At 39.1% G+C, this 69,918-nt stretch overlaps 4 protein-coding genes across 6 annotated transcripts in view; 1 reads left to right on the top strand and 3 right to left on the bottom strand.

Annotated features, from left to right (window-relative positions):
• Nucleotides 1-38,305: 38,305 nt before the first annotated feature.
• On the bottom strand, nucleotides 38,306-44,605 carry LOC132641523 (single-stranded DNA-binding protein WHY1, chloroplastic). Its single transcript, XM_060358553.1, has 7 exons — nucleotides 44,210-44,605; nucleotides 41,680-41,777; nucleotides 41,479-41,571; nucleotides 40,520-40,614; nucleotides 40,122-40,195; nucleotides 39,936-40,024; nucleotides 38,306-38,727 (listed from the first exon to the last, which is right to left on the bottom strand). Exons 1-7 carry the CDS (start codon nucleotides 44,457-44,459, stop codon nucleotides 38,608-38,610), a joined length of 819 nt encoding a protein of 272 aa, XP_060214536.1. The 5' UTR covers nucleotides 44,460-44,605; the 3' UTR covers nucleotides 38,306-38,607.
• A 15,349-nt stretch (nucleotides 44,606-59,954) lies between these two features.
• LOC132641522 (uncharacterized) lies at nucleotides 59,955-63,205 on the top strand. The gene is made up of 8 exons (XM_060358552.1): nucleotides 59,955-60,295; nucleotides 60,739-60,794; nucleotides 61,169-61,331; nucleotides 61,493-61,581; nucleotides 61,913-62,045; nucleotides 62,222-62,314; nucleotides 62,541-62,643; nucleotides 62,767-63,205. Exons 1-8 carry the CDS (start codon nucleotides 60,125-60,127, stop codon nucleotides 63,141-63,143), a joined length of 1,185 nt encoding a protein of 394 aa, XP_060214535.1. The 5' UTR covers nucleotides 59,955-60,124; the 3' UTR covers nucleotides 63,144-63,205.
• A 304-nt stretch (nucleotides 63,206-63,509) lies between these two features.
• LOC132641521 (pectate lyase-like) lies at nucleotides 63,510-66,252 on the bottom strand. Its single transcript, XM_060358551.1, has 4 exons — nucleotides 65,903-66,252; nucleotides 64,696-65,398; nucleotides 64,295-64,537; nucleotides 63,510-64,040 (listed from the first exon to the last, which is right to left on the bottom strand). The coding sequence occupies exons 1-4, from the start codon at nucleotides 66,109-66,111 to the stop codon at nucleotides 63,816-63,818; spliced, it is 1,380 nt and encodes a 459-aa protein (XP_060214534.1). The 5' UTR covers nucleotides 66,112-66,252; the 3' UTR covers nucleotides 63,510-63,815.
• A 3,070-nt stretch (nucleotides 66,253-69,322) lies between these two features.
• Nucleotides 69,323-69,918, bottom strand: part of LOC132641520 (alpha-amylase 3, chloroplastic) — a 15,732-nt gene continuing 15,136 nt past the window's right edge. For all 3 annotated transcript variants that reach the window (XM_060358549.1, XM_060358547.1, XM_060358548.1), the window contains one exon: nucleotides 69,323-69,918. This exon is cut by the window's right edge and continues 24 nt beyond it. In XM_060358549.1, the coding sequence (XP_060214532.1) occupies nucleotides 69,784-69,918 (135 nt within the window). In that variant the 3' untranslated portion in view covers nucleotides 69,323-69,783.

The raw sequence follows: 69,918 nt of genomic DNA, 5'->3' as shown, positions 1-69,918 counted from the left end.
CTGATGAGGAAGTCGAATTATGGACGACCATTGACGCCACCGTGCTTCAATGGATTTGTTCGACAATTTCGAATGATCTGTTAAACACCATCATTGAACCAGACGCTACTGCCATGGATGCTTGGGTTCGCTTGCGTGATATATTCCAAGATCATTAAAACTCTCGTGCGGTGACTCTCGAACAAGAATTCACAACAACTCGTATGGAGGATTTTCCCAATGCCTCCGCCTATTGTCAACGTCTAAAGAGCCTTGCGGACTAACTGACAAACGTCGGGGCTCCCGTGACGAATAGCCGCCTTGTCCTTCAACTGGTTTCGGGTCTCACTGAAGCGTACAAAAGGGTTGGGACACAAATTCGCCATGCAAAGCCTCTCCCCCCATTCACAGAGGCTCGGTCTTCCCTTGTTTTGGAAGAACGTGAACTTGCGGCAATGGTGTCTCACGGGTCTGGTTCGGCTATGGTAGTCGCGGTCGACGAAGTGCCACTGCCCTCGGACAACAGAAGCTCACGTCGAGGGAAACCCAAAAATTCTCGCGGCCAAAATTCTGGGACTGGCCGTAAAGGTGGCTCTGGCGGCGAAAAATTCACCAGCGGACGCGGTGGTTCAGCCCGTAGCAGCGGCGGTCAGCAGCCAGCGGGCTCCCCTTCGCAGCAGTGGACTGCCGGCCAATTTGGTCACTGGCAGTGGGTTCCGCAGCCTCGCTGGGTGGCTGCCCCTCCCCCTGCCCGTACCCGACCACTTCTTGGGCTCGTCCCCCACCTGGCCCACCATGGCAGCAAGGTATATTGGGTCCTCCTCTAGCCCATCAGCTCTACACGGCAGCAGTGGCACCTCATGGGTCGTATGTTCCCACCGACATCGAGTCCGCAATGCGCACCATGACCTTGAACCCGCCCGATCAAAATTGGTAAATGGATACCAAGGCCACTTCTCATATGACATCCTCGGAAGGTAATCTCTCGTCTTATTTTAATTTGAGCAATCAAAATAATGGTATTGTTGTGCGAAATGGTCATTCGATTCCAATTCGTGGTTGTGGTCATACTAGTTTGCCTCCCCCGAACCCCCCTTTATGCTTACGGAATGTCTTACATGCTCCTAAACTCATTAAGAATTTAATTTCAGTAAGGAAGTTTACTACTGATAATTTTGTGACTGTTGAATTTGATCCATATGGGTTTTCTGTGAAGGATTTTCAGACGGGGATGGCACTAATGCGGTGTGATAGTCGGGGAGATCTTTATCCAATCACTACCATCAAATATCCAACCACCACTCCATCAACCTTTGCGGCGTTGTCCTCTCCTTTTTGGCATGCTCGTTTGGGTCATCCGGGAAATTCTATCTTAGATTGTCTTAGGCTTAATAGAAGCATTGAATGTAATAAATCTAGTCATTCTAGTATTTGTCGTTCTTGCGTTCTTGGTAAACACGTTAAGTTGCCGTTTGATTCTTCTATTTCTGAAACTTTGATGCCATTTGATATTATTCATAGTGATTTGTGGACCTCTCCCGTGTTAAGTTCATTGGGTCATCGATATTATGTTCTTTTTTTGGATGGTTTTTCAAAGTTTTTATGGACTTTTCCTTTAGCTAAGAACTCCGATGTTTATGCGAAATTCTTAGCTTTAAAAGCCCACATTCATACCCAATTTGAACGACATATTAAAAATGTCCATTGCGATAATGGGAGGGAATATGATAATGGTCAATTCGGGAAATTTTGTGAGTCTAATGGGATGTCATTTCGTCTTTCTTGTCCACATACGTCATCACAAAATGGGAAAGCCGAAAGAAAAATCCGATCTATCAATAATATCACTCGGACTCTCCTTGCTCATGCCTCTCTTCCCCCTTCGTTTTGGCATCACGCCTTACAAATGGCAACATATCTTCTAAATATTTTACCAAGCAAATTATTGGGTCATGTTTCTCCTCTTCAAGTGCTATACCAAAGAAAGCCATCTTACTCTCATCTTCGGGTTTTTGGGTGTTTATGCTATCCCCTCTATCCTTCTCCGACTATCCACAAATTGCAAGCCCGGTCTACACCGTGTGTATTTTTGGGGTATCCTACGAATCATAGGGGGTATAAGTGTTATGATTTATCGTCCAACAAAATCATTATTTCTCGTCACGTGATTTTTGATGAGAATGTTTTCCCATTTTCCAATTTACATTCTCCCACTTCAACTACTTATGATTTTTTAGATGATGGGATTTTGCCATTTTGGTTGCATCATATGGCTAATGATCTGGATAATGGGCCCAGCCCACCCCCCGCTGCACCCGTGACCCAGCCGACTGGCCCCCCCACCGTGGCACGTACTGCCACCTCCCCTCCGTTGGCAGCCGTCTCCCCTGCCGCACCTATCCCTCTCCCCTCTGCCTTGGGCCAACAGCCATCGGCTCCGTCTCTCACACCCATACAAACATCACCCCAGCCGCCCCAATCTACCAATCCGCCCCGAATGGTGACCCGGAGTCAAAATGGTATTTTTAAGCCAAAATGTACATTTAACTTGAATACCATGGTTACGAAATCCCCTCTCCCTCGTAACCCTGTGACCGCCTTTCGTGACCCGAATTGGAAAATGGCTATGGATGATGAATTTGATGCTCTTATTAAAAATAAGACGTGGGAGTTGGTGCCCCGTCCACCTAATGTGAATGTTATTCGTTCTATGTGGATTTTCACTCATAAAGAAAAGTCTAATGGTGATTTTGAGAGGCATAAAGCCCGTCTTGTAGGTGATGGAAAGACTCAACAGGTTGGCATTGATTGTGGTGAGACCTTCAGTCCGGTGGTCAAGCCGGCTGTTGACACCCAATTTTGTCCCTCCTTTATTCCAATTTATTTCCTTGGGCTGATAAATTTATTAACAATCTAAATACTTTATTTTCACAACTATTTTTTATTGCTACTACTATTAATATTGTTATCCTCTTATTACTTTCATCCTCACTATTTTACTATCAACATTACTAGCATTATTTTATCACAATTTTTTTATGGTTCGTCATCATTTCTTTTTCGGATTCGTACTCGTTAAATTAATTATAAGTCAATACTTTGGTAAGTCCTTTACTCTCTACATAGTAATTACTAATTGTCTTCACATAGTATATATTGTACTAGTTATTAAGTTAGAAGCCAAGAATAATTAAAATGAAGGAAGAAAGACCAATACTTCAGCCAAATTAGAGCCCCAAATCCGAGTCCATCAACAAAAAACATTTTTCTTTTCGGACCAGCCCAAGCGTCACCGGCCCAATACCCGTCTAAGACCTACCCGACCCGGCCCATGACTCTCTTCCTAAAACCTAAAGACCCATCACAGCTTCACACTGCGCCGCACAGCTCTTCACTCTCTCTCTCTCTCTCCATTTCCAGCAAAAACCTATTTCTTTTTAGCCATGAACAGGCTTGTCTACCCATTTTCATACACAAAAACCTCGTCCCTACGTCCTCTTACCTGTGCATTCTGTCGTTGACAAGGAAAATCTCCATTTCTCGTTTCAAGGTGCGGACTGATCTTCAAAGGCCAGGAGTGGTCGAACCATTTTCGGTAATACCCAAGCCAAATCACGTGAAGATCTGTTTGGATTTCAACGAATCCATTTTTGACTCGTTTTATAAAAATCCTAGTTCAACATCCCGCCCAAATCGAAACCCTAGGTTTTGATTTACACCTATAAATGCCACTCTAAGTCCAGTTAGAGGGGGACGAGAACGATATCTGCATATTGTTTTAGAACCCTTTTAGTTTCTAAAATTACCCTTTCAGTCTCGGTGCATACTTTAGTCGTGGTAGCGATTTAGAACTGATTTGGTTTCTAGGCTTGAATCTAATCATAGTAAGAGAGTAGATTCGACGTCGACGCCCCGTTCACTGCACCACCAACAGGTAAAATCTGATGCAATTTTGACTTATCGTTTTGTTAAAATTATGTTAGCATAGAAAAAAAATCATGTTTTAATGTCTTGCTGTTGCCGTTTGTGATTCGAAAATATGTTTGCATTTCTTATTTCTTGTAGTTGCTATAGCCGACGAATGGTAAATAGACATTAAGGTTCACGTCTTAGTTTTCACCATTTGTTGATATCTGAATATGTTTTATGAAGGTCCCATAAATTAAATCATGTTAATCTGTTTCTAGAGTTTCTGAATGTAAAGTTCTTCTCCCCTGTTTTTTAAGAAATCTAGTCCATCATGTTCCTTTTCTTCCCTTTTCCTCATAAATTAAACCATGTCCGCTCGTCCTTCTTCACTGGCTGTTAAACCCCTTTTGTCTCTCTTTTCTACATCCATATGTATGATATATATGTATATAGGTATTTGTACATGTATATGCTAAATATGTAGTGACAGGTTATGTAAATGAAAAGCTACTACTAGTCAAAACCCAACTTGAATACTATAAAACTTTGAGAGGATTATGCTTTTTAAGCCGGCTGTTTGTTGTTTTTTTTTTTTTTTGTGGGTTCACTTTATACATATGCCACAAATATATAAACAACATATACAGTGTATATAAAAGTAGTATACAATTGTATATTATGGACCTAAGGGCTAATCAGTTGCTTAAACTATGGTTTAGGATTTTCCTCTATTTCTCGAAGTCATATTTGCGGATTGTTACCGTTTCAGTCGTAATAGAAGTCGTCTAATATGTTTGAGCCTTATTCTGAATTTTCGTAAAAGAGGTACTAAATATTTGATTAGGAAGATTTCTATACCTGGGATTTGTGTTACTCTCAAGTAGTTAGCTGCCCATGTTCTTTTTTTTACTCTTAAGGTTGCTTTTTCTTTAAATTTCTATCAACTTGAATGTTAGTCTAGTTTAGTAATGTTTCGGGTTCAATTTCAACGTAGTGTTAGTGATAGTTTGCCTAATTTTTATACTACTTAGTCTAGATATTGGTTTGTTTGTCCAATGTTTTCTTTTTATTGAAGTTGTGTTAAGGATTTAGTAGCTTATAACAGATATGAAATGTAACAGTGCATATCTTTACCTTGTGTATTGTTTGCATACGTTTTTCTTTGTCTATCTTTACAGTTCAATTGTTTGCATACATTTTCCTTGTCTATTTTTACCTATTTCTCACTCGATCATATCCCATAAGTTTTACATTTTCATATCTGTTATAGTTGGTCGTATTTGGTATCGGAATCTGCTTGAGTATGTTGCTTAATCCTTACTTGTATGCTTTTGGAAACTTGAATCCCTTTGAAATCCCATAACTATTTTTCTCAACTTAGACTAAAACTTTGATAATTTGTCAAACAGGTCAACTATTTTATGTTCCACTTATTGTTAGTTTGGTTAAAAATATGCAATTCTTGATATCAACTCATCCTTCTTCATCCTCTTTCTTTGCATGAACTGGGAATTTCGAATCCCAAACATCCTCGAGTTGCTTCGACAACCTAGTTGCTACCTTCATGAGATAATGTTGCTTGTTGCTGCTGTTTCTCTGTGACGAACTGTCGTATCTCTTAGGCAAACAGTTGATGCGATTAAGGCTTAGGCCTATACAAAACATCGCAGCTCTACTCTGCCGAATGAACCGCTTGCCATAAGCTGTTGTAACGCCTCTGTTTTCCTTCACGTTCGAGCTGCACAAAAGGCATTGAAACTCGGCCAAATGTTCCATCAACTTGTTTCGTTGTGTTGGTTTATTTGCCTCTATTTGCTTGTGTGGTATTTGGTGAACAGTAAGACTAATAATCAGTTTTATTTAGTCGTGCTAAATTTCTCTACAACTAGTAATTAAGGAAGTAATTTTTTTTTATCACAGATAGTAGTATGCGTCCCCCGAGGGCAGTAGCTATAATATTTTTTCTTTATCACATAGAATATGACTTAAGTTTAAAGACTAAAATCAACAACCCAATATCTGTTTTCTCTTTTCAAGTTCAAATGGTCTTTCCTTTAAAAGAAGTCATTTTCAAAGGTACCAAAACTTGAAAATAATGCATAAGTCGATATTCGTTTGTCCTTACTAGATCTTTTCTTCTAACCTTGTCCAGATCGTGTTTTAAAACAATTTGTTTGTTAGGTCATTTTTCAGCATATTGTTTGTCGATGCTTTATAAACTCAAAATATCTAATTATGAGTTATTTTCAAAATACCATAAGATTTCATACTTATATCTACACTTGATACATAACCTTTTAATCAACTTCAAGTCCGGTCGGTTAACCATTGTTAATGGATTTTAAAGGATGCCTAATACCTTCCCTTTAGATTAGTTGAACCCTTACCTAGATCTTTTGGTTTCGTGGACATTAAAACGGAGTTAACTTTAGATAATTACTTTAATTAACCTTAGGTGCCCTAATTCACCATAAATAATTAGGTGGCGACTCCCTAACTTTAATTAACCCCGGGATTACTGGAATGTTGTAAACCATTTTGACTTCGGTTAAAATGGGGTATAACACCGGCTACGATCCGTACCGTTCTCAGCCTTTCCTTATCAAAGAAGTGGCCTATTCATCAGCTAGATGTCAAGAATGCTTTCTTACACGGTGAGCTCATGGAAACAGTGTATATGCATCAGCCTATGGGTTTCCGAGATCCCACTCATCCGGATTATGTGTGTTTACTCCGAAAGTCCTTATATGGACTTAAGCAGGCCCCGAGGGCATGGTACAAGCGGTTTGCAGATTATGTCTCTTCTCTGGGTTTTTCAAACAGCAGATCTGACAATTCTTTGTTCATCTACAAAAAAAAGGTCCGATATGGTATACATTTTACTTTATGTTGATGATATTATTCTTACTGCTTCCTCAGATTCTCTCTGATGCTCCATTATGGCTCTCGTTGCCTCGGAATTTGCTATGAAGGATCTGGGTCCTTTGAATTATTTCCTTGGCATTCATGTCACTCGCCATAAGGATGGCATGTTTCTTTCGCAACGTAAGTATGCCGAAGAAATCATTGATCGAGCTGGGATGTCTTCTTGTAAAGCTACTTCTACTCCGGCTGATACTAAACTGAAGCTGAGCAGCACATCGGGTGCTCCATATGATGACCCGACTCACTATCGCAGTCTCGCAGGTGCACTTCAGTATCTTACTTTCACGAGGCCGGATATTTCTTATGTTGTTCAACAGGTATGCTTACACATGCATGCTCCGCGCGAGGTTCATATGCATGCTCTTAAGCGCATCCTCCGTTACATTCAGGGTACACTTGATTACGGTTTACATCTTTATCCATCCTCAGTTACTGACCTCCTTTCCTACACTGATGCGGATTGAGGGGGCTGCCCTGACAGACGTCGGTCGATGTCTGGTTATTGTGTCTTCCTTGGAGATAACTTGATATCTTGGTCTTCGAAACGCCAACCTACTGTCTCTCGTTCGAGTTCTGAGGCGGAGTATAGGGGGGTTGCTAATGTTGTCTCCGAGTCATGCTGGATTCACAATCTTCTGTTGGAATTACATTGTCCTATTCATAAAGCTACTATGGTGTATTGTGACAATGTCAGTGCCATTTATCTTTCGGGAAATCCAGTTTAACATCAGCGCACCAAGCACATTGAAATGGACATCCACTTTGTTCGTGAGAAGGTTGCGCGAGGACAGGTTCGTGTCCTTCATGTTCCATCCCGTTATCAGATTGCCGATATTTTCACCAAGGGACTACCACAAGTCTTATTTGAAGATTTTCGGGACAGTCTCAGCGTTCGTAAACCTCCCGTTTCGACTGCGGGGATGTGATAGATTATGTAAATATTAGTTAGAATATTTTGTAATCTCCTATTTTAGGTTAGAATATTTTGTAATCTCCTATTTTAGGTTAGAATATTTTGTAATCTCCTATTTTAGGTTAGAATATTTTGTAATCTCCTATTTAGGTTAGTCCTTAATTCTAGGCTAACATTATGTATGTATAGTTTGTATATTAACCAAGTTAAGGAATGAAAGAGGATAGGAAAATATAAATATTTCCTACAGAAATAAATATTCGTACGCCAATTGGACGTCACTCCAACGACCTCTCATTTAATTTCCGTCAAAATAAATTAGCCCCTCTTCTTGACTACATGCAGGGCGTCTCTATACGACAATAGACATGCATTTGGTATTATAAATGTAATTTTTCATAAATAGTGCAGTAAATAATTTATGTTTTTTCGATGTTTGGTAAGCTAGCTTTGTAAGCTAACAAGCCAAATTTTCTTTGACTTCTGGAATGAGCATTTTGAAGACTCTAGACAATAATAGACAGACTAAAGATTTATATAGTCGTTGTGTGCTTGCTTTAGGCACCAACATAGCATGAATATTCAAATTTGTCGGCTCAAATGAGTGGCTCTTGACTAGTATATGATTAGTGAACATATTTTTCGGATGTATTAGCAAATCTGATAGTTTTTATGGAATTTTTGAGTATCAAATAAAGAAGAATAATAATAATATCTGAGTGCTACTTGGAAATGACAATATGGAATTAAAAGTTAGAATAGTCTTAAAGAAAATGATTCCGTGTAAGTCTCATCAAAAATATAAAACATTTAGTAAGTACTATTTTTATACCAAACACACCATCAATGATTTCAAAATGGTGTAATTTATTATATATAATTTAATTTAATTAATTTCCTCACACATGACATCCAGAAAGTACGACCGCATCCACTTCCACTACACATATATGGACTCGATCCTACACCCCCCTAACAACTAAAACAAATAGAACAAAATGAAATGAGAGTATAATTAATTATGTATTGAATTTGTTGAAATCCGAAATTAAACATTTTAGTGTGTAATCTTAGTGATGATGTCGGTGATCGTAGTTAAATAAAGTCAGTCCCAAGTCCCAGAGTTTACAATTAACTGTATATCTTAAAGAATTTTTGATAAAATACTATAGTCTATATATATGTTCTTGAAGTAATTAATTGAAATTTTCCTGTGATGTCGCTAAAACTAGCTGGCATATTGCGATATTCTTAAAGAATTCAAGAAATTAAATTCCAAATAGCATGGTTGGGGTCAATCAGTTCGGTTCAATGAATGATACATGGGACGTAAGACAATATTATGAAAGTCGAAGTCCTAAGATTATATTGTCGTTGAAAACTTCGTAAATAAATTTCTCCCTTTAGCTCTTTAATGAATTTCATCAAAGACTTTGTAATCTACATTCTTTTTCCACTCTCTGCTATACTAGTCGTCTAATACAATAACTTCGGCTACCCTCTTATGCCTTTCACATGACTAAAAATTAATATTGTTGATGTATTTGTTACAATTTCTAACCTAACCTAGTGCTTCAGATAATGGGAAGTTGATAAATTCGAGGTTTTGTCACCAAAAAAAAAAAAAAATCTCTAATACGTTGGAGATCATGGAAAGGGAAGGGTGATAGTGAAAAACGAATCCACAACTACTGTCTGAGAGATTTTCACCAGCATCTTTAGATGTTGTTTAGTGTCTTTAGAAGTCGTTTATGTTTATCCTTATTTATGTTTATCTCTTGTCTTTATCTTTTAGCTTACGTTATTATCTTGATATACTTTAAGAGTTCTCTTTCAGTTAAGATAGTCTACTAATAGTTTGATTTATACAAGTCTCCTAGTACAAGCAGTATGCTTAGGAATAACGTGTATCTAAATGCTCTGATGCTTTCAATAATAAACATAGTTTTTTCATCACTTCTACAAGTGTTTATAATCATTAAATTATAAGTCTTCAGGGTGATAAGCCCGAGATTGGAATAGCGATATCATCAATAGTAAGTCGAGATATAAATTGTAATTTTTCGGCGCAAAATGTTTAACTGACCAACATTTCTCGGATAGTTTTTCCCGTGGATAGCATGAATGTAAACGACCAAGTTTGGGTCCAAATATACACATTATACTATTGGTTCGAATATAGTCATCCGTTATACTATTGTGTCTTGCTCTGAAGTTGAGTTTTTAGTTAAAATTGATGAACTTCGTATTATGGTAGTATCTATCAAATTTTACATTTTCTTTGTGTGGTTATTGAAGTTGATGACTGTAATGATTGTTTTAAGCAGTTGGTATATACTGTAAATGTTTAACTCTTTCTACACAGTCAACGTTATTGCCCATCTGTCTTTCTCTGATTCTCTATGCTTTGCAGTTGTTTTAGCGTTTATTTACTAAAGTAAAACTGGAATCTCCACCAAGAGAATGAAAGGTGCAGAGTGATAATAGAAGTGATCTCATGGGTTACATGTAGTTCCTGCGATGATCGTCCTCAAACAAATGGACTCGGGAAAGAACTTCTTTTCCTTCATACTGTTGTTACTTCTTCAGTTTCTTTCAAACTTTCCTAACACTATTATGTTCTTGCATGTTAAGCTAAATTTCTATGACACAACCACCTCATCAACTACATCTCTCATCTCTTGTTCAGATCCAATGTGTTTTTCAGAGTGCTCTAGTGAGACAAATCAATGTGGTCACACCTTGAGTTATGAAGATGAGAGTCGCACAACCGGCTATTACGTGTCAGATTTATTATATTTTAACACAAGCCTAAGGACATCGTTGTTTGCCAACTCTTCAGCACCAATTGTTTTTGGGTGAGTGTGATTACTTGGATGGCGATATGGATATACAGTAGTGTGGATGTGGAACTGATAACGGTCACTAAGTTCTTTTAAAAAGAGATGTCAATGAAAGGAAGCTCCTAATATATACGTGATTTTAAAATATTTTTGCCCAATGACATATAAAACACGTGCGGCGCATCAAATGCACGTGCGATGCACGAAGAAGCTAGTTTTATTAAATACACTTGAGACCTCTTAGTTGAGATTTGGCTTTAGAACCACCAATTTCATTGAACCGCTCCCGGTGTTACTTTTTTTTGTTCGTAGCTCTTTTTTGTTATTTGTTTATATGTTCCCTGACGTTATATTAACTAATTTTGCTTTGAAGTACTTGTTCTCATGTCATATTCTCAAGAATGTATTTGAAAGTACTTCAGCCTAAATTTGAAAGAGTTTTATAGTATGCTCACTGACAAAATCAGTAAGGATTTTTTTTTTTTGGGAAAAGTAAAGAAATTGTCAACATAATTGAGAAGGGACTAACTATATAGTTTACAACCTTTGATATATTTTAATTTGAATTTGGTTTATTTTTAGTTAATCTTTGGTTTAACTTTATGTTAGGAAAATTTGCATTAGCAGTGCTTCGAGTTTGATCGATACACCAAAAACAAGAAAAGAGAACGAAAGAATAAACAAAGATGTTGCGAACAAGAAAAAGTTGGAAAAAGTGAGAGAACAAAAAGAGCAACAAGCCTACTTTCAACAATTTGGGCAGGGGCAAGTAAGATTAGATGTCACAAAGCGGAGCCCAAGACTTTTCTAAGTAGGCTTCACGCACACATTCCCCTCCCCCCGGCCACCCCAACCTTTATTCTTTGAAAATCAAACTTAAAATTAAGCTTTTTTCATACTTTGATCGAAAATTAGTCACGTTTCAAAACACCGGAATATAAATATTTTATATAGAACTTAATATTTTTTTAGTGTACAATAATATCGACTCATTACATCAAGTATACATATACATTTAGATCGTCATTTTAGGGGTTGTAAAGTGCTCCGAAGTAAGTTTGAAAACTTGTTATACATATACATTTAGATCGTCGTTATAGGGTTCTAATTAATATAGGACGTCGCACGAGTTATTATTATCAACAATAAATACTAAAATAACTAATTATCATTAAAAAAATAATACCCAAAAATATATGTAATATTAACATAAAATGTACATTTTATTTACAAATAAACAATCTCCTAAGGCCTAAGGATCCTCCTAACCCCACCACCCTCATTATCATCAGGATCCTCTCTCATCCTCTTAATGACATGATGATTTATGCCATGATCATCCTTTCTTCCCTTCTTCAGGCCGTGGGTGAAAATATGCTTCCTGTGGGAGACGGCGGCGGTCTCCACCTGAGTAGCCTCATTAGATGCCTCAAGAGATGACTCAATCGAAGGAGACTGGACCACAGGAGCAGAAGAATGAACTTGAAATAACATATAAACAATTTAATGTTTCATAAACTAAACATGAAATAACATATAAACAATTATTTAAGAAATTATTTCTTTGTAAAAAAACAAACCTGTGTGTCGACGGCCTCCTGAGATGGCTGGTCAGAGGGCTCCTTAGCTGGCTCCTCAACGGTCTCCTGAGCACTACCCGGAACTGTAGCTGGAGGTGGAGACTCAATCTGAACAAGAGAAGACGGGTCCACAGGCGCAGTGAACCTATAATACATGTAAATAATTTAGTTTGGATTAATAAATAATTAATTATTACATTATTTTATTGTAAAAAAACAAACTTGTGTGTCGACAGGCTCCTGAGATGGCATGTGAGAGGGCTTCTGAGCGGCCCGCGGAGCCGGAGATGCAGATGGTGCCGCAGGCCTGGCTGTGGAACGAAGAAAGTAGTCATCGAAAATAATATCCAAGTTTATGTCCTCATCTCCGTCTCCCATATGTAGATCACTAACTAGCACCTGTGGAAATGATGACCAAGGATCATAATGTGGGAACATCTCTAGCGTATATCCAGGTCTCTGTGAAGTCGACGGCCTGGAAGAAGAAGTCGACGGAATATTTGTAGCCGACGGAGCCTGACGGGCTATATCGTCAGGCTCATCTACTAAACCTTTGCCAGCCCTACCACCCTCTGGAACACCCTCTGGAGCAGGCTCTGGAACATTCTCATCGACATGATGCCACTCCTGTGCCCGTGTCATACCAGTGTCGGTAAGCTGAACTATCCGTGCTGTATATGCCGCTATCCCGGGGTCGGTGGACTCCATATGGGGAATGCTCTTATGACATATCATCAGAGTCATCTGTAGCTGCATATATTTGCAAATTTTAAGAATTGAATAAATTCGTAAAACTTACCAGCGCCTCATGGATTAAGTTTAAGACTAATAAAACTTACCAGCGCCTCATACGCTCCTGAGAGATGCATGATGGCCGAAGCATCGAGGGGTTGGCAATCAAGGAGCGAGTGATATGCATGTACCACGTCATATACTCATAGACCGGAGTGTTATGTCCGACCGCTGCTAGAGTCGTCATCCTCGCGTTCCATGCATCGACTTCCTGGTGCATACGCACTCGCCATACGGCATTGTCAATCGAACGCCCGTCCCTGGTATAGTAGGTGTGCTCCCAACATGTAGCCGCGAGTATGTTCTGTACATGCCCAAACTGCCGTAACACGCGGTCGGGCATGTGATGCTCAACGATGTTCCATATAGATCAATGGACACCGTGCCATCTATATGTGCTCACCAGCCCTACAAAATGCCAACAGCTGACCCAAAATCTGATCATACGGCGTCCATATGAAAGCCTATAAAAAGAATTCAACTAGTTAATAATAAAAGACTAACAAAAATAACAAACTAATGTTAAATAAAAAAAACTTACCTCGGGCGCCGTCATGCTGTCTAACTGATCTCTAAACAGGAGAATGACATGGTGCGTCTCCACACCTCTGGTACGGCCTCGCGACCATCTCCGCGCGTATGACATATCCTCAGCAACATAGTCATCGGGGGGGGGGGGGGGGGGGGGGTGAGCAGCTATGGGCTGAAAAGGTCTCAACCTAGTCCACACCCATACCTGTCATAGTCATAAAAAAAAAATTATCAGTCATCGTTTCGAAAAATATATTTAGTGTTTTATTACACACACTTAAATATATTACCTGAAGAAGAGGGTTATATGCAGCGACCTCAAGCCTCTCGCCCACAGAAGCTCGATCAAATCCTCTGTACATGTAAGCCAGGGCAGCGGCGCCCCAACTGTAACATCCCAGCTGGTCTAGATCCTCAATAAAGAGCAGATACCTCATGCTCATATCCGCACCCGATGTGTTCGGGAACATAATGTCCCCAAATATGATAAGAAGATATAAGCGAGCACGTCGATCAACATCAACCTGAGGCGTCGTCTCGCCAATCGGATGTTGCAGATGTACGAGGCGCAAGTGAGCATGGAGGGAGGACCGCAACAACCGACTCCATCCACGCATATCCCTCTGATGGGGCACGAAACCAGTAAGCCTAGTCAACTCTTTGGGATACGACAGCTGCGGAGGCTCCACTCTATACAATGCTTGTCCATCAATATGAAGACCATAAATCACCTCGACATCGTGCAGGGTGATGGTAGCCTCGCCAGTGCGGAGATGAAATGTATGGGTCTCCGGTCGCCAACGCTCAATCATGGTCGTCACTAGAGCCCTATCGTGCACAAGCCGACCAACCTCGATGCACCGGTAGATACCGGCCCGACGTAGTATATCTATGACACGAGGATGTGGGGGAATAGCCTCTAGAATATCCCATGTTAACTCCCCCGGACGGGTACAGACCACTCTACTAGAGGATACCGGTGCATCCCATACATACTGGGACCTATGCTCATGCTGTAGATAAAGTACCCCTCTGTTGTCAAAGGGCCCTGGCTCCATGGAGGTGTCCTATCTATTTTAAGCATTTTAAATTAATCATTAATACATGAAGTAAGGATTAAAGTGGTATATTTTTTACGCATTTTAAATTAATCATTATTTTTTTAATTAATCTCTAATAGGTAGTATTAGTTATGTTATCTTTTACCGAGAAATTATACAAAGGATTGAATCCTAAACTAAGGATTTTCAATTTCTAATTAGCAAATAAATAAATTAACAATTAAAGATATAAATATTAATAATTAAGAAATCAAAAAATTAACAATTAGCTAGCAAACAATTAGCATATAATTAATAAATAAACAATTAACTAACTAATCAAATAATTAACAAATTATTAGTATATAATTAATAAATAAATAATTAACTAACTAATAAAATAATTAACAAATAAACAATTGGCTTAACAAAAACTAATTAAATAATTAGCTAGTCTAACAATTGAAATAACTAATCTAACAATTAACAAATTAACAACAAATAAAAAAAATGAAAAAGGGCAGAAATAGCCCATTTTGCGTACAAAAAAAGTGCGTAAAAGTTTTTTTTTTTGTCCATATCCGAAAATAATACACAATAGTAATGCTTAGGTTAATAATGTACTAGAAAAATCGTAGTAAAATACCTAGATTGAAGCTTTAATTTTGAGTTTTTGAATTGAATTATACGCCGCTTTATTGCGAAGAAACCTGTTCCTAGACTTCAATATACCAAAAATATTGACTTTTGGATTGGAAATCAACAAAAAAAATGATGTTTTTGATCGCGTGGGACCTCGGAAATCAACAAGAAAACAACCTTTAATGGCTGCTTTTTTTTTCCTTTTGATCGTGGGGGACCAGTAGTGGAGAAGAAAGAGCAGGTATATTTAACATCTTTTACGCACAGAATCTGTGCATAAAAGGACTTAAGTGTAAAACTACACTTTGGTCCTTTTACACAAAGATTATGTGTGTAAAGTCTATTTTGGTTCTTTTTTTTTAATGGGTTATTTTGATTCCAAAAATTTATTTTTGGGTTACAAAAGTCTTGAGCCCCACAAAGCGTGTCTTTAACTCGACAGATAAAGAGGGTGATCTTGATTCTTGACGAGGAATTAATGAAGAATGGAGTTAGTCACTAAGATTTCTTGAAAATAAAAAATAATTTTTAGTTAATCATAAATTTCGGGATTTAGGACTTCCTGGATTGATCATTAGAATTTCGAATTTTATGTCTAGCAACTTTTTTTTTTAAGGATATTTTTAGGCTCAATTATTTTATTTAAAATAAATCACTAGTCTACTTGTATATGAACAAGTCAAATCATAGTAAGGAATCAAACTATAAACTATTGGAAGAGAAAGAGCAAAGAAATCCTTTTACAACACATTCCAAAAGCACATAACAAACGAGAGCTCCAATTTTCTTTGTAGCAAATGAAAATAACTCATGGTTATATGACAATGACAAAGTCGGTTGAGCATTTAATCTTTCCAAATAGGCCCGCAGATTGAGGTGTCTCCTCAAGGTATTGTATACGATCGAAAAGTAGCTATTATCATTACCAATGCCACCAAAATAGTTGTACACCAGAAAAGTAGCAACTTTCTGGTTGTTTTTTCTCTTTCCTTTTTAGATATTAAATAACGATTACATTAGCCATTTTAATTTATTTATTTGTAGTTGTTTTGCGTAACTTATTTAAAGGATATTTTGGTTAATATTATCAGATATTTTTATATTTTTAATTTTTGTTATTTTAATTTGCATTATGGAAAGACTAAAATGAGGCAGCTAAAACATTACGAATTTATTTTTTTAATGAAATTATAGGCTAATTGAGCTTTGAATTTCTTTTAAAATTTATGTCCACTTACAAAGTTCAATTGTAATTCCAACAATAATGCAAATAATTAAAAAAAAAAAAAAAAAAAAAGAACCCGACCCACAGTCGTGTCATCACATGATCAAGTACTAAGCAGCAAATTTCTCTTACATTTTTTACAGCAATTTCAGTTTTTTTGAAGATACCGGTTATGCCCCTATTTCCGTCCATAACTTTCAGACTTCCTTTAAAACTTCAAAAACATCATACCTCTCTCAGCTTAAGGCCAAATTAGGTGATTTAAAAGGTTATGTGGGGTGGAATCTCGCAAGGATTATGTTGGGCTTGTCAAATGTGAGTTTCATGATCATCTAGCAACCGTTAGTGATTTTGACATATGTCCAAGGAATTATGACAATTTTACCAGAGATTGTTGTGCTGGTTTTTTTTACAGCAATTTCAGTTTTTTTTTTTTTAAAATACCGGTAATGCTCCTATTTTCGTCCATAAATTTCAGACTTCCTTCGTACAAGCTTTCAGCTTTATGAAATGACCTTTTAAAATGAACCCTGAACTCCGAGCATCTGAGCATCAAATGTGTATAAAGAAAATACGGCCTGTCATATTAGTATAGAAGTCAAATCTTGGGACTCTACTAGTTTTTTTTTTTTTTTTTAAATATTAATATTCATAAACTCCAAAAATAGTTATTTTTTATTTGACTTAATAAACTCAAATTCTGACCATAGAAATTTGTTGTCATCGAAGGATCTCTTATGAGAATAATTTTAGTAGGCTTGACAGATGTATTATCCCGTATTAACACTGTTTACCCCGGATTCATATAATCAATTAAATTTGTAAGTGGGTATAGGATATGTGCTTGGATCTTGATGTGTGTTTGATAGAGAAAATATATATTTGAGAGTTCTTTAGTGAAACGGCTATTGATGATAATTTGCTATGAATGTAAACGTTTATGAACAATGTGAAACGCTAGATGGAAGAAACACAATAATAATAGCGACAGGCGGCCTTGGCCGAATCAAATATTGAGAGAGAGATTGTATATATGAATTCTTCTACTATAAATGTTCTTGGAAAGTAAAAAGAGTCAACCCCCTCAAAGGAGGAGGATATGTCTTATTTATAGTGTCACCTCCATGGGTCTCATACAATGGGAAATAATAAAATAATAATAACAAGGACAGCTCTGCACGGATTTGGTGGGATTAGACTGACGGCGCCGTCTGACACACGCATGGTAGGTAGTTGACTATGGCAGGACGCTACTGGCGCGTGGCCCGCATGCAACGGCCACACGGACCAACGGCTACTCGGCCACACGGACCAACGGCTACTCGGACAAACGACCATGAATGCTCGGGTCATCGGGCTTGGATGCTCGGGTCACCAGGCTTGGATGCTCGGGTCACCGGGCTTGGCCATTTTCGACAACGTCGAAGGTAGACCTGTCGGTGCCCTTGCCCAGCACCGGCCCAAGCATTACCCCGGTCAATGGCGAATAGTATCCCACACATTCTCATTCCTTCCTCTGGTTCCCCGTTCCACCGGTTCGCCTCATATCTGGTTTCTACCGTATACAGATAGCCCCCACACTTCCCGGATCTCCAATCTGTCGGAGTAATGGGGAGTGGTTAAACTTCCAAACCGGTGGTTCTGTCAGCCCGGTGTTATCTTCGTATTTTGGCGGGAACGGTTGCGTAACGCATCCCCTTTTATCGGTCACGTGTCTCGCCCCTGGTGGTCCACTTCTGTCAACCGCCTTTTTCACGTCGTTTCGAGTCGCTTCGTATTAATGATGGGGATACGTGGCGCCGTCTGATTTGTCATCCTCGGTAACCGTTCCTCTCCCATGCCTATATAAGGCCCTTTACCCCTTCATTTTACCATTTTCACGCTCTGCATCCTCTCCAACTCCACTTCATTTCTGCGTTTTTTCCACTTGCACCACACACAATCAACTCCATATTTGGTCTCCCTATTGATTCATTGCTTCATATTGTGTGCGAAAGAACCAACTTTGACACCACTGCTGTTGAATATTCTTTGCTCGAGCGTCGCAGTTTTACACTTTGCCTCTTCTCGAACCATTAGTTCCTTTGTTCTTCTTAAATTCCTCTCTTCGACCTTCTTTCTTTCATATTCCCAAGATGTCCGAATCCACTTCCCATGATGCTCCACTGGTAGCGTCTCCGGGAGCCGAGCCTGCGTCCCCGGCTAAATTCGAGCCCACGGCTTCGGATATCATACCGGCTAAATTTAATTTCAACAAAGACCTTGAGGTCGAAAAGCCTTCCTCCGTTTTAGACAGGGGGTTCGATGTGAGGCGGTATCCCTCGTCTATCACCGAGAAGAAGCTCGACATAGTCCGGACCGATTGCGGGTGGGACACCCGTCCGGTTCGGATTTTCGCCCCCGGACCAGATGAATCCGTTACCGACCATTGTGAAGGGTTTCTGTATGTTTACACGTACCCCTTCACCCTCAAACTCGACCCTCCGGTGGATCCGGTCATTCTCGACATGTGCCGTACTTACGGCGTCACGCTGGCTCAGATCAGCCCAAATGTTTGGAGGGTCGTAGTGTGTCTCCGGTTGTTGGCCAACAACGCCGGGAAGGAGTTCACACTGGGCCATCTGATACGCCTATACTCCCCGAGGCTGTTCCGGGGCGGCGTAATGAAACTGGCCAAGCGCAGCCGGAATCCATTCTTCTCGAAAATGGATGAAGACAGAGACCGGGGATGGTTGGAGAGATACTTCCGGGTGAAGACCGAGGACATAATTCCAGCCGAGCACATGCCTTTCCCGGAGAAGTGGAATAACAAGCGTAAGTCCGAAGACTCGAACAATTGCCTTAGTATTGCTTCGTTAAATTTTGATTCTGCTTCCTCACTGTTTCTTTCTTACATTTGCCAGCCAATGGGTATGTTCCTCCGGTCATCCGGAATCTGAATGACTGGGTCACTGTGCTCCTCGCCCAGCATCCCCATGACGACCGGACATGGGCTCACCTGTCTCGTGGCCGATGGATCGCCCAAAATCACGGTAGCCTTCTATTTTTATTCTGCTGCATTCTCCTTTACTTGTTCCGTCCTTTGATCTGTGCTAACATCTTGTCTTTTTAGGTTTGCCTAAGGGCTCGGTAGCCCCCAGATCGGAGTCGGGGACCGCCCCTCCAGCACCGTCGTCCGAATTTGACACAGCGGGTTCCTCCCGTGTCCTCACCGATGCCGCAAAAAGAAAACGGCCCTCCGAAAAGGGGCAGACGCCAAAAAGGAAGAAACCCGTGTCCTTCGAGGGAAGAGACAGAGCCCGACATCATTGTTCGGAGAGTCGGCTCCGTTCCCTCCGTGGCTCCAATACCGGAGGAGGCGGTCTCCGTTCCGCCCCTTCCTTCCATCGGCGAAGGTCTCTTGGTTCCCGCTCCACATTCTGGTGCGGAAGAAATACTTTCACCAGCTCCTCTTCGGTCGATTGACTTTGTTGACATTTCAGGTGAAACTTCTTCGGAAGACACTCCCCTACAAAGGAAAAGGTCCGGGGAAGCGGCTGCTGTTGAAGCCGATAAAAGGACCGCCCCCGTACAGGAGAGCGGAGCCCCCACAGGCACCCGTCCGTCTCCCGAGCATGAGCCTGTTGCAACTGCGGAGCCCACGGCCTTTGCCGAAAATTTTGAGGCTACTCCAAGTTCATCTACCCCGGCTCTGCGGGTGGACGATTTTGACGACATGTTTTCGAGCACCCCCCTGCTACTGGCGAAGCAGCGGGCTTTGGTCATCTCCCTATTTCTCGGGCCACGAGGCCGGCCAGCCGGATCCCCGAATCAGGGGCCAGGGACAGCTTGGTAAATATCTTCCCGGCCTCGAGCGTGGAGCCAAGGAGAACCAGATCGGCCGTAGTCACCGTACCTGAGGACTGCAGCTTTCTATCGCGTCCGGTGGGCGTAGCGAGCTATTTGCGGCCCCTTATCTCTGACTCGGACAAGCGCAAAATGACCGGGCTCATTTTCAGTGCCTCATTAACGAGGCTATGCATGCAAGCAACCGGGTAAGCTCTTCTGTCATCCTTGTACGGTAAGCTCTTCTGTCATCTTCTGTCATCCTTGTACGCCTAAGCCTTCTGACTTGTTTCACCTGTAGAGTGTGGTGCTGGTTAATGAAGCTTTCATCCTTGCCCAACATGAGATAGATGATCTCCGAGGCCAACTGGATACCCAAGGTCGAGAAACGGAGAAATACCGGCATCTTCTTCAGGAGAAGGAGGAAGAGTTGAACCGGGCGGCTGTGCTGGCCAACCTCCGTCCTGAGCTCGATGCGGCTAAGGACGAGAACTGTCGCTTGAAGAGTGAACTGTCTGCTATGACCGATTATAACCGGAGCCTTGAGGCTGAAAAGATCGGCCTTAGCCGGGATAAAGCCCAGTTTTCCTCGAGGCTAGATGAGCTCGAGACCACGGTTTCCCAACTCCGGGGGGAGCTGGACTCAGTAAAGGCTGATGCAACGGGCCTGGCCGAGAGGAACCGGCAGCTCGAGTCCGAGGCCGCTTTGTCCAACGAGCGTAGGAGGGTGTTCAAAGAGAAAGCCGAGGAGCGATCTCGGATATGCCAAGGCCTAAGAACCGAGCTCGAGGAGGCGGTTATCGCCAACGATGCCCTTAGGGCCGAGCTGGAGGCAGCCACTGGTAGGATAAGTGTCCTTGAGGAGGACCGGGCGATCTGGAAGCGAAACTGGCCAAGGCTGAGGCCGACTTGGAGGAAACACGGAGAAGTGTTGAGGCAGCCGAGGCTCACACTACTATTGTTGCCGAGTATGAGAAGTGAAAGTCTCGGCGGATCACCCTCGAGCAAGCCGAGCATGGTCTCTCCGATCTTCCGGCCCTGATACTCGAGGCCAAGAGGATGGAGGAAGAAGCCAATCGTGCCCTCGGGTCCGAGTCAGACGACTCCGAGCGAACCGAGTCCGAGCACTCATCCACCTCTACCCATGCCGGATAGCATAGGGCTTGTGCCTTGCTTTCTGTTTTTTGTTTTTTGCCTTTGTAGGACTTTGTTTTTTCTTTTGATGTAAGAGACATCCGTTGTATAAATGTTGAGCTTCTCCGTCTGTTTCAATCATTGTCATCTTCGGTGTGGCATAGTACTCCTCTAGCGCTTATCCGATCTCCGAGGTCGGGTGAGTGTTATTACGTCACCAATCGGAGGATGCGACACCGGATATCCGGGTACTTGCCCTTCATATCCGTTGAGTAACACGCTGTACTCGTTGCCTCATTAAAAACCTTGTCGGAAAACCCATTTTGGGACAAAACCGTACTAAGGAAAAGAGTGCAACACGTGTTTTCAGGTCTAGATTTTAATTTTGTCCCGCTCTTGCCTTCCTGCAAAAGAGAAAAGTTAATAAGAGAATACGGGAATACCATACCTTAGCAGTAGTATCTCTTTAGATGGGCCACGTTCCAGTTATTACGCAGACGCTGCCCATCCATGGACTCCAATTGGTACGATCCTTTTCCCGTTATACTGGTTACCTTGTACGGACCTTCCCAGTTCGGACCTAGTTTTCCCTCATTGGGGTTCTTGGTGTGCAAGGTAACTTTTCGCAGCACTAAATCCCCGACCTAGAAATGCCGAAAGTTGGCTCTTCGATTGTAGTATCTTTCCATCCTCTGTTTTTTAGCCGCTATGCGGACCGACGCGCTTTCGCGTAGTTCATCTGTGAGGTCGAGCTTCACGGCCATGGCCTCCTCGTTTGACTCCTCGGTGGTATACCTGAAACGAAGGGTCGGCTCGCCGCCTTCTACGGGGATAAGGGCTTCGGCTCCGTAAACCAATGAAAACGGGGTTTCCCCCGTGCTCGATTTGGACGTGGTCCTGTAAGCCCACGACACCTCCGGTAATATCTCCCTCCAATGGTGTTTCGATGCTTCAAGTCTCTTCCTCAGATTTTGGATTATCGTTTTATTCGTGGATTCTGACTGTCCGTTTGCACATGGGTGATACGGGGTTGACACGATTTTCTTGATCTTCAATCCTTCGAGGAAATCGTTGACCTTGCTGCCCACGAACTGAGGACCATTATCACAAGTTATCTCGGAGGGGATGCCGAAGCGGCAGATGATGTGATCCCATATGAATTCGATGACTTCCTTTTCTCGTATCTTTTTGAAGACCTGTGCTTCAACCCACTTAGAAAAATAGTCAGTCATAAACAAAATGAAACGAGCCTTACCTGGTGCCCAAGGCAACGGGCCCACAATATCCATTCCCCACTTCATGAAAGGCCAAGGCGAGATCACCGAATGTAGCAACTCCCCAGGCTGATGAATCATCGGGGCATTCTTCTGACACCCGTCACATTTTCGGACGAATCTTTTCGCGTCCTCGTCTATCCGGTTCCAGTAATAACCGACCCTGATAATTTTTCGAACCAGGGCTTCTGCACCGGAGTGATTGTTGCAGGTTCCCTCGTGTACCTCTCTCATTACGTATTCCGTTTCACCGGGGCCCAAGCACTTAGCCAGGGGACCGAGAAAGAGCGTCGATACAGTTGGCCGTCCACCAAGCAAAAACGGGCACCCTTGATTCGTAGTGATCTTGACTCCTTCGGGTCATTTGGGAGTTTACCATCATGCAAGTAGTCTATGTACTTATGGCGCCAATCCCAGGTTAAGCCCATTGTGTATATTTCGGCGTGCCCGGTTTCTATGGCCGTGTTAGATAAGTGCACCGTTGCCCCGAGGTTGATTTCCTCCCCCTCGACCGAGGATGATTTCCTCCCCCTCGACCGAGGATCCCAGATTTGCTAATGCGTCAGCTTCGCTGTTCTGCTCCCTCGGTACGTGCTGTATAGTCCATTCCTTAAATTGATGAAGTACCACTTAGGTTTTTTCAAGGTACCTCTGCATCCGCTCGTCCTTTACCTCGAACACGCCATTCACCTGGTTCGCGACCAAAAGCGAGTCGCACTTTGCCTGGATTATTTCGGCTCCCATGCTTTGAGCCAATTCCAAACCTGCAATCATAGCCTCAAACTCGGCTTCATTGTTAGTCAATCTAGCAGTTCTAACGGACTGTCGAATGACATCCCCGGCCGGGGTCCTAAGGACAATCCCTAGTCCGGAACCTCTAAGGTTCGAGGCCCCGTCCGTGTGTAGAGACCAAATGCCCGTGGTCTTTCCCGAGGTCAGAAAAAGTTCCTTTTCGACCTCGGGGACCATGGCCGGGGTAAAGTCTGCCACAAAATCGGCTAAGATTTGGGATTTGATGGTCGTTCAAGGTTTATACTCGATATCGTAACCGCTAATTTCTACAGCCCATTTTGTTAATCTACCTGACAACTCAGGTTTATGCATGATGTTTTTCAAAGGGTACGTGGTTACTACACGTATGGGGTGGCATTGAAAATAAGGTTTGAGCTTTCTGGAAGCGCTTACCAGTGCTAATGTCAACTTTTCCAAATGGGGATAACGGGTCTCTGCATCCCCCAAAGTTCTACTTACATAATAGATAAGGAATTGCGTACCTGATTCTTCTCGGACCAAAACGCCGCTTACCGCCATTTCGGAGACTGCTAGGTAGAGGAAAAGTGGCTCACCGGTCCTCGGTGTGTGCAGCAACGGGGGGCTAGACAAATACCTCTTCAACTCCCTTAGGGCTTCTTGGCACTCCGGTGTCCAAACGAAGTTGTTCTTCTTTCTGAGCAAAGAGAAGAACCGGTGACTCTTGTCCGAGGATCTCGATATGAACCGACTCAGCGCCGCTATCCTCCCGGTGAGCTTCTGTACCCCCTTTATGTTTTTCACGACCTCGATATCCTCGATGGCCTTGATCTTGTCCGGATTGATCTCAATTCCCCGGTTTGACACCATGAAACCCAGAAATTTTCCGGACCTTACCCCGAAAGCACATTTCTCCGGGTTGAGCTTCATGTTGTATCTGCGGAGCACATCGAAGGTTTCCTGCAAATGCTTTAAATGGTCCTCTGTTTCCAAGGACTTAACAACCATATCGTCAACATAAACTTCCATAGTTTTCCCTATTTGTTCTTCGAACATTCCATTAACTAGGCGTTGGTAGGTTGCTCCGGCATTTTTTAATCCGAAAGGCATGACGTTATAACAGTAAGTCCCATAGCGGGTGATGAAGGACGTTTCTCTTGATCCTCCGGGTGCATCCAGATTTGGTTATACCCGGAGTAAGCATCGAGAAAACTTAACATTTCATGTCCGGCCGTCGTATCGATCATCCTTTTTTGGGCACCACCACCACGTTAGCAAGCCAATCAGGGTATTTCACCTCCCGGATGGAACCTATATTTAAAAGCTTTGTTACATCGTCTTTCACGAAGGCGTGTTTCGGCTCCGCCATGGGCCTTCTTTTTTGCTTTACCGGGGGAAATTTCCCGTCCAAGCTGAGTTTGTGTGACGCTATTTCCGGTTATATACCTGTCATATCTATATGCGACCATGCAAAGCAATCGGCGTTAGCTCGAAAAAACTCAATTAATTTACGCCTGAGCTCCGGGGTGAGCCCCGTGCCCAGGTATACCTTTCTGTGTGGTAAGAATTCGAACAAGATGATCTGCTCCAGCTCCTCTACGGTTGATCTGGTTGCAGTCGAGTCATCTGGCATGACAAAGGATCTGGGTATCCCGAAGTCATCTTCTTCACGCACCGGATCTGGCCCAGTATACTTTGGTTCCTATTGGGGGACCTCCCCTCCGGTTACACCCTTGTTTTCATGAGCCGGCTCCTTGGGCCGGGGCGCCGCCTACTCTACTGCGAACATTTCCTTTGCTGCGGGCTGCTCACCTCGGATGCTCTTCACCCCCTCCGGGGTGGGGAATTTCAGCAACTGATGCAGTGTTGAGGGAACTACCCTCATGCTATGTATCCAAGGTCTACCCAATAACGCATTATACTTCATGTCGCTTTCGATCACACAGAACACCGTTTGCTGAATGGTTCCATCCGCGTTCACGGGCAACGAGATCTCTCCCTTCGTAGTTTCGCTAGCCATATTGAACACTGAGTACCCGAGCCACCGATACGATCTGATCCAGCAGCCCTAGCTGTTCGACCACTCTCCATCGGATGATGTTGGCCGAACTACCTGGGTCAACCAAAATACGTTTAACCTTAGTTTTAAAGATGAGTATAGAAATTACCAACGCATCATTGTGCAGTTGAATGATGCCTTCCGTGTCTTCGTCATCGAAGGAAATAGAGCCCCGGGTTGAATGGTCTCGGATGCGTTTTTCGCGAACAATAGAGACCTTGGTCCGTTTCATTATCGCCCCCCGGGGGAAATCAATACCCCCAACTATCATGTTGATTGCATGCTGGTGCTCAACCGGTTCGACCCTTCGATGAGCTTCCCTTTCCTTGTAGTGATTTTTGGCTCGCTCGCTCAATAGTTCTCGGAGATGGTCGTTTTTCAATAACTGGGCTACCTCTTCTCTCAACTGGAGGCAATCCTCAGTTTTGTGACCATGGGTTCCGTGATATTCACACACCACGTTCGGATCCCGTTGTCCCGGATCTGACCTTAGTGGTTTCGGCCATCGCACATCCGGGACGCGGCCGATGGCCGAGACAAGGCCTGAGGTATTGACGTTGAAGTTGTACTCCGAAATCTTCGGTGGACCCTTATTGCTGGAGGAACTTCCGGCATCGCTCCTGAACGAGAGTCCCCGGCTATTTGACGGGCGCTCGACCCGCTTGCTGCCTCGGCCTGAGAAATGGCTCGGGCTTTCCCTTGACCTTTCCGAGCTGAAATTTGATCTCTCCGCGTGGGAGTATGGCCGAAACCTTTCTTTTGATGATTCAGACTTCGTTTCATAACCTTTCTTCGATTTATCGAAACTTCTATTCACTTTTCACTTTACCGAAGAGAGCTCAAACTGATCATCCTCCATCCGAATCTTCGACTCATACCGATTGTGGACATCGGCCCATGTCACGGCCTCGTATTCCAGCAAATTTTCTTTCAATTTGGCTGAGGCAACTGAACTTAGCATGTTGAGCCCCTTTGTGAAAGCTTGCGCGGCCCATTCTTCTGGCACCGGGGGGAGTTCCATCCGTTCCCTCTAGAACCGGGTAACGAACTCCCATAGTAGCTCATCGTCCCTTTGAGTTATTCGAAAGATATCGGCCTTACGGGCCTGCACCTTTATGGCACTGGCATGTGCCTTTACGAAGGCATCGGCGAGCATTTCGAAAAAAGTGATCGAGTGCTCGGGTAGGTGGTCATACCACGTCAACGTTCCCTTCGACAGAGTTTCCCCAAATTTCTTCAGCAACACCGACTCGATCTCATCTTCCTCCATATCATTGCCCTTTATGGCACAAGTATATGAGGTCACGTACTCGTGTGGGTCCGTGGTGCCGTCATACTTCTGTATATCGGGCATTTTGAACCTCTTCGGGATTAGTTTCGGGGCCGCACTCGGTGGAAAGGGCTTTTGGATGTATCTTTTCGAATTCGGCCCCTTCAGTAAAGGTGGAGCCCCCGGTATCTGGTCCACCCGAGAATTGTATGTCTCGACCCTCTTTTCGGTCGAATCTACCCGTTTTGCCAAAGTTTCGAGCATCTTTAGGACCTCAGTGGAGGAGCCGGCTCCGAAGCCGTCGTTCTCAACCACTCGCGCTTCATTTCTTCCGGTTTCGGCAGTACCCTTTGCCTTTCCCGGCCCCGCTTCATCCTTTCCGCTCTGCAGCTGAGCGATTTCCATTCCTTGCGCGGTGATTGCCGCTCTCTGTTCCTGCAACATTTTAAAAATTAAACGTAAGTTAACACCATCGTTTAGTGCGTCCGGTTCTCTCCGGCTCCGATCCCGGGACAATGTGGCGGAATTGTGAGTATTTAGAGGATCAGTGGCCGGTAGGGTGGCATTCTCTTGATCCACGGTATTCTACCGGTTGAGCCCCTCCCTTGAATCGACGGGGTTCGGGTCAGCGGGATTTGGCAATGCCCGTAGTCCGCTTCCTTCATTTTCCGCCACAATCTCGGCGTTATTGACATGACCGGATTGTTCGACGTCAGCCATTTGGTCCGTTTCCGCAGAGATGGGTAGTGATTTGTTTTTCTTTTAGTTTTGACGAATATTGTAGAAATCAAGGCCAAAGACCACTATTATCCTAGCCCCACGGTGGGCGCCAAACTGTTTACCCCGGATTCAGATAATCAATTAAATTTGTAAGTGGGTATAGGATATGTGCTTGGATCTTGATGTGTGTTTGATAGAGAAAATATATATTTGAGAGCTCTTTAGTGAAACGGCTATTGATGATAATTTGCTATGAATGTAAACGTTTATGAACAATGTGAAATGCTAGATAGAAGAAACACAATAATAATAGCGACAGACGGCCTTGGCCGAATCAAATATTGAGAGAGAGATTGTATATATGAATTCTTCTACTATAAATGTTCTTGGAAAGTAAAAGGAGCCAACCCCCTCAAAGGAGGATGATGTGCCCTATTTATAGTGTCACCTCCATGGGTCTCATACAATGGGAAATAATAAAATAATAATAACAATGACAACTCTGCACGGATTTGGTGGGATTAGACTGACGGCGCCGTCTGACACACGCATGGTAGGTGGTTGACTATGGCAGGACGCTACTGGCGCGTGGCCCGCATGCAACGGCCACACGGACCAACGGCTACTCGGAAAAACGGCCATGAATGCTCGGGTCATCGGGCTTGGATGCTCGGGTCACCGGGCTTGGCCATTTCGACAACGTCGAAGGCAGACCTGTCGGTGCCCTTGCCCAGCACCGGCCCAAGCATTATCCCGGTCAAGGGTGAATAGTATCCCACACATTCTCATTCCTTAAGTAAATCAATTTTAATAACTTTATGCAAGTGAAAAATGTTAAGTTTTCAACTCTCTCGAAACAGTAGGATGGGATCCTTTATATAGAACCCCAAAATTCCCAATGTCTAGGGTTCCACTCAATGTGAGTTTGTGAAATTAAGGGTAAAATTCCCTTCAATATATGAAGAACTAATTGAAATCGAGAATTTGAAAATGAATGAGACAAAATTCATAAATGGATTGCAGCGAAAAGGAAAAGAATAGGGTAACCTCACCTGCTCTTGGCTGAGCTGTGGTGGATAGAGGGTGACGCATTAATTGTCTTGCAAAACTAGCCATACCGGGCCTGCTACACCCGAATCTACAGGTTTGACCTTGCCGTTTCCGGCAAGGTGAGGAAGAGAGGAAAGAGACTCTACCAGGTGAATTGTAGCGAGTAGATTTTTTTTTAAGTAATACTTGTTTGAAAAAATAGAGTTTTTAATTGTATGTTGTTCAATGTCACTTTGCTACAACGTCTGTATTTGAACTCATAATGGTTCTGGCATAATTTGGCCTGAAGGAAACATCATTGTTACATGTTTCCGTGTGATCCATGACCAAGAGTGGCTCATTAGAATCAGAGTCCCAAACCCAAATATTAGCAAGAGGCTTTTTTTTTTTCAAATTTATTATTTGTAATGTAGTTTCTTAAAAGACATAATAAGTTTAACTTCACATAGATCTATTATTATTTATACTAGTAAAAATTAATTCAAATTAATAAGATGCTAGCCATATATTTACAATACATTATCTTATATGTTGAAAAATATAATATTTAGTAATATGAAGATTTAAATCGTTTAACTTCAAGATCTAAATATTTTTAATGTTAAAAAGTTGAGACTTTACAGATCGCGCTTTATTTCAATGAAGCAAGTGCTTCACTTAAAGCGTGAAGCGGGCCTTGACACTTTTTTTTTTTTGCTTCTCAATTCCTAAAACACTGATCCACGAAGCTATAGGAGCTATTTATATCAGAGCAACTGTGTCCTAGGGTTTTCTACAAGCCGTGTCTATCAGAGTCTAGTTTATGATGTGTTGTGCACCACACTTATAAACAGTAGGTTGTCGGGCATTTAGGAATATTGTCCTTCTTTCTTATCTTAGATCATGCGTTCGAGCCGTACCAACGGGATTTCTTTTTTAATAACGTACTGTGATTACAGCAATGCCTGTGATGAGCAGAGCTTCAACCAACTAGAGAGGCAAGGCTACCACAGATGAGGGTACCAGTCAGGCGCTACAAATAGATGTGGGCTAGGGTGAGTCCCAGAGTGAGGCCCTATCTCAGTCTTCTCAGAGCCCTTCCGTCCCAGTGGACCCTAGAAGGGCTACACCTATAGTACCTCCAGTTCCTCCACATGATGCATCAGGCCAGGAGATGCGATGTGCTATTCGATTATTGACTCAGTTAGTGGTCGCTCAAGCCCAACGTCAGGGTACGGGTACTAGTTATGTTGACAGGGCTGTTATGCCAAGGTTCGAGACTTTATTAATTTGGATCCTCAAGTATTCCTTGGATCAAAACTAGATAAGGACCTGCAGAATTTTATAGATTGGATACTGAGGACATTGAAGGTAATGCATGCTTCAGACACTGAGTCAATAGAGTTGGCTTCCTACCATTTGCAAGATGTTTCTATCCAATGGTATGAGACCTGGGAGTTGTCTAAAGGGGCTAATACACCTCCAGCAGTATGGCAGGAATCCACAGAGGCTTTTCTTCGACATTATTTCCCAGCAGAGGCCCGACGGGCTCCGGTTGATAGGTTTCTGAATTTATGCCAGGGGAATATGAGTGTTCGGGAGTATAGTCTTCTCTTTAATTCACTAGCCAAGTATGCTTCCACAATTGTAGCTGAGATAGAGGATTAGGTACACCGATTTGTGATTAGACTTGGGCCGCACTTGATTAATGATTGCATAATGGCCTCACTTCAAGAGGGTATGGATATCTCTCGTATTCAGGCGTATGCTCAGACTTTAGAGGAGCGAAAGCAGTAACAGCGAGCTGATCGAGAGCATGATAAGGGCCAGAGTAAAAGAGTTATATCTTCTGGTTCCTTTGGTGAGTTTAGGGGTTGTTATAGACAACAGATTCCAAGGCATCCAGCCTCTTCAGCGGCTCCAGGACCGAGGTTTGATCGACTCACTTATTCTGGGCCAGGCCAGAGTTCCAAGGCTTCCAGTTCCCAGGTCAGAGGTGGTTCTAGCCAGATGAGGCTATCTCGCCCACGAGGTATTTAGTATAGTAAGTTGCATGGCAGACAGTGCCGTCTGGATTCAGATGTGTGTTATACCTGTGGTCAGCCAGGCCATATTATGCGAGATTGTCTATCAAGAGGTGGTGGAAGTGTAGCTCAGTTGATGGGATCTGCAGCTGGTTCTTCGTCATCGGTATGCCCTCCTGGGCAGGGTTCTCAAACATTATTCGGACACGGTAGAGGCAGAGGTGGAGCGTCCAGTTTGAGCATTCCTCAGAACCGCATTTATGCATTGGCTGATCGACAGGATCTTGAGTCATCGCCCGATGTTGTCATAAATATACTATCAGTCTCCTCTTATGATGTATACATATTAATAGACCCAGATTATACGTTGTCATATGTTACTCCTTTTATTACTGATAAGTTTGGGGTGGAACCCGAGTCGATTGGGCCTTTTGAGGTATCTATGCCTGTTGGTGATCTAGTGATAGCTAGACGGGTATACATAGATTGTATACAAAGATTGTGCAGTTACAGTTTGTAATTGTCATACCGTAGCTAAGTTGATTGAGTTAGACATAGTGGATTTTGACGTTATTATGGGTATGGACTGGTTGGCTTCTTGTTATGCTAATATTGATTGCAGAATAAAGATGGTCCGGTTTCAGTTTCCAGGAGAGCCATTGCTGGAATGGAAAGGTAATATAGTTTCATCGAGAGTTAGGTTTATTTTCTATCTCAAGGCAAAGAAGATGATCGCGAAGGGTTCTATTTATTATATAGTTCGAGTTTAGAATGCAGAAGCAGAGTCACTAGCTCTCCAGTCTGTTCCAGTGGTTAATGAGTTTCAGGATGTATTCCCAGATGAGCTTTCTGTCCTTCTGCCAGAGCGAGAGATTGACTTTGCTATTGATGTATTACCAGATACTCAGCCGATATCTATTCCCCCTTATAGGATGGCCCCTATTGAGTTGAAGGAACTGAAAGAGCAGTTGAAAGATTTGCTCGAGAAGAGCTTTATTAGGCCTAGTATGTCGTTGTGGGGAGCACCAGTGTTATTTGTAAAGAAGAAAGATGGCTCATTGCGAATGTGTATTGACTACATGCAGCTGAATAAAGTAACGATAAAGAATAAATATTTGCTCCCGAGAATTGATGATTTATTTGATTAGTTGCAGGGTGCCAGATGCTTTTCAAAGATATACTTGAGGTCAGGTTACCATCATGTTAGGGTCATAGAGAAAGCCATTCCAAAGACAGCTTTCAGGACTAGAAATGGTCACTTTGAGTTTCGTGTGATGTCATTCAGTTGACTAATGCCCCAGCAGTATTTATGAATTTGATGAACCATGTATTTAGGCCTTTATAAACTACATATTTAGACCTTTCTTAGATCGGTTTGTGATTGTATTTATCGATGATATTCTAGTCTACTCCCAATCAGAGGCAGAGCATGTAGATCATTTGCATGCAGTGTTCAAAGTCCTTCAGGATTAAAATGCATGCAAAGTTCTCTAAATGTGAGTTATGGTTGTACTCTGTGGATTTTCTGGGGCACATTACATTAGATGAGGGCATTAGGGTTAATACGCAGAAGATAGAAGTTGTGAAGACTTGGCCTAGACCCACGATACTGACAGAGGTTCGTAGTTTTCTGGGGTTGGTAGGTTATTACAGGAGATTTTATAAGTTTTCTGTTCCCTTTCCGCGCCACTGACGAAGCTAACTTAGAAGCAACTAAGTTCTAGTGGATTAATGCTTGTGAGCGGAGTTTTCAAGAGTTTTTGAAGGACAGACTGACTTCATTGCCAGTTCTGACACTTTCAGAGGGACTAGAGGGTTATGCTATTTATTGTGACGCTTTGGGCATCGGATTGGATTGTTTATTGATGCAGCACGGTAAGGTTATCACCTTTGTTTCGAGAGAGCTAAGAAAGCACGAGAAGAATTATTCAACCCATGATTTGGATTTAGTTGTAGTGGTTCATGCATTAAAGACGTGGAGGCATTACTTATATGGTATTCATGTTATATATATATATATATATATATATCATAAGAGCCTTCAGTACATCTTCAAGCAGAAAGAGTTGAATTTACGTCAGAGGCGATTATTAGAGCTGTTGAAAGATAGTACGACTTCATGGTGTTTCAGTATCTATTATTTTAGACAGAGGTCCACAGTTTACAGCTAACTTTTATAGATATTTCTAGAAGAGTTTGGGGACACATGTGAACCTCAATACAACATTTCATCCCCAGACAGACGGGCAGGCTAAGCGTACTATTCAGACGCTCGAGAATATGCTACGAGCATGTGTGATAGACTTTGGAGGTTGTTGGGATGATCATTTTCCACTTATTGAGTTTGCATATAATAATAGCTACCATTCCAGTATCTAGATAGCCCCGTACGAGTATAGGCGGAAGTGTAGATCTCCCATCAAATGGTTCGAAGTCGGAGAATCAAAGTTGATAGGGCCTGTTTTGGTTCAGCAGGCGGTGGAGAAGAGTCATAATAAATATCATAACCCTCTGGTCCCTGTGGAAGTGTTAGAACTGGCAATGAATTCTGGAGCAGAGGGTTATGCTATCTATTGTGATGCTTAGCATCTTAGAGTCGCCAGAAGTCTTATGCAGATAATAAACGACGAAACTTGGAGTTCCAGGTAGATGACTAGTTATTCCTGAAGGTATCACCTATGAAATGTGTCATGAGGTTCGGTAAGAAAGGCAAGCTTAGCCCTAGATATATTGGTCCTTACAGAATTATGCGTAGAGTAGGCCAAGCAGCCTATGAGTTGGACTTACCTTCAGACTTGGAGTCTGTACGTCCAGTTTTCCATGTATCCATTCTCCGTAAGTGCATCGAAGATCCTTCCAGGATTGTGCCCGTAGATGATGTACAGGTTACGAAGTAGTTGTCATATGAGGAAGTCCCTATTACTATTTTAGAACACCAGGTTCGTAGGTTGCGAATCAAAGATGTAGCTTCCGTAAAAGTACTTTAGAGGAATAAGAATGTAGAAGAGATGACTTGGGAAGCCGAGGATGATATGAAGTCTAGGTATCCTCAATTGTTTTCGGCTCCAAAGCAGATGCAGACTATGACACCATCGTCTTCAGGTATGCATTATTTCACAACAATCTTATAGAGGTCCAAAAGCACTAGAAGTGACATTCACCTCCCATCAAATATGATATTTTCATACAAACCTGTCTAATGGGATGGTTCAGCCCCTTTCCAGCCAGGTATAAATTCACGGACCGGCACGACCCCTATAATCATTGGGGGCTGCATTATAGGGGACCAGGAAAGGGCTGGGCTCGATAGACCTGCTCAGCCTGTAGCCCGCATCGCGGCCCACCAGTGCGCCAGTCCGATTTTGTTAAAATAAATAAATTAAATGTGGCATTGTTACTAGCCGTTGACCAATGGTCAAAAAGACCCAACAGTTCATATTTGGTGCATGTAGTAATATTTACTTTTATCAATCCTGTGTAGTTCTTCACAACTTTTCCAACTTGTAAGGGACGGTTGATCATCTTCAAATACCAAAAAAAATTAAAAAATCTAGAAGATTATAAAGGATAACAACCATAAAGGTTAAGTTATTTTTAAGTGGCCAGACTTTAACTTATTAATTAAAATGCTGTAGGTAAACAAAAACTTATACTAATATGTGTAGAGTAGATAAACATCCTAGGACTAGATTACTTTTACTAGAATAGAATAGCATCTAAAATCCTATTTATACCCCTCTCCACTCCTTTATCCGGGTGGTTAGAGTTTATATGTATTCATTAGAATGATTTAAATATCATATAACGCCCCGTTCCTTCACCCGAGAAATTTGAGGTGTGTATTATTTTATTTTTATTTTTTGGGGGGTGGGGGGTGTTAATACAAGGGGTTGGGTGAGGTATCGGTTTAATACTATATACATATTCATATATAATAATGAAATAATTAAGGGAAAATAAGGTTTGGATTTATAGTTTTCTCTTTCAATATAAAAAAGAGCTAGTGTGATTTTTAAAAATTGTTTCTTATTGAGTTTCAAAAGAGGGTGAGGCAGACTGTTACCTGCTTATTGTATAGATAATCCAAAAGTAAAAGTATGAAGGATGGGAACATTTATCTTACCTCCATAATATGAAAAAAAAATAATTGAATAGATTCTTACTTGCTATACCGTTTTAATTCGGCATTGTATTTTTCTAACTTTCTTGTTATGTGTCATTGTCCTGGGGTCTTTTGGAAACAGTCTCTCTATGACTCTACCTCTTCGAGGCAGGGATAAAGCCTAAATACACTCTATCCTTTCCGGAACCCACTTGTGGGAATATACTGGATACCTATACACTACAAAAAGAATCTGGAATTAGCTACAAATTTCGTCACCAATCCATCGCTAAATTACTCTTAGCTAACCAAATTTTTTTGATAATCTGTCGCTAAATAGGATTAGCAATAAATTTTGTTGTTGAGCAATAGAATTTGTATGTTGTTAATTCTATTTTTTTTTTTGTGTAGTCTAAGTAATTAAATTGTATTGACATGATTATGATTAAGCTAAATGTATTTAATCTAAATGAAAATTTCATCCTATCTATATTGTCAAGGCCTTTAGCTAGGTCGTCAATAACACACTTCTTGTTGCATTTTTTTAGGAATTAAGGGCAGTCAATTTAGTTAAATATTATAGCACTAAAGAATCATTAAGATGTGTGGATTAGCTAGAATTTGTTTATTGGTCGTTCTACATCAGAGTGGGTTAACAGATGTTGATAAAAAGTCTGATTGTTATATTTAATTAACACTTCCTCTAAATTAATATATTGACCCAAGCATGTTTATTTAAGACCTTATTCAAAGCTTTTACTTTTGTTGCATTAGTTACGCAGATTCTTTGTATATGTATCACATTTGTTAGTCCACTTTAGTGTAAGTCACAATTTATGACCAAAAGAGTCTTACCATCTTTTTTCCAAGGAAGATTCATATAATCTATTGCTCCAGAAAGAAAGAAAGAAAGAAAGAAAGAAAGAAAGAAAGAAAGAAAGAAAGAAATTAAAAGTGTTATAAAATATGAAAATTTATATATTTTACACTTGATTTTTTTGAACCACTAGGAAAGGTAAAAGGTAAGCAAAGTTATATACCCTCCTTTTTGGAGTTATTGGGATCTTCTATTTGCTGTTTGCTGATTAGCTTGCCCAAATTCCTTAATTTGCATATATTATAACTTAAGCAAGTATTACAATTCCTCAAAAGAGTGAATATCAATATAATTAGTTTATTTAGTTTAATAATGTAAAGCTCAAAATTGGTAAAATTACTCCCCACATTCCAATATGGATTCTATGGATTACACTATGAGGGGGGTTAAAACCTTCTATTTTTTTTTTCCACCTAGTGTCGGTTTCCTGCATAGGGTAACCAACTAAATCTGAATTCGCGTCGGAAAGTCCCACGTGGGAGATAAAGTGCTCATTAAAAAAGGTGAATTTATACCAAGAGCTCCAATCAGAGATATCTGGTTAAGGATGAAGAAGTAATTATCACTCCACCACAATCGTAAAACCTTCTAATTTTCTGCTTGATTTGTTATATGTGTGTGTAATTTGTTTACAAAAGGGTATTAAAAGACAAAGTACATAATTTGGTTTCTTCTTTTTGTGGGAAACTAATATAATCTTAAGTAACTTGACGAGTTTCTAATTTGTTTTCTTGTTATGTAATTAACATAAATACGTCGTATTCATTATAAGTAGTATTACTAACCCACTATAATTCAATTAGAAAAAAGAAAAAAAATTGATTCATGAAGATTTTCATCAATAATCAATTGAGGGGTCGGTGTATATTGCAATAACAATTTATGACAATTTGCACACAAATTAAATACCACATTTAATACTTATCTTATTCGTTCTCATGGATCCAACTTAATAAAAATAAAATTTGCTTCATATTTTTAGTTACTTAGGTGGGCAAGTAAACCTAAATGATTAATTTTAATCCGTTATACTATAAAGTCTAACCTTTTCCTCTTTGAAAAATGACAAAAATTATACATATGACGACTTAGAAGTGTGATGGTCAATGAGTTAGTAGATCCTACGCTACATTACAACCAACTGTAGTATTATAATTTAACTGTTTTGTATAGTTAATCTTTCAACTAGTCACACTTTCCATTGAAAAAAATTACATCAAATAAAAATTGTGATGCTTGAGTGATGCGTGACAACAAAACGTACATTTTTCACATAATGCAAAGAAGTTGTACAATGTGAAGTATGCAAATCATCTACTCTTTTCATTTACTTTCCTCCAAGGTAAAATGATGGTGTCACAGTCTTTCATTATCAGTTGTTATTGTATATTTTTTCAAAAAATAATATTTTTTTTTCTGTTATTTGAGGTCTAATAATTCTTTAAAGACGTTTGACCTAAATCTCTCATTGGTGTAGCCATTCAGGTATAACTTCAAATGACGTGAAACTTGATCTGAACAATATAGTACCTTTTTTATGCACTAATCTTTGACTTATAGTTGAAAATAAAGAAAGAAGAAAGTGAAGAGAATCAGAAAAGAAAAGAAAAGAAAAAAACCCCAATTTTAAAAAGGACTTTTAACATATTTGGCCAATTGGTCGAACATAATTACAGCCACTAGTCAAATATATATACTACAACAACAACAACAACCCAGTGAAATCCCACAACGTGGGGTCTGGGGAGGGTAGAGTGTACGCAGACCTTACTCCTACCAAGGTAGGATGGCTGTTTCCGAGAGACCCTCGACTCAATAAAAACATAAAAAGAGGTCAGATACGGCTAAAGAGATTCAAAGCAATATGTATAAAATATGAATATTATACATTAATATGTATAATAAAAAAAAATACATTGCTGACTATTATTTTGATATAAAGCGGCTATTTATGTCAATTTCTCTTTTAAAAAAATCGATTCTTGATATTCACAATATTAATGCATGGGCTTCGCATTTTGTAGTCTAAGATCCATAATAATTCAAAGGCTTACTTAATGGGCTTCAAGTTTTGGCATATGTGATATGACAAAAGGCCGTAACTATGAAAGTATACAAGCAATATTGTTTTGTTCCCTTATACACCGCATAACTTTTCCTTATTTTGGAAATTAGGATGCTACACCGCAAGGACGGAACGAGTCGGTTCCCCTTTCCGTCTTTCAGCAGCATGATGAAGATAGATTCAAATTGACAAACCTCCAAATGAGTTAACATAAGATGGCAAGGGTACATTAGGTCAAGCGCAACAAACAAAATACAAGGATAGCACCGTACCCTCGTAGTCATCAATCTTTAGCACATCTGGCCCGAACTCACTCGGTTTGCGCGTCTACCGGGTCACCATACTTAATACCGAGTCACTCCCTCTTTTAACTCGCAACCTCGTGAGGGTTTACTACCCCCTCACTAGAGGTTGCACGTGGAGACTCTAATATCATATGTAATAACCCAGCTCACCAATTATATATGATCTAAACCAAGTCTGTATGACTTTAAAACGTGTCACTGGAGCCTTAAAGCTTTTTTCCTTTAATGCCAAACATCTCTTATAATACAAGCTTGGGAAAATTTAACTCGTCTTTGTGCACTTCTCTACCTACTATAACATGTGATACAGCAGGAAAATCCTCAAGTATTTCGTTGGACCTTTCAAAAAAAGATCTGCAGAGGTCAGTGTGAGCCTCATTCTTGAAGCAAACATCAGCTAAAAGAGCTCCCTTGTTTGACAAGCTGACATATTCTCTTTTTGTGATTATGAAAAGGCTAGCTGGAATAGCACATAATCCTGAAACAATGACATACAAAGAACCAAATAGATTCACAAAAACTAGACTGATTTCACATTCAACAGGATAATCAGTTAATGGTTTCGACAGCAATATGGCTACATAATAAACACACCTAGACACTAACACAACTACATTAAGTCAAGCATTACCATAAGAGAGTTAATACAACTATCGCCGAAACTTCTAAAACCCTTTGCAAAATCACTGGAGGGCGCAAGTCAGAGTGGGTCATACAAAATTTCGATCCGAGGGCCAAAAGAACATCTTGCCCCTCGATCATAGTCGAGGCAACGTTCTTTAGCCCGCGAGAACCTATCTATTCCATTCGAGTTCAGCGCCTGATCTTGGATTTGCATTGTTTGAGCGACTGGTATCTTCAGGCTTGAAGGAATTTGCGGCAGTGTGCCAACCTAAAAGGTATGGCAGAACAAACTGCACAAATTCAGCAGATAACATGTTAGAAGAGGCAACACTGCTAGAAAGCAAGATCAGAATAAGCACCAACCAGAAAGAACCACTGTTTTTTTGGTAAGGTAAGGTTTAACCAGAAAGAACCACCGTGAAATGACAACACCAACAACGATCACAAAGGGTTAGCTAGTCACGATGCTATACTTTAACAAGAGGAGCTCTTGAAGGAGGGTGATGTTGCAGGCAAGATTTATAAGGCTTGATCAATACTTGACACATAGTAGATAGCTCAATTCTAAGATGGTTAAAATTATAGTATAACATGAAATACTTTCCAAAAACCAAGATTACCAAGATTCAGCTTCCACCACATGCTTTTATTTCAAAATGCAAGAAAGTAACAAGAGAAAACTCGTCACCTAAATTCCCAGGTTTTCACCAAAAAAGCACAAGGTACGCTGTACGGATTGGATTCTAGCCACTGGCAAGTTCCAATAGAAAAGCAAACAATTTCCTAAAATAGAAAGATTCTAAGAAACTCTACTCCCCCCATTCACTTTTACTTGTCCACTAAACTGAAAATAAGTTCTCACTTTTACTTGTCCACTTTAGCATATCAAGAGAAAAACAAATATTTTTTCATGTTTTACCCTCAACACTAACTACTCAATCCCAAATCATTTTTCAAGTGCATTGAAACTATACACCAATTAATATGAGTATTATGTAAATATGCACTTCATTTATTATTTCTCAAAGCAAGTGCAAAGTCCATTGTGGACAAGTAATAGTGAATGGAGGGAGTACTTAGGCCTCATTTGTTTGCACTCAATGGAGGTCTGAATCTAAATGGTTCAGAAGTTAGGCCATTAAGTGCATTTGATTACATTAAGATTTAAGCACTTATCAAAGGGACTGGACCTATAATCTCATTTCTTTATCCTTTCTCATCCATATCTACAGCAAACTATGGGGCTACCAACATATTTATGGTCTCAACTTGAGGTCTACTCCTGATTAGGGAATTTGAGCAAATATCAAAGAGACTGGACCCATAAACTGCATAAACAGCCACTTATATGCGTGCATGAACTTTTGCAAATTTGCTCTTTAGCACCACAAGATGGAAAAACCCAAGTGGATTACTAACTTAATGGTATACACATGGGTGAGAAAACAATCAGAGACTATATATCAAGACACAAAATAGGAGACTATCTTCATCTTACATTGAATGCTGAGACAAGAACTGCAAACTCTGCCTTTGTAACAGGGATGTAAATGTTCTCATCCAAATTAATAAGCTTGTTTTGAACACCTGCATTCATTTAGGAATGGAAACAAGTCATATTTTATAGTTTAAAAATAAAATCTCGAATTTTCACTGTAATAGAGTTTAAGGAAAAGGCAATTACTGAGATTAAAGAAGTGACCAGAGCCATCTGGAAGTGGCTCGACCTTCAACACTTTCCTGACTTTACCTTCATCACTGTAAAGCACACATAAAATGTCATCTTAGAACTTAAACTGATGAGAATGCATATTAATTCCCAACAGATAGGATCCCTATCAATTAAATATAATGGTCTAGGATCCCTATCAATTAAATATAATGGTCTCCAAGCAAGTACTCTGATAAATCGCATATGTTTATGCATACAAATACATTTATGATAAACAAATCATAATTATATCCAGGACAGTTGATAGATGGTAATGGAGCTAATTGCCGAACAGTGGTCGCTCTAGGGTTCATATTAGGAATCAGTCTCACTAGGTTTTTTATGACCTCACAAAAAGATGTAGGTTTTACCTTCTTCCTTTGTTTGGATCATGGAAGAACTCACATGAATCTTTTGCCCCAAGGCTGATAATAGATCCCATTTCAGTCACTGACAACGAGAAGACCTGAAAAACACACAAATGCTGAGAAAGGCACTTCAAAAGCAACACATGGATAGTCAGAAATCATGGCCCGACTCCATGGCACACTCACCATGTTAGCTAAAAGTGTCACGTACACGTCTACCACAAATCACTACTACATATCTCCTATCTGGTAATTTTTATGGGAAACTAGATGTGTGCCCAAAATGATTACCCAAAAAATACCCAATTTAAAAATATTACACTATATACCTATTTAGGGAAAAAAAATTACTATAAAACATCCAGCAGGTATGTATGTTGTAAATCTTTGGGGCATACAATTTACATGTTACTCCCTCCATTCCAAAATAAGTGTCCTTTTAGGCTTTTTATTTTGTTCCAAAATAAGTGACACTTTAGGATTTCAAGAAGAAATTAATTCTATTCTTCCAAACTTACCCTTATTTATTATCAAGAATCATTAAATAACTTTTCTTTTTCTAAGCATTAATTAGGGGTAAGTTGGTAAAAACACTCCTAATTTTCTAAGAGCGAGCAATTTCTTATGGGGTGTGCATGAGCTAAAAGAGACACTTATTTTGGAATGGAGGGAGTATATAACAGTGTGATTCAACTATTCTTATTGTTGTACACCTGAAAGGTATACAATTATGTGAATGTTACCCCAAAGATATACCACGTACAAAATTGTATGGTACAATTTTTTAATGGGCAAAATTTGTAAATACGTATAGACGGGTGATTTTTTCACTTCGCTGGGGTAATCATGTAGAAGTCCCCATATTTATCAAACCTTAGCCTCACTGCAATCCATGGATAAGAGAAGCACATAGAAAATGTATTATGCAGTGGGGAAAAGAGAGGAATTAAGGTAATGATTACCTGCTTTCTACTCCAATCATATTGACGAACACCAGCAGCGGGTGCAAATTGAAGCATCACCATACCTTCTCTTGACAGCTTGAATGCCCCCGACTGCGCCATAATTTACAACCACCACAGTAGCATTAAATTACGATTTTCTCAATGACAAATACAGATTAAACAGAAGAGGAGCAACCAACACAATATGAGGAAGCATACATTTATAGGCGCGAACTCTGGCGACCGAGGTTCAATGGTGAGAGCTGCTTTCCCTTTGTATATTGAGTATCCAACAAAAACCTTAGGCGAAGATGCCCCTAAAAACCAAGGACATTTTTAGTTCTTCCATAACATGAAATGGCTCAAAATAATACAAATGGACCAGACAAAGTAATTATTTCAAACAAATATACCAAGACTGATCTTATTTGTGTTCTATGAACAATATACTAGAAACTAGAAAGACGAAAACACAAGGTAGGAGGGAGACAGCCTACGGGAGTCGTTTGGTTGCTGGTTAGGAACTAAATTATTCATGTATAAAAATTAGCATAACTAGTACTATGTTTGGTAGTATTTTAGTTGCTATGTATAAAATTCAGCACACGAGCTATGTTTGGTAGTATTTTAGTTGTTATGTATAAAATTCAGCACACGAGTACGATGTTTGGTTGTCAGTTTACAGATCCGCATAACCAATACAGGTATAACTTACGAGGGAATCGATGTTTTATGTTATGAAGGGTATAAGATGGAATAGCCAACCCTCAGGGGTTGGCCTGGTGGCAATTGACTTGAGCCTTGGGGTGCTCCCTTTCAAGGTCTCAAGTTCGAAACCCACTGGGTGCAAACAATTTCTGAGGGTCATCGGACTGGGTAAAACCTGAATTAACCATGGTGCACTTGCGGGAAACTCCTTGCCGAGGGCCTGTGCACCCCCGGGATTAGTTGGGGCTCTAAGAGACCCGGACACCCGGTGCTTAATCAAAAAAAATATATATATGGAATAACCAATACATGAACAACTAAACCCTGCATAACTCTAACCAACAACCTAACGACCCCTTAATTTTTCTTTTCAGACAAAACATTAAAAAGTGGGAAAATTTTCAGGTATCTTTGTTGATGACTGGAATTGGAAGAAACTAAAAAGTACTCCTTTCCCTTTACATTTCAAAGACTTAATAAATACAGATCTACAGAACCTCACAGGCAAAGCATATCAAGCATTCACAAAGTGTTCAACCAGAACCAATGTTCTCCATTTGGACTACGTATACATATGACCAAAAACATTGTACGTATAAATAGATTGCACCCATAACAAACCACTGTAAATAAAAGAGATAATGGTCAAAAACACACCTGAACTAACGCTTTTTCACGAGCTTCATCCCCCAACTATCAGTTGTTCCCTTTTCCTACCTCAAGTCCTCAACTATCACCATAGTTCAGACGTTTTTTTGACCATTAACTCTAAATCAAACAAAAATTCACTATTTCGAGTTCAACAAATGAAGCAATTAGGTAAAAATTAGCAACAGTAATGCACATTGCAGGAAAAGCCATTTAAACCTCAGGCACCAAAAACCAATCCACAGCCAGAGCTAGAATTTTAGCTTAATAAATTAATTCATAAAATAGGAAAATAAAAAAATTGAGGGGGGCAAGCTCTTCTATTCTGGTTCATGGTTTCTCTTGGCTATATGGTTCATCCGGGGGAGAGATTGAGCTTCAAGAAATAGTAAACGGTCTTATCAATACACAAATGTATAACTCCCCAAGAATTTCAATTGACCTCATCTCCATAATAGTGCGAAAAGAAGGCTCGGCTCCAGGTTGTTCAAGAATAGTGGCGTTGAGTTTCTCAATCCTTTGACTTAGGATTAGTCAGTTCTATTTCTCGATGGGCCGGGGAAGGGATATAACTCAGCGGTATAGTGTCACCTAGACCCACAAAAGAACAGTACAAAAAAAAAAGAAGGATTTAATAGAGTTTACCCTGTTGTTGTTGTTGTTGTTATTGGTGTTGGGGTTCAAGTAATTTGAACGGCGGCATGTTAAAGAAAGATTGTACATAGAAAGCAGAAAGACGAAAACATCAAAAAGTGGAAAAAAATTCCGATATCTTTGTTGATGACTAGAATTAGAAGAAACTAAAAAGTACTCCCTTCCTTTTCCATAATCTACAGGACCTCACAGGCAGAACATACCAAGCAAAAAGAACCATTGTAAATCGAAAAAAATTGTACATATAAATAGAATGCAGCCATAACCAACCACTGTAATTCAAGAAAAGATTCGCTATTTTACAACAACAACAACATACCCAATGAAATCTCACAAAGTAGGGTCTGGGGAGGACCTTACCCCTATTTTGAGTTTAACAAATGAAGCAAATAGGGAAATTTAACAACAGTAATTCTCAATGCAAGAACATTCATTTAAACCTCAGGTAAGAGCTAGAATTTGAGCATAACTGGTTTATAAAATAGGAAAATTACTAGTGCAGGTTATCTCTCCTGTGTGATTTGCGGGCTATTACACAGAAGCGGGATTTATCCTGTGCGCACCCAAAGGGCAGCGGCTGCGGGTTCCGTGTCATTAAAAAAAAATAGGAAAATTAAAATTTCAACCAAGACCCACAAGAAACAGTCCAAGAAAAAAGTATAGCAGCTAGGAAATACTAAGAATAAGCAAAAGCCACTAACAAAGAAAAACCCATTTTTCAAGATTTAACAGAGTTTACCATGTGGCTGTTGTTGTTGTTGTTGTTGCTGTTGAGGTTCAAAATAATCAGAATGGCGACATGTTAAGGAAAGATTCTTGGGCAAAGCTTTGAATGTTTTTGTGTGGGAATTTAAGGGGGTAAAAATGGTATTATTAATGGAGGTGGAAAAAGAGAGAGGTTGGTGATGATAAGGTGAGGTTTTAGTAGGGTTTTGGAGGCTAATGCTAAAACCTGAAGTAGGTGAAGGAGAAAGAGAGAAATTAGACATTGCTTCAAAAGGTTTTATGGCAATGGGGTAATGAAAGTTTTAATCTTTATAAGAAAGTTTGATGTTCCAAGAATGGAAAGTGGAATTTGGAAAGTCCTGTTGTTCTTGGAGCAAAAGGGAAGAGCTTTCTGAAAGTGTATTCATATAAACACCCTTGTACTATGATTTAATTATGGATAAAATCTTTGTATTTTAAAATCAAATACTTACATTTCCTATAGTATACGAAGAGCAAATTTCCATAATGTAAATTCAACAAAAGAAATTACATTTACGTAGCCATTTTTTAAATTATATCCGTATAGCCACATTTTCACGTACACATACTGTAGATAATATATCAACCTTATATAAAAGTGTATAAAAATGTATGAGAGGTGTTTATACATATGTTTATGCTGGTATACAATATTATATAAACTTATACATGAAGTGTTTATACACACTCCTACATTGTATAAAATAGTATAATAATGGATATCCAGTGGAGATCCGGCGTAGATCTGGTGGTAGACGAAGAAGACGAACCTCTCCGGTGTAGATCTGGCACCAGCGTAGCAAGATCGGCGACCTAGAATGAAGGAGACGACCGGCTATAGCAAGATTCGATGCAGGCGTAGCAAGATCAACGACTAAGATGAAGGAGACAACCGTCTATAGCAAGATCTAGCTCTTGTGATGCAAGAGCGACGACTTAGGATAAAGGAGATGACCGGCTAACGCATATTTCTACTATTATAGAAGAGTGGTTTGGTCGTCAACCCACTCTTCTATAATAGTAAGTAAATTTTAAAAAAAATGGGGTCCACTCTTCTATAATAGTAGAAATAAAAAAAAATTAAGATATGGGTCCACGTGAAGAATTAGGATACAATTACAAAATAAAAAAATTAAGATATGGGTCCACGTGAAGAATTAGGATACAATTGCAAAAAAAAAAAAAAAAAATTAAGATATGGGTCCACGTGAAGAATTAGGATACAATTGCAAAAAAAAATTAAAGTGGGGTCCACGTGAAGAAGTAGGACGCAATTACAAAAAAAATAAGGTGGAGTCCACGTGAAGAATTAGGAGACAATTGCAAAAAATAAAATAGGACATTTAAATAATGATAATAAGTTCAGAAAATGGTAAAGGTACGCTTAGAGAAAATTTAAAGAAGAGAAATTCGGGAAAAAGGAAATAACGATTTAAATTGAATATAAAAATAGCTAAAGAAGTCATAAAATCAAAAGATTTAAAACTTATACCTTTAAGTTGAGACACGTACGTCTCACACAAATAATGAGGAATAACATCAAGAAGACGAAATATAAACGGTCAAGAAACATATACACATATTTTCTTAAAATGATGAAGTTAGTCTATACTTAAAAAGTTAAGACTATAACATATGCTAACACATAAAAGCGCTTTTCAGTATTGTTGAGTATAAAGAGATGATGACATGAAACTCAGTAAGAGAAGGTGTATTTCAAATCTTTTAATTGAAGAACCAAACCAGGAAAGTCATATATGGGAGAAGCGAACTAAGTAAAATAATTTATTGATATGTTCAACTAATTGAATTATAATATTTTCTATAATAAAAATTTCATAATTATATTACTAAAAGGTACTCTCTCTGTCCTAATTTATGTGACATAGTTTGACTAGGAAAAAAGAAAGGAAAGATTTTTGAAACTTATGATCTAAAACAAGTCATAGATATTTATGTGGATTTAAATCATTTCATTAAAGATAAAAGGGGAAGTTCCAAGTTAAATGATTTCTAAACATAAAAATATATTATTCTTTTTAAGACAGACTAAAAAGAAAAATGTGGTATTATTTTTTGTGTTGGGCCCGTGCTAGCACGGGCTTTCATCATCTAGTAAAAAAAATAAACATGGGCTAATCCAGGTAAATATTTTTTTCAAATTGTCATAATGTGTTATTTTCCCTACGGGAAATGCTACACTTATACTCCTTATGATACTCTGATGTTATCCAGTGTTTTAAAAGGTGCGGGCGTAAGGCGGGGCGTTTTACATACGCCTCGACGAGGCGTAAGCCTCGAGGCACAGGGCGTAAGCCCCATGGGTATTTAATTTTTAGTATTTCTTAAAATAATATAATTACAATAAATATTTTTAAATAGGTAAAATTACATAAAAAAATAAAAGAAAACTGTAAATAAATGAAATATATATATGTATATGTATATGTGTGTGAGCGCGCGTGCGCTTGATCCTTACAAAAAAATGATCAAAGCAATCCATTATACACCGCTTATAACTTGTAATTATATATAACGTAATTTTACAAGTATAAACAATACAATGAAATAAAAGCTATTATGAAATGCAAAACAATTCTAACATTTTAACTTTCAAACACGGAAAAAAACACAGTTTCTTAAAACACTATTACTATCATACTATTCATTTTATCTCCCTATAAGCAAATAATCAATAAAATTTATCAATATTACAATTAAAACATAACTTCTTCATGAACAAAAAATAAAATTATATGATAATTCTGATACATAGGACTTATGACCAATGACAAGTGAAAATGTACAATTCCGCTATGTGTTTTTTTTTTTAAAATTAAGTGATATTCACCCTCACGACGTTCTCAAGTAGTAAATATCCAACACTACGACTTGTTATATGAGTTGCACCCAATCTTCTATTTCTATAGATGAAAAACTATTAAGTATCATTATTTTGTTAAACAATTATGAGGGTGAATGATTTTAATTAAGGAATTTAAAATATAATTTGTGTAAGAATTATTAGGCGAGCCCTGGGTGTTGGGCGTTAGGCGTGTTTAGGGCGTACGGTTGGGCGCTTAGGGCGTAAGCCTCATAGGAACTAAGCCCCGCACGTTAGCCCCAGGGCGTTTTGCCACTGCCCTGCCTCGAGGCGAGCCTCGGGGCGAGTCCTGACAGTGCCTTTCAAAACAATGATGTTATCCCTATTTTAAAAAAATATTTAAACTTTTATATAATAGAAATCCTACACGGATGAAAACTCATCTTGCTAAATATATTTAAGATAATTTTAATTTGAAGTGGAATAATAACAACATAAACAAGATTTTCTTTATACATTGTTAAATCTTTTATCTTCTTTTTAAATAAATATTCATTAAAAAAGATTAATTATAGTTTTAATTTGTCTTTTAATAATATATTTTAAAATACTTACTTACAAATATACCTCATACACGTTCAGAGTCAGGTAGTGGCCAAGGGGTTTGCAGTGAAAAATTATTTTGTATGTACAAGGTTAAAATGATTTTGTATCTATATAGTAGATATTGAACTCCCTTGGCTTCTTCGTATATTTACTTTTTTATATTTTTAAACCTCTTTAGTGAAAATTTTGACTCCGTCACTGATCTCATATGTATAAAGTGTAAGCTTTTTACGGAGTATAAGTATTTGATTTTAAAATATAGAAGGTGTATACCATAAGTTATGTTACAAGAGAGTTTAGTGTAGCTAACTAGTATTTTATTTTCAGCTTACTAATCTTGTTACATTCCCATAGTTATCTTTTACGTGTGTAAAAATCAGTTATAGTTGTTTTTTTGAGTGTTTGACTGACCAACTTAAAGTCATTTTGTACTTAAAATAAGCTCAAAAAAATAATTGGGCCCATTTGACTTAGTTTATCTAAAGCAGCTTATAAGCTGAAAATAGTTTATAAATCAAAAAAAAAAAATTAGACTACCAACTTATTTTTTTTAGCTTATAAATTGTTTGCAGTTTATATGGAGTCCGCGACTTAAGTAGCACAAAAAATAGAAAGTTGAACCAAACTAGTACAAAAAAAAAAAAAAAAACATAAGTAGTATTCACGCACGAAATTCGTGCGTGAAAGGACCAAACTGCAAAAACGCAGTTTTGGCCTTTCACGCACGAATTTTGTGGGTGAATGGGTCATCCAAAAAAAAAAAAAAAAAAAGACTAGTACTTTCACGCACAAATTTTGTGCGTTAATGGTGCGGTTTTTTTTTTTTTTTTTTTTTTGCGTTACCTTTCCAATCACGTTTTTTCCATACTTTGGGCAAAGATTAGTCATATTTTAAAATCCCAAAATATCAATATTTTATATAAAACTTAATATCTTTTTTTGCGTACAATAATATCGGCTCATTACATCAAGTCCACCTAAACATTTGGATCGTCGTTTTAGGGGTTCTAAAGTGCCCCGAAGCAAGTTTTGAAACTTGTAATATTTATAGGGTTTTGATTTAAGTGTTTTATTATATTTGAATGTACAAATTTAAATATTTGATTTAATAATAATTCATCCAATACGAGAGGTCTATACTAATTAAAAAATAATTCATTCCATTTAATTACAATACTAATTCAAAGCAATACAATAATAAATTACAATAACAATACAATCTTCAAGTTCTAGAGGATCTATTACTTTGAGACGTGCTTGTACTACCACGGCCTTGTTGCCCACACGAACGCTTGTCATGGCCATATTGCTTACATATAGAGCACTTGCGAGAGTAAGTTCTTTCACTAACATCCATTTGATTGGGTCTACAACTCCGTGAGTTAATGCCTAATTTTCTAATGTAATCCTTGTTAGCAACCATCGAAAACGGCTCGTTTGGCCAATAAGCTTCATTACCAAGTGGGTGGAATTGGCCGGAATATGCTCTAAGGTAACTGTGGACCTTGTATTCCCCCGCCACATAATTTGTTACCGTTTTTCTCATTCTCTCGAAGCACTTGACAGCATGAGAACACGGCATGTGGTACGTTTGCCACTTACCACAAGTGCATGTTCTTGTTGCCTCATAAACGGTATGCACGTTTCCACCCTTACCGTTGTAATAACCCGTCCTAACTTCATACACATGTTGAATTGGGTCATACTCGGTCATTTGGTGACGCTCACATTTTTTCCTATAATGCTCCATAGTTTTGAAGGGCTTTGGCATCCATGTCCCGCCGTCGGCTAATATCGCTCTGGCCTGCCTTGTCCTAACAACAAATCGCTCCACCACCTGCTTGAAAGTCATTCTCACCATTGCAGTGACAGGTAGTCCTCGAGCAGATTTCAGCAAGTCGTTGAAAGACTCTGAGCTGTTTGTTGTGAGCATGCCCCATCTTTTTCATCCATCAGCATGAAACGTCCATTTTTCAACATCGAGCTTCATCAACCAAACGTATGCGGGTTCACTCACTGACCTGATCAGATCCATTTTTGCAGCCCATTTTCGTTGTTGATGCTCCATCGCAGCTGTCACGACCCAACCCCGTAGGCCGTGACTAGTGTCCGTGCTGGAAACCCAAACGTACCCAATAACCCAAACGAGCATATTTACAGAATATATCAATATAAAGTCAATTGGCGCTACCAGATATTGCAGGTGAACAGATATAGCACGTGGGAGCCGATAAGGCCGTCACAGATCATAGTAACCCAAAAACATATACAGAACCCACACAAGTATATCTACAGACCTCTACAGAACATAACAGAATCATAAGACGGGACAGGGCCCCGTCGTACCCCTGAATAGCGTACATATATACAATAGCAGAAGACTGTACCAAAATATAGGCTCCGGATAAAGGAGCGCTCCAAAATAGCAGAATAAAGTCCTAAGCGGGCGGATCAGCAAACCTGTTGTCTATACCTACGCGGCATGAAAACGCAGCCCCCGAAGAAAGGGGGTCAGTACGAAATATGTACTGAATATGTAAAGCCTGAATCATAGAATCAAAATCGTAACCGGTACAGAACGTACAGAAAAGTGAGTGTAAAATCCAAAGTATCAAATGCATATTTTCAAAACATACAAAGTGTATACAGAAACATATGCCATATCATATCAGGCCCCTGCCAAGGGACTCGGCAGACAAAACGTGGCCACCCTCCCGACGCTGGTGCCACAATACAGAAGGATCAGAATAGGGGTATAACCCCGTAACGTAGCATATCATATCAGATGGCCATAACAGATCATATCAGAATAAGTGTACATGGCACAACATACTCCACAACCCATGTACATGTATACCTGCCCCCTCACATCGAGGCACGACGAACAATGCAGAGGAATACGCTTGACAACATATCCTGGCCCGGGCTCAGTGTGGGAAACATTGAGGCATCCACGAATGGAGTAGTGAGAAACTAAATGCAATAAAAATACCATATATATTTCCAGAGACTCAATGAAGCATATCGAATGACAGATCAAATTAATGAAATCGAACGGAGTCATAGTAAGTGAAATTCGAATGTCAAAATGGGTTACAGAAGCATAATCTTTCTGAGATCGTTCCCAAGTTTCAAAACAATTCATAAGGCTTAATGAAATATTAAAACAATTTTTATTTAGTAGTTAAAAGAGTAGTTAGAATATTTCTTAAAAAAAAATGCTCGAAGACAAGTCATAAACACAAAAGGGTAAAATCGGAAATAGTGGGCCCACCTCGGGACAAACGAAGCGGTGGGCTCAAATTACGTATTTTAAGCTTATAAAGTCACCTACGGAGGTTCTGGGGACATTCCATAATTTTCTAGACAATTTGCGGAAGTTTGCACAATTCTTTCAATAAAGCATACTTATAGGGTTCAATTCCATTGAATGAAAAAGGGGTATTTTCAAATGCAGATTCCGATGAGCAGAATACTTTCCGAGGCTCAAATCCAATCCTAGTACGCCTAGGACATGCCAAAAGAAGAATCGGGATAGCCTTACATACCTTGTATGCTCTTTACGCCCTTCCAAATTCAATTCCCGTTTCGCCCAAAATCTGCAATTGGTCACATTTACCAATTCTCAATTTCCAATCTTTAAGTATTCAATCTTTATTCATAATTGCCTACAGAAATTTGGGCAGCATCTCCCCTATACATATAGCATCCCCGAGAATTTAACTCGACCAAAACAATCAACAACAACCCAACAACAACATCAACAACAACAATAATCACTATAAACACAATATAACTTAACTAGCTATCTTTCCAACATAATGTCATAACCTTCATTTCAACTTCAATTTCCAAACTAATCTCAATGGTTTCACATTCATCATTAATCTAGATCATCACAATATAATTTGGAAATATTTCATATCATTCCTACGAAATATTCACAAGATATACAAAATATACAAACTTTCCACCAAAACATAATTCACCCAAAACTTCAAATCTTCAACCTACATATTCATAACATATTTCCATCTTCCAATTTCATCAACCATAATTATAATTTACATCTTAACAACTTCATTTCCATAATATCACAAAATTATTCTAAGGTGACATAATCTTCTACATTCCAACTTCAACCAAAATTCATTCAACTTTCATTTCCAATATAATTTTCACCATAACCACAACTAGAATACAACATAAAATTCAACTCATATCATATATACAACAATATACACACACGGCTACATACATATATACATACTCACTTTGCAAACTTCCATATTTCCATAATTTCTACTCATTTCCACATACCACAACATAAACAAACCTTCATAACATAAGAAAAAAGAATTGATTCTTACCTTTTTCTACAAACTTCTTCACTTGAACAAGTTGTCAACTTGAAGAAATAAGTGCTCCTTCTTCCAAAACAACTACACCAAGTTGTAGAGGACACTTAATTTAGTAGGAATTCAACAAGAAAATAATTTTAGAGGCAAGATTTTGAGGGGTGATTTTTCTATGGCCAAACCCGAAATGGCCTTATTTTTGCTCTTCTTTGTGTTTTGTTCTTGGTTCTTGAAGTTTCTAATAAATAAATGATGCATATATGGCCCCTTATATTAATTTGGCACGTAGAAATTAATCAATTTGGTGGGCTTGGACCAGGTATGGCCGGCCACCCTCTCACCTTGGGCCTAAATTTTTCTTTTCATTTTTTTGGGCCAATTCGGTTGGTCCCGAGTTGGGCCTAGCCCACTGACCTTTCGACCTTAAAACGTTCATATCTCCTTGTACCGACGTCACCTGGGAACCCACGACCTATGGATGGAAAGCTAATTCAATTATCTAAAACTTATATTTCTTGGTATTTTTCCAAATTCCAAACTTATAATACCGTTTTTGCCCCTCAAAGTCAGGTCACCCGAAAACGTTTTCTTAAAAATATTCGTTTGGAGGGCTTCCACTTTGATTTGGCCAAAGGGTACTTCATGAGTTGTGTTTAACTTTACATATGTGATTCATATGACTTTTCAGATGTTCCAAAAAAAATCTCGGTGTGTGGGCCCCACCCCAGCAGATACTCCGAGGTTCAAAAATACGGGATATAACAGCAGCCCCCCACATCAATTTGTTTAGAGTGCCATTGTGAAACGTTGATTGCAAATTTGCCTTCAAGTGCCTTAAACAATAGCGATGGTAAACAAAGGGAGGCTGCCACCCCGGTAAATTATCCATATTGTGCAATATGCCTTTATGACGATCAGACAGCACGCATATGCCGGTACGATCCTTAATAACATGAGTTTTCAAATGGGTCAAAAAGATCCCCCATGTGTCGTTGCTCTCGTTAGCGGCAATTGTGAAAGCAAGAGGAAATATTGACCCATTGGCATCCATTCCTATTGCAATTAGGAGCTTGATGTCGTAGGCACCATATACATGCGTACCATCTATGGATATCACTGGTCGGCAGTGAGCAAAACCATCAATGCATGGTTTGAATGTCCAAAATACGAAGTTGAAGATTTTACCCTCTATAAGTCGCCACTCTACAACAGTACCATGATTAAAATGTTGTAGAGCTGCCATATACCTTGGCAGCGATCGAAAAGAAGTATGCTAATTTCCAAAGACCATCTCAAAAGCGCGTCTACGCCCGAGAAATCCCTTTCTGTTGCTTATAGTTTTACGATATACGGCTTGAACGTTTCGAATACAATCTTTGATGGGGAACCTGCACAAGTTTAAATAAACAACATTTAGTAATGATCTTTCAATTGATATAAGACATATAATGTACTAGGTAGGATAAGTTACCTTGGCGTTTCGGCAATGTCTTTAAGTAACACTTGAGAAATCATGTTTGTATCTAAATTATAATGATCTGCTCGATTTTCTTCCATATCACAAGTGTGTCTTTCGCGGAATTTTGTGATAGCCCACATACCATCAGGCTTAACAATTCCCCGAAGCAACCACTCACAGCCTTGATACCGTCGTTTACAAACTAGCCTCCATATCTTTGAGGTTGATAGATGAACCATAAACTCCCTCATGTCCTTAAAACAATAAATTTTGACAGCCCGTTGCAAAACTTTTTTGGATGCGAACAACATTCCCTTTGCAAGGTAGCATCGATCTTTGTTGAGATCCTTAGGTTCAATCCAAGTTTTTAAGCGACTATCATAATCTTCTCTTGTGAAGACAAATGCATCATCACGACCCTGCAGGCTATCAAGATAAGGGATATTGTTAGAATGCCATTGAATTGGGCTTTCAGAAGTTGGTTTTTCAGCCATCGATGGTGGTATGTGGTGGTGTATTGGTTCTTGTTGGTTTTGGCTTTGAGGAATACTGTTGGTCATACCAACTTGAACATCGTCATCGTCTTCATCATCGGTTACCTCTGCATTATTAGCTATTTCATCATCATCACTTGATGATGACTCATAATAATTAGGAAAATCTTCATTATTAAGTGCATTCATCCTCCTACATAAAAAATAACATATTTTAAATACCAATTTCATACATATATATAGATAAATTAATAACAAGGTGATGAACTTACTGTTGTTCATAAGCACTGTCATGGTGTGGAGAATGATCAACTCCACCGAACTGAGAGGATTGACCAACTTCCATATTTGGTACCACTGGTGAGTTTTGAGAATAGTTCCTATAAAGATTTGAAAACTGGTTATTACCAATTCATACAACAAACACATGCTACTACACGTAATAATAATATAAAAAACTCATATTTACCAATTTTCATTGTCAGCTTGATTAAATTGCTGGCTTAGATTTTCCAGCGGCACTTGACCACTCAAAATGTCTCCATAGGAATTAAAGTCCCCATATGTGTTACCATGAACAGGCTGGACTTGAGGGATTTCTTCCCGAGGTATCTTTTCAACATACATCTCAAGAACATTAATGAATACTAAATCACGATATTCTTCCGGCGATCCCAAATAATCACTCAAAGATTCAGCATCGTTGATATTGTGCATGCCATAACGCACTACACCGTTTGATATTGTTTGTGGATATCTGCCAGTTATTGAGATTCCAAACTCAGTGGGTGTAGTTTTCATTCTTTCGTGCATGTACATGACTAGTGTTTCATAATCTAAATTTGTTGGAAATTTAACATGGGCTTTTGGTTTGGTACTATAACGAATGGAGTAATTGTCCTCGACGATATCTCCATCCCAAAATAGTGAAACCTTAACACGTGCAGCATTTTGAGACATTTTTTCAATGAAGCTTGATTTTTTTTTGTGACTTGTAAGACTTATGCAATTGATGAGTTTTTTACTCGTCAAGCCTTCAAGTTAAATAGATTCCTGAAATCGTCATGCGTGGTGTGTTGTCAAATCAATACTTATAGTGCGCATTAAAATGGTGCGCAATACAAAACGGTCAAATATTGCAGCAACGTATTATCAAATCAAGCCTTTATGTGTCATAAATTCCTGAAATGTTGTCAAATCCATACTTGTAGTGCGCATTAAAATGGTGCGCAATACAAAACGGTCAAATATTGCAGCAACGTATTGTCAAATCAAGCCTTTATGTGTCATAGATTCCTGAAATGTTGTCAAATCAATACTTATAGTGCGCATTAAAATGGTGTGCAATACAAAACGGTCAAATATTGCAGCAACGTATTGTCAAATCAAGCCTTTATGTGTCATAGATTCCTGAAATGTTAGGGTTTACGGGGCAACTTGGTGCACTTTCACGCACAAATTTTGTGCGTGAAAGTGAAAAAATATATTTTCCACTTTCAAGCACAAATTTTAGGGTTTATGTGAGTTGGTGCACTTTCACGCACAAAATCTGTGCGTGAAAGGGTAAAATATATTTTTTCACTTTCACGCACAAAATCTGTGCGTGAAAGGGAAAATATGCTTTCATTAGGCACGCACGAAATATGTGCGTGAAAGGGTAAAATACATTTTTCCACTTTCACGCACAGATTTTAGGGTTTCTGTGGTAGTTGCTGCACTTTCAATTTACGATCTGAAACAATAATAAAGACTAAATATGCAAAAAAAATATGTTATTTACGATAAATTTTGCAACACTAATGTATATACACTATCGAGGATGGGTCCCACATGTAGTATGCCGGAGACTATCCCTAGGCCTAAGGCTCATACCATCCCCACCGCCCTCGTCATCGTCTTCATCGCCTTTTTTCCTCTTAATAATCGGGCGCTCCAAGTCATGATCATCATCTCTTTGCCTGGCACGTGCTCCCTTGACTAGAACGTGCTTCTTCTTGGGATCTGGTCCCGCTGGCACACTCAGAACCTCAGGCTGAGTTAGGTCTGGTATCTCGAACTCTACCTCGTCGGGAGTCGCCACCTCAGGCGCCGAAGGATGAACCTGAAAAGTATATAATAATTAGTACCATTTATTATTTATATTGAATACATTAACGTTATTTATTTAATAGAACCTGTGTGTCAACGGGCGCCTGAGTAGGCTCCTGAGATGGGTGTGGTGGTGAATATGAGGTAGTCTCCTGGATGGGTCGCTCTTGTGGACCCACATGCGTAGAACAATGAACCTGAAATAATATATAAATAATTTAGATTTGATTTATTCTAAAACGGAACTGAAATAAAAAATAATTAATAAATTATTTCCACTTTATTGTAAAAGTCAAACCTGTGTGTCGACGGCCTCCATAGATGCCTGCTGAGAGGGCACCTGAGCGGCCGCTGGAGCAGGAGATGCAGATGGTGCCATATCAAACACGAAGTCCTCGAACATGGAGTCGTCGAACTGCAAATGTAGGCCACCCTGTAGATCACGAACAGGCCGCTCACCCTGTGGATCACGAACTGGTGGATCTGAAAGTGAAGGCCAGGGAACATAACCTAGAAAAAGGTCCGGCGTATACAGAGGTGTCTGTGAAGTCGACGGCCGGGAATGAGAAGTCGATGGGATATCTGTCGACGGAGCCTCATCACCTCTGCCAGCCCTAGCACCTCTGCGACAGCCACCAGCTCCTCGGCGACCACGGCTACCTGCTGCCCCAGGTGGGGCACGGGGAACACGCTCATGGAGACGCTCAAAGTCATGTGCCTGTCTCATACCAGTCTCGGCAAGCTCAATCATCCGTGCTGCGTACTCCGCCGTCTCGGGGGACTCCGTACCGGCAGTGCTCTCATAGCGCATCGTCTGAACGGTCCGTACCTGCATATGTTTGTCAATATTAACAATTGAATAAATTTGTAAAGTAGTACATAAGACGATGGTTTAAGTTTAAGACTAATAAAACTTACCAGCGCCTCGTACGCTCCTGCGAGAGCTACATATCCCAGGCCATCTGGACGACGCCTAGAGGGGTTGCCAATAATGATGCGAGTGATCCGCATGTACCACTCCATGTACACATGGATGGGAGTGTCATGTCCGACCACCGCTAGGCTCGCCATCCTCACATCCCAACTCTGGACCTGCTGCTGCATATGGAGTCGCCATGCATCATCGACGCCCGCACGCTCGTCCCTCACATAGTGGTCATGCTCCCAAACCGTAGCCACGGGTATATTCTGTACATACCCAAACTGCCGTAACACGCGGTCGGGCGCGTGAAACTCAACGATATCCATATGTATCAATGGACACCGCGACATCCACATGTGCTGACCAGCCCTACAAAACGCCGGCAGCTCATCCAAAATATGATCATACAGCGTCCATATAAAAGCCTGTAAAAAGAATTGAACTAGTTAACAACAAAAGACTAAAATAGTAGTTATGTGGTCTAGCGTGTGAATCCAAAATATGAACATACCGTCTGCGCCGTCATGCGGTCTAGCTAATCCCTAAACGGGAGAAGGTTGTGGTACGTCTCCACACGTCGGCGTACGCCTCGCGACCATCTCCGCGCGTATGGCATCGGGACAGTAAGATAGTCAGCGGGAGGGTCAGCTGGTATGGGCTGAAAAGGTCTCAACCTAGTCCACACCCATATCTAATATAGTCAATTAAAAAAAAATTATCAGTCGTCGTTTTAAATAAATATATTTTGTGTATAGTTACACACACTTAAATATATTACCTGAAGAAGCGAGCAAAATGCAGGGACCTCTACCCTCGTGCCCATAGAACATCGGCATAATCCTCGATACATGTAGGCCAGCACAGCAGCGCCCCAACTATAACATCCTATCTCGGCGAGATCGTCGATATACCGAAGATACCTCAAGCTCATATGCGAACCCGAAGTGTTCGGGAACAAGATGGCCCCGAATATGACGAGTAGGTATAGACGCGCGCGTCGATCAACATCAGCCTGAGGCGTGTCCTCTCCAATCGGATGCTGCATGTCTGTGAGGCGCAAGTGAGCGTAAAGGGCCGACAACAAAAGCCGACTCTGGCCGGAAATATGACCATCCAGAGCCGCGAAACCGGTGAGCCTAATCAACTCACCCCGGTAAGGCGGCAGCACAAGAGGCTCCTCAATATACAATGGGCGTCCATCAACCTGTAGCCCATAAGTAATCTCCACATCCTGAAGGGTAATGGTAGCCTCACCGGTGCGGAGATGAAATGTGTGCGTCTCCGGTCGCCACCTCTCAATCAATGCCGTCACTAGCGACCTATCGTGCTGTACCCGACCAACTTCGACGCACCGGTAGATACCGCCCCGACGTAGTATATCCAGGACACGAGGATGTGGTGGGCGAGCAGCTAAGCTCTCCCATGCTGAGTCCCCTAACCGGGTACGGACCTGAGACTCAGGCTGCAGGTCGGTTGTCCATATATGTTGCGACCTATGCTCGGGCTGAAGATACAGTAACTGTCGGTCGAAGGGCCCCGGATCAAGAGGGTGGTGATCCATCTATTTTACGCATTTTAAATAAATCATTAACAAGTAGTATTAGTATTAGTTATGTAATCTTTTATCGAATATTTTATTAAAGATTGTGGTGACCCATCTGTTTTACGTATTTTAAATAAATCATTAACAAGTAATATTAGTTATGTAATCTTTTATAGAAAATTATATTAAGGGTTTTCAATCCTAAGCTACGGGTTAAGAATCCTAAACTAAGGGTTTTCATTCCTAAAATATAAAGATAAGTCAAATAATTAACAATTAGTTAGCATACAATTAGTATAAATAATTAATAAATAAACAAATAACTAACTAATCAAATAATTAACAAGTTATTATCACATATTTAATAAATAAACAATTAAGTAACTAATCAAAAAATTAATAAATTATTATCATATATTTAACAAATAAACAATTAATTAACTAATGAAACAATTAAGAAATTATTAACAAATAAACAATTGGCTTAACAAAAACAAAATAAATAATTAGCTAGTCTAACAATTGAAATAGCTAGTCTAACAATTAATAAATACTTAAGTCGCTAATCCAACAATTAACAAATACTTAAGTCGCTAATCCAACAATTAACAAATATTAAATAAACAAGCAATAAATAATTAACTAATTAACAATAGATAAACAAATAAAAAAAATGAAAAAATGGGCAGTCCCAACAGTGCACGGACTGCCCAAAAACGAAAAAAAAAAAGAAAAAAAAAACCACGAGTAATGCACCACAGTTATACAATGATCATGCTTAGGGTAATAATATATTTAACAATGTAATAGAAAATTCATAGTGAAATACCTAGATTGAAGCTTTTTTGGAGTTTTTGAAATATGTTATACGCCGCTCTATTCCGAAATCCAACCTTAGAAACTTGTTCCTACACTTCAATATACCAAGAATATTGAGTTTTGGATTGAAAAATAACACGAAATTATCGTTTTAAGGGGGGTGGGACCACTGGAACGGGCTTTAATGGGGGTGGGGAAGGGAGCAGTCGCTGGTGGGGAAGATGGGGTCAATATTTGTTGACCCTATTCACGCACGAAGCCTGATCTGCAATTTTGCAGTTTGACCCATTCACCCACAAAATTCGTGCGTGAAAGGCCAAAACTGCGTTTTTGCAGTTTGGTCCTTTCACGCACGAATTTCGTGCGTGAATACTACTTATGTTTTTTTTTTTTTTTAATACTAGTTTGGTTCAACTTTTTATTTTTTGTGCTACTTAAGTCGCAGATTCGTTTATATGCATAAGCCCAGGCTAAAACTCTTTTTCGTTGTATATTTTGGCAACCGTGGGATTACCATGCAATGAGGTGGAGTAATATGAGCCATAGATGAAGAAGCATGGAGCCCATTATGGCATTATCCAACATAAATTGAGACCAAAAGCAAAGGATAAAATCACGAGGAAAAGGAAGGAAAAAAAAAAAAAAAAAAAAGAGTATAGGATAGAACCATGAAATCTTGCTGTCTGTTTTGCATCCACATATAGCTCCTTAAAAGATCAAAAAATCTCCATGTTAAATTTCTCTCGCTCTTTTTCAAGAAAATCTTTGTTCCTCCATGTACTATAATATCAAGAATGTCATCAGCAATATGTTCATCAATGGTACCTCACTGGAGATACTGTAACAAGAATTTGCACTACTGGATATTGCCACCTTCAAAGACTAAACTTAGTTTCGTTTATTTCCCTATTTTCTCTTCTTTCACTAATAATGATGATTCTGTCTCACCCATCAAACAAAATCAGGTATTGTTCTTTTTTTTTTTTTTTTTTTTCCTTTTTGCTGGTCTCTTCTGTTTTTAAATGAATTATACAATCATATGGCAGAGAAATAAGATGAAATGTGCTGTTATCCATTTTACCATTAAAGTCACAAAATTAGCTTTTCTCACATTAAATAGAAGATAGTATAGTTACAAAGCAACAACTTTACATAATCACCACTAATAAGTAACTTTACTTAATGGTAAAGTTCAGTTACTTAACTGTTATAGTGAGTTAAATTCAACAGAAAATAATTGTCACTTTACTGTTATAGCGAGTAAAGTCTAACTGTTATACCGGATAAATTTTAGTTATTTTAATATGACATTTGTGACTAAAGTTAAATGACCTGGGTGAAAATAACCTATTGTTTCTTCAAACACATTATCATAAGAGGGCTTACATTTTACATGTTCTATTGGCAGGCTATGTATGATCCTTCGGAGGAGCTGTTTGGACTTGCTGCAGATTTGCAGCCAAGGTTTTAGCTTTCTTCTTCTGTTTCTGTTTAATTGCTTGCATTAAATCATGGGCTATATTTTATTGCAGTAGTAGAGTTTTTATTTGTGTTCTTTGTGAAGTTTGTAGAGTTTGCTAATGACCATTTGTTTTTTCAACTCAGAAGTTTTAGAGTACTGAAGTTTGCTCGTTGAAACAACAGTTATTTTTTATTCTTTTCTTACTTAAGATAGTGAGAACTGCATAGACTGGATGTTTTTGATAATTGAAGCATAAACTCTATGCCCCATCCTCATGAAGTCATGATAAGAAGCCCCTTTTTCGCGTATTTACTCGTAATCATCTCTTGATTAAGTTAAATATCCATCTTTGACCTGTGTTTTAATCATTTTCCAGGAAGGTCGTTTCTAGTGCTTCGAATCAAAGGTCGTGGTTTGGCCCAAACGGCCAGTATATAAGAGAATTGCCTTGCCCAAGCTGCAGAGGAAGGGGCTACACTCCATGTGTCGAATGTGGAATAGAGAGATCTCGCTTAGATTGTTCACTATGTAATGGAAAGGTAATTTCTTTTCTGGATCAAGTGTATTAAGCTCTAAAGTTGCATGTATACGCGTGATATTTCAGTAGGAATATATATATATATATATATATGTGTGTGTGTGTGTGATGCTCATTTTCTACAATAGATAAGTCCTTAATAGAAGTTTTTGTGTGTGGTAGGGTATGATGACTTGTCATCAGTGCGGAGGAGATTGTGTCATTTGGGAAGAGTCTATTGATGAAAGACCTTGGGAGAAAGCTCGATCAAGGTTAATATTTTCTACCTCAAGTTTCAATCAGATTCCATTTTGCCAAAGCCATGTGTTCTCACTGTAATATTATTACATCTGGCACATAAGTTTGCTCCATAATCAAGTTTTCATCACTGTGATACTCTCAATATTTATCAACATGTTTGCCTGCTTAAGTATGGCATTCTGTTTTATGTTTTCAAAGGAGTTAAATAGCCTTTCTTGTATATTCTGCACTAGACATCTTGCGTTATGATAATTCTTTCTTCATATTTATATTAGAGAAGCAATATTTCTCTGGGAACTTAGTCAACTTTGCTTAATAAGAAGTCTACATGATCTTTTTCAGTTCCCCTTTAAAAGTAAAGGAAGACGATGAAGTGGACAACTTAGACATAAACCTTCGTGCGAAGAGAAAAACCAAGCGTGTCTACCAATCTCCCAACACGGAAGTCAATTTGAAGATCAGCAGATCACTAAAAGTTAGTATTCATTTTTCTGTTAGCACCCCACATAATTCTTCTTCAATCAAAGTTTTGTCACTTGGTTTTCTTGTTTTCAATGTAGTGAACCTTTCATTTGGATGATTCTTTGGATCCCTATGCAAAATCTTAAACTTCTGACGGATTTGCCAATTTGTTTAGTTGGATGATTGCAGAGCCTAAATGCCAAGACTGGATTATTTAGCAAGAGGATGAAAATTATCCATGGCGATCCCATGCTTCATGCAGAAAGAGTAGCTGCTATTAAGGTTTGACTTAACTTCATATTCAAATGATTTACCTCTAGCTATGTGTAATTTAGCTTAATATATAGGAAAAATTACGTGATATAACGACTTAAGCCCACTACTTACCCGTTTTAGCAATACTTTTAAATTATTATAAAAAATACCTAGATTTACATTTATAGCAGATTTTTAACATTGCTTCAGCCAAACCTAAAAGTTCTAATTTGACATGATACATGTTATGCAGAAAGCAAAAGGGACACCAGCTGCTAGAAAACGTGCCTCGGAATCCATGAAAAATTACTTCCGCGATCCAGATAACCGTCGCAAGAGAAGCATATCCATGAAAGGTCTATAACGTTTTTGCTCATGTAACACTTAAATTAATGGTGTTTTTGCTTTCTTCTTTAAATATACCATAGATGAAGATGTCAACTGTAGAAGAAGATAATAGCTGATTTTTCTAATTGCAGGGGTGAAATTTTACTGTAGAAATTGTGGACAGCAAGGGCATAGGAGTAACTACTGTCCAGAAATTCGAGACAACACGGATAGACGTTATAGATGTGGATTATGTGGAGCAAAAGGTCATAATAGAAGAACCTGCTTAAAGTTGACCTTAATTGTACCGAAAAAGATGGTTAAGATTAACCATCATTGCAGCAAGTGTCAAAGAATTGGACATAATAGAAGGACATGCCGCCAAAAGAATGAGTTCGACACTAAAGTTGTTGCGACAATCAAAACTCGAGTAAAGAGAACTTACAGCTGCAGCGTGTGCTTAGGAAAAGGACACAATGCCAGGACATGTGTTCATAAAATAACTCCAAAAGCAGATAGTTCTTTGTAAGAAATCCCTGATGTCCGACTTTATTCACATATTTCGGTTAATCAAATATTCTGGTTCTTTTCTTCTGAGCTTGTACATGTGATCTACCACTCAATCTGATAGGTGTTCGTTTTAAATGTTTGTTCAATTGAAAACTTTCGATAATTTTGCTCTAAAGTTATGGAAAAATCTGTCTTGACTACAAGACTTTGACAAATAACATGATTAATTGTTGCATGAGAACATGTTGAGGCATATATCTGTTCTTGGAATCCACATTTTCTTAAACAAAGCACAAATTTATCACCATTATGCCTTTTATTACTATGATAAAGGAATAGGTTGTATTACAATAGATTTCACTCTTGGGGACACATGTAGCCTATATTGAAATTCAAACAGGGAAATTTACATTTATTAGAAATCATGAATCAAAACTTCTGTTACAAAAAATAAACTTGTATCTCTCCAGAACCTCACTTTTTCTCTTTTTATCCACCTCCTCACTGTTTCCCCTCTAGAGCAAACCAGCCAGGAAAAGCAAAAAAAAGCAAAACAGTAGAAACAAAAACACTGTAAAAGAACCCCCCCAAAAAAAATCTTCGGCTCCATGTGAACCCCAAAAAATGAAATCTACAATATTCTTCATATATTATTGTTATTATTATTATGTACATATACATAGGCCATTGACTAGCATGCTTTTCCAATCTTGCACTTGATTACACCAGCTTTGCGAGTGAGTCTGCCAACAAATTTAGCAGGCTCAAACTTGATGCTGGTGTGTTCTGTAAATGGAGTGCGCTTGATATCTGGTCCAGACTCCCTAAAGAAGGCTCCGTTCAAGAACAAGTCCCCCTCGGATCTCCATTGCCAGTTTCTCCATAGAGATTCTGGGGCACCATTGCGGTTTGTCACCTTCATTTTGGCATATGTTATGTTAGCAATTCACATACTTTATGTTGGCCTTATACGACATTCTAAGAACATATCAAAATGTGATTGAACAAGAAAAGTTAGGTGATTTCTTTAGATATAAGCCTTGGTGGGCAGATACTATCTGGTATTTGTGCTGATTGGAGATAGCAGATAACCAGGCGTAATAATCCATATTTGCACCTACAGAAACCACGTTTATAAAAAAATGTGATTGGAATGTTAAGCATACATACCTCTTTAGTGTTTGGGTTGTTGTCAGCCTTGAAGCGGTTACCCTGGCTAATAATGGTGGGATTAGCTGTGCCACCAATTGCATACATTTCCCACTTAGCGTAGTCGTTGTTGACAACATGGAAGAATCCCCACCTGCACCTTGGCATCCTCTGGATACATCCCTTTCCAAACCGATTGAATGCAACTGTAACTTGCATGATTTTATCTTGAGGAAAGGCATCGTTCGCTCCCAAAAGCATCACCTGAATCATCAGTTATCGTTATTACGCCAAATACATCGACAACCCCCTAAGGCTTAAACCTATCTAAATTTTTCATTTAGACACCTTATCTAAGGATTTGACTTATTGAATAAGAGTGGTAAAATGTGCCTATTAAGAGTAGGAGGAGAAAAACTTACATCGTTATGATGGTTGAATTTGCAGTTAGAAATGGTGATAGCTGTGGAGGCCATGATTGCATCGACGAGGCCATCAGCACCCTTGGTTAAAGTACAATGATCGATCCAGATACGGTTGGAACCGAAAATGGAAATAGCATCACCATCACTCACTGTCCTAAGACCAATATGGTCAATAGAATCTCTGATCATACCACCAGAGGTAGATTCAATGTGATGAACCCTAATGTTGTGGACAATCACATTGTGCACAAATTGTATGGTTAGTCCTGCTCCATATGCAACATGAACAGAAACTCCCCTGCCATCAATAGTCTTATCATTGTTGATCATCAGTTCTTGTTTCAACCTGATAATCATGGACTTCTCGAAGATGATCCACAATGGCTCCTCTTGGATGACAGCGTGACGGAGGGTCCCTGGCTTAGGATCCTCCACATTGTCATCAGAGGAATCGGTGACAACATAGAATCTACCGTCTTTACCACCAGTTGTGCCATGGCCAAATCCTTTAGCACAATCTGCTAGTGCCTTCCTGTTATTAGCCCAGTTTTTGTCACATCTCCAGCATTTGTCAATTGGATTGTATGCCTTGCAACCATCATTATCATCCTTATCATCCTTATTATCCTTTTCAGCCTTATCATCTTTATCATCTTTATCTTCTTCCTTCAGATGCCTCCTTGTGCCATTGATAATTGTTCTGCAGTATTGGACAAAAACTAATGTTAAAAAAATAGGAGCTTTTGATCTACCTGTTGAAAAAAAGAAAAAAAGGAGAGCCTTAGGTCCCTACAAACTAATGTACGTAAACAAACGGCGCGCCCATACACTACATTAGGATGGAATGCATGTATGCCTAATCTATGCTGAGTGCGTGCTCTATTCAGCAATCCAAGATGTCCATGCATAACTTCTTAAAAGATTTTCCATACAATCGGCTCATACTTAATTCTAACCTCACGTTCGAGCTCCCAGGAGCGGATCTAGGATTTGTACTTTATAACATATCTGTCTTACTGGGTTCGAAATCTAATACTCATACTTGTTTAGCGAATTGTTATAACACATAGATATGGTCGGAGACAAAACTATTGGATTTGTATGTCGGATGAACCCATAATGTTACCCTACATCCGCCCCTACGAGCCCCAAAAGATTTTGCAAACAAAGAATTCTAATTTGTTAAAGTTATAAAAGCACTTACTCTCCAACTTCTTTGTTGAAAGAATAAGTGACATCCTCAGGATTTTCATTATAAGCAGCAAGAGAAGACTTAAGGGCTTCTTCAGCTCTTTTTTCCAAATAAGGGTCAAAATCAGCAATGTTGGCATGCAAATATGGGATTAAAGAAGCAAAACATAAAAGGGAAAACAGAAAAATAACTGAATTAAAATTACTAATAGAGGCCATCATTAATGGTAGCAGATTTTTTTTTTTTTTTTTTTTTTAGTTTGTTCTTTCTGCTACCACCTGCAGCTTGGGGGGATTCCCAAGTTTTTGCAGTTTATTATTATTTTTTTCACTGCAGGTGAGTTCCCAGAGCTTGGGAATACAATGATAGTAAACACATATATACCACTAATATAGGCACAACACTGGACAATTTTCTAGCGGGAACAACGGATGACCAAATACTAATTTGAGGTTGACAATAACTGTTTTCTAACTAACTTTTGATTGTTTTTTGTTTGTGGAAAAGACAAGTCAAAGGATGTTAACAAAACGGGAAACAACAAAAGCGGATCTAGGATATTGTTATAACTATATCTATGTTTTGAAATTATGGCATTTGGTGTAATTGTTATAATAATACATGTGTTTACTCGTTCTTGTTAAATATGATCAAAGAAGTTATAATTCGAACGAAAGTCTCTGTCAAACGTACGTACAAGGTCCATAATGATTTAGTACTTTTTAAACTGAACAATAAAAGGAATTTTAAATTAGATCAAATATTTATTTTCTAACAAGCTTTTGTTAAATGTAATTTACTCTCTTCTTTTTAATGAATATTTATGACTCCCAAATAAAGGAATTTTAAGATAGATTGTTGGTTATGTTAAACCCTGATTTCTTTGTCAACGTGATTCATTTTCACGAAAAGTTTTATGATAAGGACAATTATTTATTACTAAAGTGAGGAAAAATGCAATGTAATAGTGACCCCTATTTTTTGTGTATGATCGATCCATTTTATAGACTCCAGTTTGTGGTAATCAAGGCGACATTATACTGGGAAAAGAATGCAATTATACAATAAATCAATAGGTACATTCCAATATTTATACAAGATGTTGTAATTAGCACCCCCAGTTAGGGTTGTTCAAAACCGAAATTACTCAATTTTCTTATCGGATAAACCGTTAACCCATTAAGAATAATTATATAGTATATATTTTTACCCCTAGATATATAAAATATATATTGTACGCCCTAAAGCAGTAAAGTACTAAATCTAAAGTCCCAGCCCCCATTCAGTAACTATTCGATGTTCACTTCTTATTAGTTACTATCGTGTAGTTTCAATGAGGAATTTGATGTTAGAAGAAGGATACTAATATCTTCCAATTGTTAGAACAGGCATAATAATATCAGAAACTCAAAATAGGATTTACTTGGTTTAGAGGCACATCTAGACGTTTTTTTGAAGATAGTTGGAGTCTCTCCCACGAGCAAACGGAAGAACAAATGACAACTCTATTTTCGGGATTTAACTAAGCCACACAACAAGTAGCATTCAAGAACGCTGCTCTTTTATTTTTGAACCTGTGATTTCACTTTTTGATCAATGTCTCTCAAGCATTTTTCAAGGGGAAGTAGTTTGTGGATTGCTTTTATTTCCAAAGAAAGTAAGCACTATTTATAGACTAAACAATTTTTTGAAAATAAGTTCTTTCATCAAAAGATGACAACGAATACACTCGTGCATTCTTGAAATCAAGATGTATTTGTCCAAAAAAATAAAACGTATTAACTTAATGAAGATGAGACTTATGAATTCTTCAAATTCATTTCATATTCATTTACTTTAAGAAATATATACTTTTATCAAATACGCTATTTAAAATTTATTGAAACACTTGTTTCTAACATTTGAAGAACTCAAAATGTAAGTTTCTGCCTTCCTTATTTCAAAGAAATCAAAAACCGTAGGAGAAACTCTGGTAAGTTTCTGACATTATCTATATGAAGAAAGTATTCTTTGATTGGTGAAAACCCTCAAGTAATTTGATACATATTCATTGTGATGGACCATTAATTTTAGTTCTTGTTTATATATAGTATAGCAGCTTTCATCTTTTGAAGAAGAACCCTATATATATGATTGTATAAGTCTCTTGCAAATTTTTAACTTTGATTTTCTCTTAAATTTAGCCGATACACCACCCGATAACTGTTCGATAATTGCTACCCAATACCACGGCTAGCTGATTAGTACAATTAAAAACCAATAAGCCAAACCGTTAAGTGTAATTATCCTCTCAATCCGCTTGATAAGTTGCCCTACCCCTAACGTGTGCTTTCTTTTATAAATTGTACCATTTCCTATGATTTTTGGTGATTAGCATCCTAATCTTTTCATTTTCTTGCAAAATAATGAAACCACTCTTTATTGAATTGGCTTTTTTTACCAAACTTCGGACTTTCTCAAAAGCAGATTTCAGTCGAGCTCAGTGGATTTAACTCGGCTTATTTTTTTTTATTCGGGTTATGCACACATATGAAGAAAGGGCTTGAAATCCATACATATAAAAAAATCACATTCATTCTTAACCAAATGCTTTAGATCCTAGATTCGCCTATACACTTTCTTGGACAACATTGGAAAATGTTGTTAAAACTGAATCTATACACTTTCTTGGACAACATTGGAAAATGTTGTTAAAACTAACATATCCAGTAATCAAGTAAAGTCAAATATTTACAATCCCGTCCAGATAACTAGGCGTTTGGACATGCGGTTTGAAACCATGAGATGAAACCAACATTTGGACATGCATTTCATCTCTTAGTTTCAAATCATGGTTTGAAACCCCAATGATTTGGGGTTTCAAACTATGGTTTCAAAAAATTTAAATAAAAAAATTGACTCATAAATTTATATTTTGTAAAAAGAGACTCATAAGTTGATAGATATTTTTAACAATTACTCCCACCAACCATTTACCAGTCTTATTAACTTCCACCAACCTTTATTTATTTCTACCAACCTTTAATTATGTTTACCTTTATTTATATCTACCATTACCTACCTCATTACTATTCATGTTAAATTTTTATTTTTATTGAGCTAAAATTTGATCAATTGATGTTGTATTTTTTATAAAGGCTTTCTAATAACGTATTAATTTTATTATAAACTGTGACTTACCCATTTGGTAAGATTATATAAGAATTAAGAATGTTTTGATATTTTTCATAACTTGTGGGGTTTTTATGTCTATAAGAAAAGATACAACTTGAGATATCTAAATTGCATGTCCAAACATGGTTTGAAACTGTCAAACCACCGGTTTCAAACCATGTCCAAACGGCTCCTAAGGCTGGAGCTTTTTATCTTACATGCAGTAGCTTCAGTGGCCGAACCAGTAACTCGATTATTTACATAACTGTAACACTACTATTCTGAGCAAGGAACGCTTGATTTAGTAATACAAATACAACAATAGAATACAATGGGTACATTCCAGTATTTATACAAAAAATATTGTGCCTTGTTGCCAATATGGCAAGTTGTTGCATCATACAGTTTCTACAATGCCTCGTCTTCTGAGAAGGCGATACAATGTAGTGGTATCTATCATATACAGTTTTTACCTGAATCTATATAGTGTACATGGTGATTTCTCCGAATACAGTAATAATATTAACAGCAATAGTGACGTAAATATCAGTAATTCCGCTCACTTCCAGGTGACTTTTCGTACTTGCTATATTTACTAACTTATATTCATGTTGCAGGACAGCATTTTTTACAACATTAACTCCTCCCATCTCCAGTCACTTGGCAAAGAAATTTGCAATGCTAACCCCAAACATGTTCGGATAGTAGTCCATTGGTACAGGTGCAGAGAGTGATTGTTTTCATGACAATTCCCAAACCTTGTAATCGTTACCCTCAGCAGCCATTTTCCATCTCTGATGCCCATTTGGAGGCTCATAGTGGCCTGGTCCTATTTTAACAGCTACCTTATCATCAATAACTGCCGCATAAACATC

This window comes from Lycium barbarum, chromosome 5, assembly GCF_019175385.1.
Source record: "Lycium barbarum isolate Lr01 chromosome 5, ASM1917538v2, whole genome shotgun sequence".
NCBI lineage: Eukaryota > Viridiplantae > Streptophyta > Magnoliopsida > Solanales > Solanaceae > Lycium > Lycium barbarum.
The sequence above is the reverse complement of the archived record's forward strand: the minus strand, read 5'-3'. Positions and strand labels throughout refer to the sequence as shown.

Coding starts and splice junctions, on each gene's coding strand:
- LOC132641521 (XM_060358551.1), bottom strand. CDS start 66,111: ATGATGGCCTCTATTAGTAATTTTAATTCAGTTATTTTTCTGTTTTCC. Junction 65,399..65,902: donor TTCAACAAAGAAGTTGGAGA/GTAAGTGCTTTT, acceptor CCAATACTGCAG/AACAATTATCAATGGCACAA. Junction 64,041..64,294: donor ACAACCCAAACACTAAAGAG/GTATGTATGCTT, acceptor GCCAAAATGAAG/GTGACAAACCGCAATGGTGC.
- LOC132641523 (XM_060358553.1), bottom strand. CDS start 44,459: ATGTCTAATTTCTCTCTTTCTCCTTCACCTACTTCAGGTTTTAGCATT. Junction 40,615..41,478: donor ATGATTGGAGTAGAAAGCAG/GTAATCATTACC, acceptor TGTGTTTTTCAG/GTCTTCTCGTTGTCAGTGAC. Junction 40,196..40,519: donor GATCCAAACAAAGGAAGAAG/GTAAAACCTACA, acceptor TGTGCTTTACAG/TGATGAAGGTAAAGTCAGGA.
- LOC132641522 (XM_060358552.1), top strand. CDS start 60,125: ATGTCATCAGCAATATGTTCATCAATGGTACCTCACTGGAGATACTGT. Junction 62,315..62,540: donor AAAGAGTAGCTGCTATTAAG/GTTTGACTTAAC, acceptor CATGTTATGCAG/AAAGCAAAAGGGACACCAGC. Junction 62,644..62,766: donor GAGAAGCATATCCATGAAAG/GTCTATAACGTT, acceptor TTCTAATTGCAG/GGGTGAAATTTTACTGTAGA.